At 45.9% G+C, this 72,089-nt stretch overlaps 1 protein-coding gene and 1 pseudogene across 4 annotated transcripts; one reads left to right on the top strand and one right to left on the bottom strand.

Annotated features, from left to right (window-relative positions):
- The first annotated feature begins 26,199 nt into the window (after positions 1–26,199).
- DNAJB5 (DnaJ heat shock protein family (Hsp40) member B5) lies at positions 26,200–68,186 on the top strand. 4 transcript variants are annotated; one of them, XM_073618185.1, is made up of 5 exons: positions 26,200–26,359; positions 48,404–48,629; positions 52,992–53,240; positions 55,293–55,894; positions 67,146–68,186. In XM_073618185.1, exons 2-5 carry the CDS (start codon positions 48,491–48,493, stop codon positions 67,377–67,379), a joined length of 1,224 nt encoding a protein of 407 aa, XP_073474286.1. In that variant the 5' UTR covers positions 26,200–26,359; positions 48,404–48,490; the 3' UTR covers positions 67,380–68,186. The 4 variants fall into 4 exon arrangements, with proteins under 4 accessions (XP_073474286.1, XP_073474289.1, XP_073474288.1 ...); XM_073618186.1 differs by lacking the exon at positions 26,200–26,359 and adding an exon at positions 50,305–50,416 and having other exon boundaries at positions 48,493–48,629; XM_073618188.1 differs by lacking the exon at positions 48,404–48,629.
- A 1,868-nt stretch (positions 68,187–70,054) lies between these two features.
- LOC141124472 (U2 spliceosomal RNA) lies at positions 70,055–70,139 on the bottom strand (annotated as a pseudogene).
- Positions 70,140–72,089: the final 1,950 nt, after the last annotated feature.

The raw sequence follows: 72,089 nt of genomic DNA, 5'->3' as shown, positions 1-72,089 counted from the left end.
CTTGCTGATGATGACACTGCTGGTGAGGATTACCCTGCTGATGATGAGTATGATGACCTTACTGCTGCTAATAGCCCTGCTGCTGAGCATGACCCTGCTGGTGATGAAGACTGATGATGTTTACCCAGCTGATGATAACCTTGCTGCTGGTGATGGCCCTGCTGGTGATGATGATGATCCTGCTGCTGATCATGACCTTTCTGGTGATGATAGCTCTGATGATGATTACCCTGCAGGTGGTGATGACCCTGCTGCTGCTGATGATGATGATCCTGCTGCTGATCATGACCTTTCTGGTGATGATGGCCCTGGTGATAATAATGACCCTTCTAGCAATGGTGACCCTGCTGATGATGATTGCCCTGCTGTGGTGATGATGATTCTGCTGGTGATGATAACCTGCTGATGATGGTGACCCTGCCTTTCCCATAGTCTTGCACACCTTGCTTTAACCAGTTCTGTGATACATCTGTATTACCTAACAGTGGCTAAGGATAATATTCAACTCAGAGAGTAAAGCGGCATGAGTGGGCTGGTACACACTGCGTGGAATTGTTGCTACTGCAAGGTACAATTGTGTGCTCTGATTGAAGAACGTTCTAAATTTCCAAATACCGCAGGGAACACTGAGGGATGAGATGCTCTGCACAGCTATTAAAGGAATCTCCATAGGGCTAGCCCTGCAGTTAGCAGTGAACTATACATTTCAGCATGCCCTGCCAGCCACAGACAGGTGGTGGACAATGTTTTATGGAATGTGGAGTGTTTACTGTAGTATACAATGACCGAGATAGCTAAAATAACTCAAATGAGAAGTATCCTTTGTTCAGAATACATGTAGATCTCCCATTTTTAATCAAATTACAAGCTTGCAATGTCTACCTTCAATGCCGGACTATTAAAAGTATCAGCATAATCCCAGCCAGGTATAAAAAAATTAATAGCCCATTAAAATATTTTCCCCCACAGTACCCTTTTCTGCCACTAAATGTCCTCAGTCTGATGGTCAGCCTACGAATGGACAGTGAAAGGAGAAGTAGCACAGTTTGGAGTTCATCACTCTGCTCTCTCTTCCTGTCAGCATGCTTCTTGTCTGCACATGAACTGATTGACTCCTTGTGCTGCTTTTCCTTCTCACACTTTAATCGTGCTGTACAAAGACTGCAAGCCGTGAAATTCAGGTAATTGCACAGCTTGCATTCAAACAGAATCATTTTAATGATGTATTTTTGATTACAGAGCTGCTTTAAATTGTATCTTTTAAATCTTTAACGTGAGCATGTAATGACCCTAAACTTATTAAACCAATTTGAAGCTGGGTGCCATAAGGGCGCAGGTGTCAGCAGCCAATCAAAATACAGCTCTGACTCCCACATCCCATATGGCAGTGTTTGGACTTCTCAATAAGTCTAACAGGAATCAGGCATTGCATTATGGGAAGCAGAGTCATATTCACTCCCATGTTTCATCAAGTCAGTGGGTGGACTTCCATCATCCACTGGTTGGCTTATAAAGCTCAGGGCCATTACAGCTTTGACTTCAAGGGTCAGTCCACTGAAGAGGGAAACTTTGCATATACTGTAGGTGTGGTGATGTCATGGAGACTCCAACAATGAGATCTCTCTTCCATAATTCCCAAATCTGTTTCCCTCCATCTGGTACATTGGGGTGTCCCCAACTCCTACTACATTTTGTAGAATAAAAAAAAAAAAAAACAAGCAGGATGGTGGGAACCCCTCAAAATGGACACAGCAGGTGTACAGACCTGGGAACTCAGTACAGGGAAGGTGGGAACCCCTCATAATGGGCACAAAAGGTGCACAGACCCAGGAACACAGCACAGGGATGGTGGGAACCCCTCGTAATAGGCACAGCAGGAGTACAGACCTGGGAACTCAGTTCAGGAATGGTGGGAACCCCTCATAATGGGCATCGCAGAGGTACAGACCTGGCAAATCAGCACATGGATGGTGGGAACCCCTCATAATGGGCACAGCAGGAGTACAGACCCAGGAACACAGCACAGGGATGGTGGGAACCCCTCATAATGGGCACAGCAGGAGAACAGACCTGGAAACTCAGTTCAGGAATGGTAGGAACACCTCATAATGGGCACAGCAGAGGTACAGACCTGGGAAATCAGCACATTGATGGTGGGAACCCCTCATAATGGGCACAGCAGGTGTACAGACCCAGAAACTCCGCACAGGGATGGTGAGAACCCTTCATAATGGGCACAGATGGTGTAAAGACCTGAGAACTCAGTACAGGGATGATGGGAACCCCTCATAATGGGCACAACAGGTGTACAGACCTGGGAACTCATAGGAATGTGGGAACCCCTCATAATGGGCACAGCAGAGGTACAGACCTGGGAAATCAGCACATTGATGGTGGGAACCCCTCATAATGGGCATAGCAGGTGTACAGACCTGGGAACTCATAGGAATGTGGGAACCCCTCATAATGGGCACAGCAGAGGTACAGACCTGGGAAATCAGCACATTGATGGTGGGAACCCCTCATAATGGGCATAGCAGGTGTACAGACCCAGAAACTCCGCAAAGGGATGGTGGGAACCCCTCATAATGGGCACATCAGGTGTACAGACGTGGAGATTTAGCGCAAGGATCTCACAAACAGAGTCCCTGAGAGACAGAAGAGACTGTCAGGAGGTTTAACATGTTTAATGTACAAATAGAAACATACATACTGACACCATGTACGAAGTCCCTGTAGAAGTGGGTTCTTTGTAGGCCTGCTTTGTTTATGTATATTCTATATCTTGATCTATAAGATGAAAACATGTGATTCACAAGACGCTCCTTCTAGAACAGATCATATCAGTCTGACACCCACCAGCTGAAACACGCAGGATAATCACTTGGCTCCTCTTCCAGCTACTCGCACTCCTTATATGGGCACGGGGCTCTGCACCTGCTGATGTCACCGGCTCGCCGGCACAAGTGGGTGGCTGCAGGTATGACACAGAAATGTCACCGGTGGGGGGGGGGGGGGAGAGAAGAGTTGGCTGTTCTGTTTCCATTCTCAGATCTTTCTCTAAAGACTTTTTGCAGCACATTAATTTGTATGATCTGCAGAGTGCGTGGGCTCGGGGCAAAAGGAGACATTGAAGCTGTCAGAGCGTAACTAAAACCATTGCAGGGAGGGATTAAAAGGGCAGTCCACCCAAGACCAATAGGTAGTATAACTTGTGTATGTAAACTTAATATATATTTTTCAGTATGTTTGCCCCACTGTATACAGTTTTATTAAGAAGGCTTTTTTGTGAATTTGCTATAAAGTTTCTCACCTGGAAATCCTGTCAGGACTCTGTGCAGGCCAGTCAAGTTCCTCCACCCCCAAACTCGCTCATCCATGTCTTTGTGGACTTTGCTTTGTGCACTGGTGCGCATTCATGTTGGAACAGGAAGGGGCCGTCCCCAAACTGTTCCCACAAAGTTGGGAGCGTGAAATTGTCCAAGATGTCTTGGTATGCTGACACCTTAAGAGTTCCCTTCACTGGAACTAAGAGGCCAAGCCCAACCCCTGAAAAACAACCCCACACCATAATCCCCCTCTCCACCAAAGATTCCTGACCCAATAAGAACACCTTTGGGATGAATTGAGAGCGGAGACTGCAAGCCAGGCGCCAGACCTCACAAATGTGCTTCTGGAAGAATGGTCAAACATTCCCATAGACACACTCCTAAACCTCCTAAAATAAGGATGTAACGTAATACAACAAAAGGTTCTATTTAACTTCTTCAGATCCACGCTATAGCTGAATGACGGCTACAGCGCGGACCTACTTTGCCGGGAGTACGTCAATAGACATCTTCCCGTGCCCCAGCGGCCTGTGCGCCCCCTGCAGGGATCGGAGTTAGGGGTCGATCCCGACCCCTGATGGACTGATGGAATCGATGAAGCCGGTGTATCCCATGGCAGACAGCAACTATTTGAAGGCCAACATTGGTAGCCTGAGGAGCACATATAATAGGGATCGCAAGAAGGTCCAGGATTCCATGCCAGCCACAGCAGATGACATATATGTACCCAGGCTGGTACTACGACAGACTGCGTTTCTTGTCAGACCAGAGTGAACCCAGGCCAGCACTATCCACACTTCCTTCCACATCAGATAAGGCTTCTGAAGTCCAACCTGGGCCTTCCACCCAGGAAGAAGATGTGGAGGAGCCCAGCTTGAGCCAGGTATAGCATTGTTCAACATATTTCTTGACAAAAATTGAATGATGTTAACAAGATGTTATTGATCACTAATTTCTGATTTAACAAAGTGGTTTACATATCAATAGACAGTAGTGGCCAAAAATGATTGGGACAAGAATGAAAAATGCTGGGGTCAGAATGAAAGTCTTTTCTATTTGTTAACATTCAATTTGCAACAGTCATGAGCTCAAAATTGTGTGTGATTGATGACCAAAAAACTAAAAATATGTACCATTTTCATACACGGGAAAGTCTCAGCCAAGAGGAGGCCATGGCAAGCAGCCTGACTGAATCCCAGGTTCCTCCCCTCCGCCTTCCAATCAAAAGGACCAGGAAGGCGAGGAACCTGGAGGAGTCAGCGACTGCTTTCATTTGCCAGGCTACTGCGGTACTTACAACGACCCCCGGTGGCCCCGAGTCGTTTGGCTGTGTGACAGCGAGTAAACTGGAATGCATGGAGGAGGGCCAACGCCTCATCTGTGAGGAGATCATTCTTCAGGCCCTAAACAAGGGGGTGGGGGGCCAACTCACAAATAAAATCCACCTGTGTGAGTTAGACCATACTCCTTCACCACCTCCAGCAACACCACCAACACCACAGCAGCATGGAAGGAAGCATGGAAGGAAGTGTTGAGAGTGATGGCCTGGGTTTGGTGTGGTTTGGCAAAAAACGCATACACACGGTCGGACTTTCCGACAACAGGCTCACATCCAACATTTGTTTCGGAAAATCCTATCGTGTGTACGGCCCAAAAGGGTTACCAGGAGGGTCAGTGTTGAGATTATGGGGAGGGTTAGTGTAAGGGTTAGAGGGAGGGTTGGTGTAAAGCAGGGGTCTCAAACTGGCGGACTTCCAGCTGTTGCGGAACTACAAGTCCCGCCATGCCTCTGCCCATGGGGGTCATGATTGTAACTGTCAGGCTTGCAATGCCTCATTGGAATTGTAGTTCTACACCCCTGGTGTAAAGGTTACAGGGAGGGTTAGTGTTGGGATTATGGGGAGGGTTAGTGTAAGGGTTAGAGGGAGGGTTAGTATTGAGATCACGGGGAAGATTAGTGTATGGGTTACAAGGAAGATTAGTGTATGGGTTACAAGGAAGATTAGTGTATGGGTTACAAGGAAGATTAGTGTATGGGTTACAAGGAAGATTAGTGTTGGGATTATGGGGCACGTCAGTGTAAGGGTTAGAGGGAGGGTTAGTATTGAGATCACGGGGAAGATTAGTGTATGGGTTACAAGGAAGATTAGTGTTGGGATTATGGGGAGGGTTAGTGTAAGGGTTAGAGGGAGGGTTAGTATTGAGATCACGGGGAAGATTAGTGTATGGGTTACAAGGAAGGTTAGTGTTGGGATTATGGGGAGGGTTAGTGTAAGGGTTAGAGGGAGGGTTAGTATTGAGATCACGGGGAAGATTAGTGTATGGGTTACAAGGAAGATTAGTGAATGGGTAACAAGGAGGGTCAGTGTTGGGATTACAAAGAAGGTTAGTGTAAAGGTTACAGGGAGGGTTAGTGTTGGGATTATGAAGAGGGTTAGTGTAAGGGTTAGTATTGAGATCACGGGGAAGATTAGTGTATGGGTTACAAGGAAGATTAGTGTTGGGATTATGGGGAGGGTTAGTGTAAGGATTAGAGGGAGGTTTAGTATTGAGATCACGGAGAAGATTACTGTATGGGTTACAAGGAGGGTCAGTGTTGGGATTACAGAGAAGGTTAGTGTAAAGGTTACAGGGAGGGTTAGTGTTGGGATTATGGGGAGGGTTAGTGTAAGGGTTAGAGGGAGGGTTAGTATTGAGATCACGGGGAAGATTAGTGTATGGGTTACAAGGAAGATTAGTGTTGGGATTATGGGGAGGGTTAGTGGGAGGGTTAGTATTGAGATCACGGGGAAGATTAGTGTATGGGTTACAAGGAGGGTCAGTGTAAAGGTTACAGGGAGGGTTAGTGTTGGGATTAAGGGGAAAGTCAGTGTAAATCTTGGTTCAGACTGGAGCATGGGGCGGCTCACAGCAGGGATCCGGTGCCTCTCCATTCACCAGTTCAGGTCCGATTTCAGCCCGAATTCTTGGGTGAATTCAGACCTGAAACGGACCAAAAGACGCACAAGACTCCATAGAGAGCCGGTCACAATCTACTGCTATGTGAAATGGATGCAGGGAAACCCACATCCAATTCACATAGGTGTGAACCCAGCCTTAGGGTTACAGGGAGGGTTAGTGTTGGGATTATGGGGAAGATTAGTGTGAGGGTTACAGGGAATCTTAGGATCCCAGGATGGGTTAGTGTTAAGGTTATGGAGAAGGTTAGTGTAGGGAAGGTTATTTCCTTCTGGGATCTGTGCCTAAAACTCCCAACACCCAGGTTCAGGGTGGAGAACCGATAAATTGCACTGCAGGGAGGTGCTCCACATTGCACCATAGAGGCGTTGCTCCCCATGAACTTAGTAGGTCCATGGCTGAGTAGGTTGAAGCTTGTATAGGACTCTTGTGGGTCCCATTGGTGGGGGAAGAGACAGAAGTAGGAGCCGGGGCCCTCACATTTACAGTCAGGCATTGCTGCATTGATTGACGTGCTCAGAACCTCCAGTAGTGAGGGGGCTAACAGTAAAAATGTAGATGGTTCTGAAATAATAAAATTCAGTCGTGCTTGGCCAGACGGGGGATTGTGATGTATGGGGGTTGGCGTGTGCCCGCAGATAGTGGTTATCTATACACGTGGGTCTCGCTGCGCCCCTGAGCTGGCACTCATTACCTGGCAGATTGTCTCCCCCTTTCTCGTCTTTGATGAGATATTCTGGTCGGCTCTGGCACACACGGTCGGAAGTTCCGGTAGCTCAGACTGGGGACAGACTGTACCCAACCATTCTCCCAGAGCCTGCCACCCGTCACCATGGCAACCATTGCATCAGCGGCGTGTTAGAAGATGACATGGGAGAGGAGGAAGGAAATGAATGAATGTATGGGGGGAGAGGGGGGGAGTACAAGGTGGGAGGAAAATAAAAGTGTGTAGGAAGATCCTCTTAGAACGACGTGGGCCATGTCTGCTAAATGAGGATGCAGCCTTATATAATACAGGAAATGCGGAGAGTCTGAAAGGGACACTTAAAGCTGAACTCCGGGGACAAAAATTCTCATTTAAATATATTCCCCGAAGTGAAATTTACTGACAGAACAATCAAAATTTACGAACGACACAAATTTTTTTTTTTTTTTTTTTACTGACAATTGAAATACTGAAATTTACTGGCGGAGCCATATTTTTTTTCTGGCACTACAATAAAGTACATAAAATGTAATGTAATGTCTGTTTTAAGTGGAAAACAGTGCAAATATTTATATTTAACCTATAAACATATACCTAGTGCTATAAGCAATGTGTTTCACTACCTCTCGCGTGCCGTATTGAAAAACGACGGGTGGGCGGTGGTTCTCTAGTTCTGGGACAACGTCATATGTTGTCGTCCCACTCTCACCGTGCTTGCATGCCCACAGGGGGGCGCACAGCGCGGTGACCGGTGGTGCGCTCTGTCCCTGGGACACGACGCATCACCGATCTCGGTAAAGAGCTGATGATGAGGTTCTTTACCCATGTGATCAGCTGTGTCCAATCACAGCTGATCACAGGTAAACAAGGAAATGCCGGTTATTGGTATTCCTTTCCTCATACTGACAGCATGTGAGGAGAGGAGAGCCGATCAGCGGCATTTCCTTACAGGGGAGAACTGCACAGATAATCAGTGCCTTGATTATCAGTGCAGCCCCAACAGTGTCCAGCAGTGATGCCAATCAGTGCCCAGCAATGATTTCTATGAGTGCTGCCTTTCAGTGCCATCAGTGCACCCAATCAGTGCCCATCAGTGCACCCAATCAGTGACGCCAATCAGTGCCCATCAGTGCCACCTATCAGTGCCCATAAGTTCTGCCTATCAGTGCCCATCAGTGCCACCTATCAGTGCCCATAAGTACCACCTATCAGTGCCCATAAGTGCCGCTTATCAGTTCCACCCATCAGTGCTGCATATTAGTGCCACCTCATCAGTGCTCTTCAGTGCCATCTCATCAGTGCCCATCAGTGAAGTCTATCAGTGCCCTTCAGTGCCGCCTTATCAGCGCACATCAGTGAAGGAGAAAAATTACTTATTTACAAAATTTTATAACAGAAACTAAGAAAAACTTAATTTTTTCAAAATTTTCTGTCTTTTTTCTTTTTTTTTGCAAAAAATTAAAAACTCAGCAGTGATTAAACACCACCAAGAGGAAGTTCTATATGTCTCAAAACAATTATAAAAATGTAATTTGGGTACAGTGTTGTATGACCGCGCAATTGAAATTGCGACAGCGCTGAAAGCTGAAAGTTGGCCCAGGCAGGAAGGGGTATAGGTGCCCAGTAGGGAAGTAGTTAAAGTTATAAGAAAAGTAACAAACGATATTTCTCCATTTCCTTGAAGGTCAGGTTAATATAACCCAGCACAGAGTTCCCCCTTACATCAGAGTCTGCAGGATTTCTCCTTACAGTGCAAGAAGAACTCTGATGTAAAGGGGAACGCTGTGGATCATGATGTAAGGGGGAATGCTGCAGACTTGCTTGGTGTAAAGGGGAACTCTAGTATAGTCCACAGCATTCCCATTTACATCAGAGTTCCCACTTACATCAGAGTCTGCAGCATTGCCCTTTATATCAGGATCCACAGAGTTCCCCCCTTGCTCTGTAAAGGGGGAATCCTGCAGACTCTGATGTAAAGGGAAACTCTGAGGACACTGATTTAAAGGGAAACGCCGGAAGCTTTGCTGTGGGGGGACTCTGGTGACCACAGACCACCTTCCGCAGAGTGAATACACTAAGGCAGGGGTGTCCAACTGGCGGCCCTCCAGCTGTTGCAGAACTACAAGCCGCATCATGTCTCTACCTGTGGGAGTCATGCTTGTAACTGTCAGCCTTGCAATGCCTCATGGGACTTGTAGTTCTGCAACAGCTGGAGGGCCGCCCGTTTGACACCTGTGCACTAAGGTAAAGGGAGTGGGGTTAGTGATATAAGGGGGAAAATGTATATCAGTGCCCCCCCTTATCTAACTGTATTTTCTCCCCCCTCACATCAGTGACCCCCCCCCCCCCCCCCCCCACTGTCACTGAGTTCCTCTCAGGTGCACAGTGCAGGGCTCAGTCAGATAGTCCTCTCTGAGCTCCAGCTTAGTGGCTCTGGTTTCATCCCATATTCTCCCCTTCACAGTCCACACATGTCTGACTCCTCCCATGACCCCGTCCCAGCAGTGCTCCTGCTCTTGACTCCTCTCCAGGCTCCCCCTTAGAGGCTGCAGACTCGATACAGGACAAGGGATGGTTAGAGATTGTGAACAGGATATAAGAGATAGTTAGAGATTGTGGACATGATACAAGAGATAGTCAGAGATTGTGAGCATGATACAAGAGATAGTCAGAGATTGTGAGCATGATACAAGAGATAGTCAGAGATTGTGAACATGATACAAGAGATAGTTAGAGATTGTGAACATGATACAAGAGATAGTCAGAGATTGTGAGCATGATACAAGAGATAGTCAGAGATTGTGAACATGATACAAGAGATAGTTAGAGATTGTGAACATGAACATGATACAAGAGATAGTCAGAGATTGTGAACATGATACAAGAGATAGTTAGAGATTGTGAACATGAACATGATACAAGAGATAGTTAGAGATTGTGAACATGATACAAGAGATAGTCAGAGATTGTGAACATGATACAAGAGATAGTTAGAGATTGTGAACATGAACATGATACAAGAGATAGTTAGAGATTGTGAACATGATACAAGAGATAGTCAGGGATTGTGAGCATGATAGAAGAGATAGTCAGAGATTGTGAGCATGATACAAGAGATAGTCAGAGATTGTGAACATGATACAAGAGATAGTTAGAGATTGTGAACATGATACAAGAGATAGTCAGAGATTGTGAGCATGATACAAGAGATAGTCAGAGATTGTGAACATGATACAAGAGATAGTTAGAGATTGTGAACATGAACATGATACAAGAGATAGTTAGAGATTGTGAACATGATACAAGAGATAGTCAGAGATTGTGAACATGATACAAGAGATAGTTAGAGATTGTGAACATGATACAAGAGATAGTTAGAGATTGTGAACATGATACAAGAGATAGTCAGAGATTGTGAACATGATATAAGAGATAGTTAGAGATTGTGGACATAATACAAGAGATAGTTAGAGATTGTGGGCATAATACAAGAGATAGTCAGAGATTGTGAGCATGATACAAGAGATAGTCAGAGATTGTGAGCATGATACAAGAGATAGTCAGAGATTGTGAGCATGATACAAGAGATAGTCAGAGATTGTGAACATGATACAAGAGATAGTTAGAGATTGTGAACATGAACATGATACAAGAGATAGTTAGAGATTGTGAACATGATACAAGAGATAGTCAGAGATTGTGAACATGATACAAGAGATAGTTAGAGATTGTGAACATGAACATGATACAAGAGATAGTTAGAGATTGTGAACATGATACAAGAGATAGTCAGGGATTGTGAGCATGATAGAAGAGATAGTTAAGAGATTGTGGACATGATACAAGAGATAGTCACAGGTTGTGGGCATGATACAAGAGATAGTCACAGGTTGTGGGCATGATACAAGAGATAGTCAGAGATTGTGGGCATGATACAAGAGATAGTCAGAGATTGTGGGCATGATACAAGAGATAGTCAGAGATTGTGGGCATGATACAAGAGATAGTCAGAGATTGTGGACATGATACAAGAGATAGTTAGAGATTGTGGGCATGATACAAGAGATAGAGATTGTGAGCATAATACAAGAGATAGTCACAGATTGTGAGCATGATACAAGAGATAGTTAAGAGATTGTGGACATAATACAATAGATAGTTATGAGATTGTGGACATGATACAAGAGATAGTTAGAGATCGTGGGCATGATACAAGAGATAGTTAGAGATTGTGAGCATGATACAAGAGATAGTCACAGATTGTGGGCACGATACAAGAGATGGTTAGAGATTGTGGATATGACACTGAAGATAGTTAGAGGCTGCAGACATGATACAAGAGATGGTTATAGGTTGTGGGCAGGATACAGGAGATGGTTAGAGATTGTGGAAATGGTGAGAACTGCATTAGGAAGTACAGTGTTACTTGAATTGTATTCCAGGATTTTCTTGTCTTCAGCTGAGAGAACCTGAAATAATTTAAGACTTTCCATAAAGTCTCAGAAATCATTTATTAAGGTCTTCATGTTACAAACTTTGAATACCATGTCATAGATATATTATTTTTCATTGTATAAGAACATATTCACAATTCTTATTTTTTATTTTCCAGGAAAAGCAAAAAAGGCTTTGGAAAAAAAAGAAATTTTCCCAATTTTTTCAATTTTTTACCAGGCTTCTCCATCTCTCTTAAGGCTGCCTTTCTCCTACAGTGCCCCTTAGTGACAGAAATGCATATTTCTCTTGTTTGGGAACTGCATTGAGAATGAGAAGTACAGTGTGTTACTTGAATTGTATTCCAGGATTTGCTTTGTCTTCAGCTGAGAGAACCTGAAATAATTTAAGACTTTACATAAAGTTTTAGAAATCTGTCATTAAGGTCATCATGTTATATACTTTAAGTACCATGTCATTATATTTTGTATTAGAACATATTCACACTTCTTTTTTTTGTTAGTTTTTCCAGAAAAAACAAAAAATGGCTTTGGGGGAAAAAAAAAATCTCACAATTTTTCCATTTTTTACCAGGCTTCTCCATCTCTAATTAAGACTGCCCTCCCCCTGCAGTGCTCCTTAGTTGGAGAAATTGATTTTTCTCTTGTTTGAGAACTGCATTGAGAAGTACAGTGTTACTTGAATTGTATTCCAGGATTTGCTTGCCTTCGGCTGAGAGAACCTGCAATAATTTTTTGAAGATTTTACATAAAATCTCAGAAATATTTCATTAAGGTCTTCATGTTATATACATTGAATACAGTGTCATATATATATATATATATATATATATATATATATATATATATATATATATATATATATATATATATATATATATATAATTTTTTTATTGTAAAAGAACATTTTCCACATTTCCTTTTTTTATTTATTTTTTATTTTTTTCCAAAAAAACCCCAATAATTGGCTTTGGAAAAAAAAACTTTTACCCAAACTTTTCAGTTTTTTGCCAGGCCTTTCCATCTCCAATTAAGGCTGAGGGCTCTGGAGAGGAGCACTGAGGCAGGGTGCTGTAATGTTTTCAGGAAGCTATGTACAGCCCACTGCCAGCCTCTCCACTCAGCCATGATCTATCTGCATTGCATAGAGAAGCACAGAAACCCAGTGATGACATTACTGGGTTGAATATAGGGAATGTAATGCAAGTTTTTTTTTAATTTTTTTTTTTTATGGATTAGTATGTTGATGAGGTTGAAAAGGAAGAACTAGGGTAGACAAATATAAGCTACAGCTACAGTTTTATCGCCATTGTTGCCTATAGACCCTTGCATGGAATTGGTACAGTGCCACATCCTCTCATCTTCTCCTCTGACAATCCGAAGACGTTGAGTCAGTAATGAAAAGAAGACACTGGAAATAGCACCAGCCAGGGGCTCAGATTAGCTGAGGACACAGACAGAAATTAGGCAAGTTGAAATAAGGACATTGGGGCTCATTAATTCCACCTACACTGGGTCATAAAACACAGCTTCCCTGATCAATAACTCCACAATTACTAATGCTGAGCATCAAAGGAGACCCGTCTGTAAAAAGTACAGGCCGGCAACTCGACAGCTACTCCAAAGAAATTATTTATTTGAGCATTACAGCAAAAACATCATCCAAAAATACTGACGCGTTTCGGCCTTAGGCCTTCATCAAAAGCACCCATCTGTAACCTTACCAGTCTGCATGAATCATTTCCCGACCTCACAATATACAACAACCGGATCATACTTTCAGACAAGCTCCACCTTTTATTAAAGCGCCTGCCTGGAGCTCCAATAAGGGACTTTGCCTAGGTTGAGATGATGTCATCAGTCTGCTGCAGGCAGGAGGAAAGCATTTCCTCAGTCTCCTCTCCCCCCCAAGCGATCAGACTGCAATGTTGTAACCTTGTAGCAAGTCACAAGGTGAGAGGCTACAGCAGGGGCTGATCTGTGTTAGACATTTGTGAACACAGGCAAGAACTGCATGGGCATTGGGATTTATATGACTGTGTCACCTCTGAGCCAGCATTTCAGTTCAGGATGTAGATGGTGACCCTGGATGGGGCCTGAACAAAGATGGAGAGAAAAGAAAAGGAAGGTATTGTCAGGGGGAGTACTGTGATCTCTGTTAGAGGTAATAAATACCTGGAAGTGTTACACTGATATATACTGCTTAACCACTTAAGGGCCTATTTTTCAGACTCTGTGTTTACAAGTTAAAATACATTTTTTTTTGCTCGCAAATTACTTAGAACCCCCAAACAGATATAGATATAGATATATATATCTATATCTATATATAGATATATATATCTATATCTATCTATCTATCTATCTATCTATCTATCTATCTATCTATCTATCTATCTATCTATCTATCTATCGATATATCGATATCTATATAGATAGATAGATAGATAGATAGATAGATAGATAGATAGATAGATAGATAGATAGATAGATAGATAGATAGATAGATATAGATATATATATCTATATATTATATAGATAGATATCTATCTATATATATATATCTATATATATAGATATATATATATAGATAGATATCTATATATATATATATATATATTTTTTTTTTCTAACACCCTAGAGAATAAAATGGCGGTCATTGCAATACTTTCTGTCACACCGTATTTGTGCAGCGGTCTTACAAGCGCACTTTTTTTTTTGGTAAAAATACATTTTTTGAGTTAAAAAATAAGACAGCAGTAAAGTTAGCCCAATTTTCTTTCTATATTGTGAAAGATGATGTTACGCCGAGTAAATTGATACCCAACATGCCACGCTTCAAAATTGCGCCCGCTCTTGAAATGGCGACAAAGTATTACCCTTAAAAATCTCCATAGGCTACAGGTTACATGTTTAGAGTTAAAGAGGAGGTCTAGGGCTAGAATTATTGCTCTCGCTCTAACGATTGCGGCGATACCTTACATGTGGGGTTTGAACACCGTTTTCATATGCAGGCGCGACTTACGTATGCGTTCGCTCCTGCGCGGGACGGGGCGCTTTAATTTTTAATTTTTATTTTCTTATTTATTTTACTTCTTCTTCTTTTCTTTTTTTTTGACACTGTCCTTTTAAAAAAAATATTTTTGGGTCACTTTTATCCCTATTACAAGGAATGTAAACATCCCTTGTAATAGAAAAAAAAGCATGACAGGTCCTCTTATATATGAGATTTTGGGTCAAAAAGACCTCAGATTTCATATTTACACTAAAATGCAAAAAAAACAAAATGTAATTTAAAAAAAAACAAAAAAATTCCCCTTTAAGAGCTATGGGCGGACGTGACGTTTGACATCGCTTCCGCCCTCCAATGCTGTGGAGCCGAGTGGGGGCCATCTTCCCCCTCACTCCAGGCTCAAAGGAGAGCGGATGCGATCATGTCCGCCGCTACCGACTGCCCCTCTCCCGCCCCCCCCCCCCCGATAAAAGTGATCTTGCGGCGAATCCGCCGCAGAGACCACTTTTATCTGAAAGCAGACCTCCCTCTGAAGAAGAGAATACCGGAGGGGGGACGATGACGACATATCTGCTGCCATTACAACGATATTCCACTTCAAACTGCTGACATATAACGGCGGTTGCGGCGGGCGGTCCGTAAGTGGTTAATGTAAACAATAGGCCTGATGATGGGTCCAGAACTCCAGGATGGAAAAGATGGGACACTAAAAGTCAGGATAGTTTCTGCTTGGAGGCAGGTGCAGCTAGCTAGTCTGCCACTAGGTGGCTCTGTGCCAGAATAGTGTCTGGTTACAGCAGACAGTGTCATCAGGTGCTAGCCCCCCCCCCTGCAGTGATGTCATGGGTGAGTCAGGGCAGAGGTATAAGCCAGGACCCCTGGGGGGGCTTTGAAGCCAAGCACCCCATACCAACCAGCATGTGGAGGCCCTGTACAGGGAAGGAGGCCGGGAAGGAGTAGACCTGCACCCAGGAGAGGGGGCTGTAGACTTTCTGAAACTTATGGAGGGGGGGGGGGAGGGGGCGCTAGAGAGGATTGCAAAAGGCCTTTTAGGGCAGGGCAAGAGTTCCCTGAGTGAGGCTATTACCCTGGAGGGTCCTGGGAGAAGTATACCTATGCAGGAGGTGTCTACAGAGAGCCCTGTCCTGTGAGTACTAATGACCCCGGGGGGGGGGGGGGGGAGACTATTAGAGGGAGATGGCTGCTGAAAAGTGCTGCATATGCTTTCACATGTGACTGCTGCGGAGCATCCACTAAATGTAATTGTGCCTTGTTAAGTGAATGTCCATGTGATGTGACTGTTATGAATTCCATCAGTAAATTCTTCTCATATGTGTGGACATTCCTTCCTTGGGATATGCAGGTCAACGCCCGGGAATGCCGTGTTGGAGGCCTCTGGTGTGGAGTGGGGCACAATATGGCGGAGGGTTCGGCCTCAGCAGGAGGGGGAGTGTTCTAGGAGGACAGGAGCGGGGGGCACCTCAATTCTAGCCAATCACAAAGGCCCACTTACATGCTTCCCTTCATATTCTTTTCATCAGTAGCCACTTTTTCTTGTGACATCTTCAGCCGGACTTAGAGGATCACACCATGAGATGTAGTCATTAGGGATGAACTGATATATCAGCCAGCGAAAATTATCGTCCAAAAATAGCGTTATTATGCTGATAGAAAAAAAAAAAAGGTGCATCCCACTTCAATGCAAAATCGCATCCCATTGACTTCAATGCAAAAACACCACCTATTCACTTCAATGCAAAATTGCATTCCATTTACTTCAATACTAAAATCGCATCCCATTGACTTCAATGCAAAATTGCCCCCTATTAACTTCAATGCAAAATCCCGTCCCTTTGACTTCAATGCAAAATTGCATGCCATTGACTTCAGGGTAAAATTGTGTCCCATTGACTTCAATGCAAAATACACCCGCTATTGACTTCAATGCAAAATTGCGTCCCATTGACCTCAATGCAAACCCCGCCCCCCACTGACTTCAATGCAAAAACGCCCCCTATTGACTTCAATGCAAAATCGCATTCCATTGACTTCAATGCAAAATTGCCTCCCATTGACTTCAATGCTAAATTGCGTCCCATTGCGCAATTTAGCATTGAAGTCAATGGGAGGCGATTTTGCATTGAAGTCAATGGATTGCGATTTTGCAACCCCCCCCCCCATTGACTTCAATCCAAAAAATGCATCCTAATGATTTCAATGCTAAATCGCGTCCCATTGACTTCAATGCAAAACGCCCCCTACTGACTTCAATGCAAAATCGCATTCCGATGACATCAATGCTAAATTGAGTCCCATTGACTTCAATGCAAAAACGCATCCTATTGACTTCAATGCTAAATCGCGTCCCATTGACTTCAATGCAAAAACACCCCCTATTGACTTCAATGCAAAATCGCATTCCATTGACTTCAATGCAAAATCGTGTCCCATTGACTTCAATGCAAAATATGCCTCCTATTGATTTCAATGCAAAAAAAAAACATTGACTTCAATGCAAAAACGCATTCCATTGACTTCAATGCTAAATTGCATCCCATTGACTTCAATGCAACACCCCCACCCCCATTGACTTCAATGCAAAAATGCATCCTATTGACTTCAATGCTAAATCGCGTCCCATTGACTTCAATGCAAAAACGCCCCCTATTGACTTCAATGCAAAATCACATTCCATTGGCTTCAATGCAAAATACACCCCCTATTGACTTCAATGCAAAAATCCCCCCATTGACTTCAATGCAAAATTGCCTCCCATTTTCGGCATTCTGATATTTTGGCTTCAGTTTCGGACCGAAATTCTCATTTTGGTGCCCCACTACTAGTCATATATTACTTGCCTGTGACCTGTACACACAAAGCATTCACTCCTCCCAGCCGGCGTTTTCGAAAATGGATCCGAACTGGTAATTTTGTACAGTTGGGGATTAAAGGGATCTGCTTATAAAACGCTCGTTGGGTGAATGTCACACATTTGGGCTGTCATTTCTGTTATACATTCTTATGATTTTCAGCTCCATCTAGTGGCCAAAATGCAGCATATTCTCTCTTTGAAAGTTTTTTCGGGGAAAGCTATACTGCACTTTGGCCACTAGAAGGAGCTGATAATCATTGGAATTCATCTATTAGAGAAATTACAGCCATAGGTCTTCCGACTAATGTTTTTATAGGTAGGCAACAAAGTGTATGTATAGACGAAAAACAAAGTTTTGGATGGAGTAGGAATAGATTAAAAAAAAAACACTGCCAAGTTGAATTTTTGCTCTCTGTGTCCCATTGGGTTTGCTGGGACAGCCCCCCCCCCCATCTTGAATCTCAGTCCTGATGATGCTATGCTACGGCGGTTATGACTAAGGCAGTGATGGGCAACCATTTTGGAACTGCATTTCCCATGATGCTCCTGCATTTTGCAGTGCAGTGGAGCATCATGGGAAATGTAGTTCCAAAACATCTGGGGTGCCAAGGTTCACCATCACTGCACTAAGTTGGCCTTATAGGCTGAAACGCGTCAACTCACTTAATCTGCCTTTGTTCACTGTGGCTATTCAATAAAATGAAGAAATTTTAAGAGCAACAACCGGAGTGCCGATCGTTTTTTCCTACATTATTGATGATGCTTTGTTCTGGGCTGTGTCCCAGGATCACAATGTTGCCGATATATGCGCTGTACCACAATAAGGCATTCATTACCATGATTGGAGCCACCAGTAACTGAGGGGCTCTTGGTACTGAGGCAGAGCGCTGTGATGCTTTCCGGGAAGCTACCTGGCCTCCCCCTCCCACCAGCCATGATCTGCCTGCATTGCATTGAGAAACACAGAGACCCAGTGATGACATCACTAGCTCTAAAATACAGTATATCATGAAAAAAAAAAAAAAAATAAAGGTTTTATTTAATTATTCCATTAGCATGTTGACGTGGAACGAGGAAGGGCAAAATATGAGTCAGCTTTTGGATCGATCACCCGTTGAATGACTGTTAGCGATTAGTTAAATGACGTGCCGGAGTTGCTCGGGAGATGGTTGGCATTTGCCCACTCAGATGACACACACCTGTTCACCCTCCGATGGATCCTCCTTGTGCACACACACATTGATGGTGATCCACACACACACACATTGATGGTGATCCACACACACACACATTGATGGTGATCCACACACACACACATTGATGGTGATCCACACACACACACATTGATGGTGATCCACACACACACACATTGATGGTGATCCACACACACATATTGATGGCAATGCGTCCTCCTGATGAGATGATGCTCAGCAGGTGACGGGCTCAGCGGGTGACGGGTGCGGCGGGTGACAGCTCAGAGGGTGATGGGCTCAGAGGGTGATGGGCTCAGCGGGTGACAGTTCAGAGGGTGATGGGCTCAGAGGGTGATGGGCTCAGAGGGTGATGGGCTCAGCGGGTGACAGTTCAGAGGGTGATGGGCTCTGAGGGTGATGGGCTCAGCGGGTGACAATTCAGAGGGTGATGGGCTCAGCGGGTGACAGTTCAGAGGGTGATGGGCTCAGAGGGTGATGGGCTCAGCGGGTGACAGTTCAGAGGGTGATGGGCTCAGCGGGTGACAGTTCAGAGGGTGATGGGCTCAGAGGGTGATGGGCTCAGCGGGTGACAGTTCAGAGGGTGATGGGCTCAGAGGGTGATGGGCTCAGCGGGTGACAGTTCAGAGGGTGATGGGCTCAGAGGGTGATGGGCTCAGCGGGTGACGGGCTCAGCGGGGGTGACGGGCTCAGCGGGTGACGGGCTCAGCGGGTGACGGGCTCAGCGGGGGTGACGGGCGCGGCGCAGCCCACGTCTGACATCCCACAGCTGTGGGGGACACTTGATGAAATCCTGCGTCAGCCCGCCACATAATCTCCGCTTTGTTCCTGAATATGTTAACACTCTGAGAAAAGTGACATGCACTCTTATTATCCTGCCAGTGACGAGGATTACGCTCGGCACACACACACACACTCTCTCTGGTGATGATGATGGGGTGCTGGGCATATTTAAAGCGATCCTTACTCAGCATGTCTCCATCTTCCTATAAGATGATATGTGCATTTAATGCATTTTATCTGCTATATCTGTAAAAGCTTCTCTTTGTGTGGACATCCTAAAAGCACTGAGACGCTGCTGGGTGCCGCCATCTTGGATGGGATATCACCAGCCCCAGCTGTCACTCAGGTTAAACTCTATAGCAGGGGGTCTCCAGACCTTCTAAACAAAGGGCCAGTTTACTGTCCTTCAGACTTTAAAGGGGCAGGACTCTGGTCATCGGGAGTAGAAAATGCCCCATCATTGGTGTCATTGGGAGGAACTGTGCCCCATCATTGGTGTCATTGGGAGGAACTGTGCCCCATCATTGGTGTCATTGGGAGGAACTGTGCCCCATCATTGGTGTCATTGGGAGGAACTGTGCCCCATCATTGGTGTCATTGGGAGGAACTGTGCCCCATCATTGGTGTCATTGGGAGGAACTGTGCCCCATCATTGGTGTCATTGTGCCCCATCATTGGAGTCATTGGGAGGAACGGTGCCCCATCATTGGTAGTAATTGTGCCCCATTGTTTGTGTCCATGGGAGAAATTGTGCCCCATTGTTGGTGTCATTGGGCTCCATTGTTGGTGCCATTGGGAGGAATTGTGCCCCATCATTGATGTCATTGGGAGGAACTGTGCCCCATTATTGGTAGGAATTGTGCCCCATTGTTTGTGTCCATGGGAGAAATTGTGCCGCATTGTTGGTGTCATTGGGCCCCATTGTTGGTGTCATTGGGAGGAATTGTGCCCCATCATTGATGTCATTGGGAGGAACTGTGCCCCATCATTGATGTCATTGGAAGGAAATGTGCCCCATCATTGGTAGGAATTGTGCCCCATTGTTTGTGTCAATGGGAGGAATTGTGCCCCATCATTTGGGTTATTGGCATAGGTGTGCGCAGCCTATTGCATTAGGGTGTGCACCCTTAAGCACAAACACACATGCGTGTACGAGTGTCTACATATATATGACTCCGGCACATTGATCTCCCTGCCGGCACAGTGAAAGAGAAGAGCATAAACACTTCTCTTATGGCAGAGCCGGTAAGAGGGAGATCTTTCCCCTATTTCTGCTGCTACACAGAGCGATAACACTAATGTGCACGGGGTGATTAGGGTGTGCCTGGGCACACCCGGCACACCCTGTGCGCACACCTATGGTCATTGGGGGAACTGTGCCCCATCATTGGTATCATTGGGAGGAACTGTGCCCCATCATTGGTGTCATTGTCCTCCATTGTTGGTGTCATTGGGAGGAACTGTGCCCCCTTGTTGATGTCAATAAATGAAATTGGGCCCCAAGGGCTGGATAAAAGTGAGGAAAGGGCCATATCCAGCCCAAGGGTCACAGTTTGGAGACCAATACTCCCCTGACAGTGACATAAAAAGTTATGTAGGGGAGTGAGGGGAGGGGCGGAGGAGCTGGGCCAGCACAGACAGTATTTAGACACTCCCAAGGAGGATGGGGGCTATGATGTGCAAGGAGGGGGCTGTGCTAGAGAACTGAATCTTCCTGGAGTTGTCACGTTTTTTTTTAAAAGTTCAAAGGAACCCTGCAAGTGAATTAAAAAAAAAACTTTTACAAGCAAAAGTCCTTTTACTTAATGCTTCCTAAATTATCACTTGGGGTACCTCATGGCCCAGTACATATTATGCTCCCCTGACTCTTATCATCCGGTATAGACTATGTGCAGCATATAAAACAACTTACTATTTCTCCGATATCAAGCGAGTTGAGCAGTTGAAGGTCAAGGTTAGCACTTGTTGTCCTTGGTGATTAACCTGTTTGGGTTTTGTCTTCTGGTTTTTGTGATTTTATGTATTGTTTATCTGAGCCGGGGTATGCCCAGAGGCTCTATTTTGTATTTTGTATTTGGCTTTTGCCTTAAAAAAACTGAATTTACAAAACAAAAAACAAAAGTCCTGCCCAAGAGAAGACAGCACAAGGTGCCTTATTTTGTCAGATATGACTTTATGATATGAGTAACCAGAGATGCTGGTTCTGTGCCCCTCTCTGATTTAGTTTCATTTTGTTACTGGAGCCTGACTTCCCCGGACTTCATGGCTAAGACCAGCTAGCTGTCCAATGAGATGGTCTCAGTAGCAGTGGCAGTGGCGGCTCCATAAGGGGCGCAAGAGTGCCGCCCCCCCCCCCTAATCTTCATTCCATGCGCCAGGCCCCTAATCTCCATGCAGGGCACCAGACACATGGATTTCAATTGTTTTTTTTTTTTCTTTGTTTTTTTTGACACACGTGATTAGAGCCCCCCAAACTCGCTCATCCATGTCTTTATGGACCTTGCTTTGTGCATTGGTCCAAATCATTTGGTGGAGGGGGGATTGTGGTGTGGGGTTGATTTTCAGGGGTTGGGCTTGGCCCCTTAGTTCCAGTGAAGGGAACTCTTAAGGCGTCAGAATACCAAGACATTTCGGGCAATTTCATGCTCCCAACTTTGTGGGAACAGTTTTGGGGATGGCCCCTTCCTGTTCCAACATGACTGAGCACCAGTGCACAAAGCAAGGTCCATAAAGATGAATGAGTTCGGGGTGGAGGAACTTCCCAGAAGAGTTGAAGCTATTATAGCTGCAAAGGGTGGGCCAACTCAATATTGAACCCTACGAATGGGCCAACTCAATATTGAACCCTACGAATGGGCCAACTCAATATTGAACCCTACGAATGGGCCAACTCAATATTGAACCCTACGAATGGGCCAACTCAGTATTGAACCCTACGGATTGGCCAACTCAATATTGAGCCCTACGGACTAAGACTGGGATGCCATCAAAGTTCGTGTGCGTGTAAAGGCAGGCGTCCCAATGCTTTTGACAATATAGTGTATGTGCATCATGGTGTGATCTACAACAAAAGGAAACATTGCAAACACATGCAAGTCTGGATAGGCCTTGGTCCAAAATACGCAAATAGGTATAGATATGTTTCACTGGAATGATAATTGTGGGCTACTGGCCAAGCTCCTGGGAAGATAACTATATACAAGACGGACAGTCAAAAACAGCCATCAAAAAAGCTCAAAGCCAAATTTGGAAGGTATGACATCCCTGATATAATATTCTCCTATATGGCAGCAGCTCAGTTTACTTTGAAAGAATTTAAGCAGTCGAATAAGATGTGGCGTTTTCAACACCAGATCTCATCACCGTGATATCCTCAAAGCAATCTTAAAGCAGAGTCAGCAGTAAAAACGGTCAAGGGACTGACGGAGACAACAAAACAGGCTGGCACAGATATATATCTGGGTTTTCTGGATCAAAGATGATCCAGCCAAGGCCTGGACAGCAGTCCAACACAAAAATGAATAAGCAAGCGCACTAGAACTACCAGCTAGAAGACATCTGTTAAAAACAAAGCTTGTGAATAATGGTATAGCCAAGCTGCAGAACAATCAAAATCTGCAATGTTTTACTATACTAGGTCTACCAGGGATCTACCTGAGCTCCAGGAAAATGATACTGTATCTCTTCACAGCACACTTTGAGGCAAGGAACAGTCCAGTGCTTTGTTTTTGGAGAACGGTAATATGGGATGCCCACTTGACTTCAGTAGAACGTTTCAGGGACAAACTTCTTTTGTACAGCTATTTACACTCCTCGGCTTCCTCCAGCACAACACTTGCTTGAAGCACTACAACTCCCAGGACCAGCTGGCACTGTTAGATTGGTAGCAAATGCCCTTTACAGGCAGGGACCACGGGGCCCCTTGGTTGTGCAGCAAAGTCCTAGTGCCCAGCTGTCCTCCTGTGGCTCCTGATCCCAGCACCACCTCTTTGGGCACTGCCAGCCCACTTGGCTGCAGCTGCCCCTTTCTCCAGTTCTCTTGGCTAATCTTCCACAGTCCTCCCAGATTGAGTCTGCATCCAACTCAGACTGCTCTCACCCAGTCCTCTCAGTCTTCTGACTGTAACACTCATCAGCCCACCTGGCTGACTTCTTCCCTGGAGCTTTGCCTGGCAGTGTTCTCCTGCCTCTGTGTGTCATGAAGGGGGTCCCCTTCCGCACCTGAGGTCCCCCATCCCAGACTAGTGGGATACCCTCAAGGGTCTCTGACAGCCTTCTAACACTCTATCTCCGGTTTCCACCCCAACTCCACCTGAGTATTTGAGGGGGCCTGCCCCCTGCCAACCCATCTGTTAGGGATTGGTCATGTCCCTCAGAACACTCCAGGCAGCTCCTCGTGACCTCAACTCCCATAATTCTGGAAGTTTTCAGCAAGTTCTAGAAGTAGGGGAAGGTCTCAGAGATGCTGCCTGTGAGTCATCCAGCCCTCCCTGAGTCACTCACCCTGACCCAGAAAAAAAAAACACAAGCTTGGCTGCAAGCCAAGCCTAAACAATTTTCCTACACTAACAAAAACCTATTCTAGCAATAGAGGGTGCTACACCTGTTACACAAGCCAAGGACTGGAAGGGACTACAAGTCCCAGGAGGACAGAAATATGCAGCAGAAGGAAAAGAAAGGGAAGCCTGTGTTGGGGCAGTCTCATGTGGGATGTGAGAGGAGACCACAGAGTGGACAGCTGAGTTGGAAAGCTGCCTTTTGTGGTCTCGGAGAGAGAGCGTGGGCCGCCATATCGGCTATGCAGACATGAAGTGATCCAGGAAAACGGAAAATTGTTACGTGATACTTAAGGCTCATACACACTATAAGAAAATCGGGCAAACATTTTCATCCAAAGAATTTTCGTACGATGTTCGTATAGTGTGTACACAACTTTCGACAGCCATTTCCGAATTTTCGCCTGAAAATTTCCGAAGGGACAAACTCCAAAATTTTTCTCGGAACAAGATGAACGGTTTTCATTTAATGTGTACCGTTTTCATACGATTTCCGTACAAGAAAAATCAAAAAAGCAAGATGGCTCGTGATCAGAAACAATAAACAAAAAAGCCTTCGTATTGGTAGTTGTTTTTGTACAAATTTTCTTTCATCGATTCCGATTTGCTGTGAAACATCGAGAAAAATCGGACGAACGTTCGCCCAATTTTCTTATAGTGTGTACCCTACTTGACATACTTGCCAACTGTCCCGGACATTCCCGGGATTTAGACCTTTGTCCCGCTTTTAGCGTTTCAGGGGAAATGTCCCGGGAAATCCGTATTTTCCCGTTTTTTCGCTGCCGCCGCTGATGTCGCGGGGGGGGGGGGCGCCACTGGGTGACACCTGATGCAAAGGGGTAACCTGATGTAAGGACGGACTCCGCTGGGGACACCTGATGTAAGGAGTGACTCCGCTGGGGGCACCTGATGTAAGAGAGACTCCACTGGGGACACCTGATGTAAGAGAGACTCCGCTGGGGACACCTGATGTAAGGAGTGACTCCGCTGGGGGCACCTGATATAAGGAGGGACTCCGCTGGGGGCACCTGATGTAAGGAGGGACCCCCTGCAGTGCGTGCGGCGCGCTCTGTGATCAGCGAGTCTAAGAGACTCGGCTGATCACAGATTGGAGTAAGGGGTCGATCCCGACCCCTTACCACATGATCAGCTGTCAGCCAATGACAGCTGATCATTTGATGTAAACAGAGCCGGTAATTGGCTATTTTTTCTCCTCGGGCTGATAGCGTGAGGAAAAAAAAAAAAAAAAAGCCGATCACTGGCGGCTGTCAGAGGGACATCGGTCCCGATCAAGGAGAACTGCCTCTGTCTCATCTGTGCCCACCTGTGCCACCTGCCAGTGCACAACAGTGCTGCCTACCAGTGCCCAGCAGCACCACCTACCAGTGCCCACAGTGCCACCCATCAGTGCCGCCTACCAGTGCCCACCAGCGCCACCTATCAGTGCCCACGGTGCCACCTATCAGTGCCCACAATGCCACCTATCAATGTCACCAATCAGTGCCTCATCAACAGTGCTGCCCATCAGTGTCACCTACCAGTGCCCATCAGTGCCACCTATCAGTGCCCTCTATCAGTGGTACCTATCAGGACCCATCAGTGCCACCTCATCAGTGCCACCTATCAGTGCCGCCTTATATGTGCCTATCAATGCCCACCATTGCCCATCAGCAATGAAGGAGAAAAATTACCTGTTTGCAAAATTTTATAACAAACTATGAAACATGTTTTGTTTAAATAAAAACCCCAGCAGTGATTAAATACCACCAAAAGAAAGCTCTATTTGTGTGAGAAAAAAATGATAATATTCCATTTGGGTACAGGGTAGCATGATGGCGCAATTGTCATTTAAAGCAATTGGCCTGGGCAGGAAGGGGGTTTAAGTGCCCAGTAAGCAAGTGGTTATAAAAATGATCAGTGATATGGATATTGGCTTGTTGGATGTTTATCTAGACCTGTAATTCACAATAAAGCTTTTTGAACGTAAAAAAAAAAAAAAAAAAAAAAAGATCAATGAAAGGTTCTCTTTAGTTGGCATGGCACCAATACCGCCATCACCAGGGCAACAGGCTCTGGTCACATGACATCGCATCGACCAACCAGCCGGAGCGCTAACGGTAATGATTCGGCCAATCAGCACTCAGCCTGCTTCCGGCCAATCGGCGGAGGCGCGTGAAACTGTTTCAAGAATTAAAAAACTAGACTAAGCCCGCCCTCTGGGGGTGGGGGGGATGACTGACAGATCTGGGACTGCTGGGTGGCCGCCGCCAGCTGATTGGTGGAGGTTGGGCCAGTGAGTGCCCAATGGTAATGGCACTGAGGGGGCCGAGGCGTGTATGTGTGTGTGAGAAGAGAGCGGTGCGGGGGCGGGTTCCCCGTGACGTCACGGCGGCTGCTAGATGCCGGTTACAGCGGCTCCCGCTCTGAGTGTGGATTCAGTTGGGCGCTGAGTGAGGAGGCAGCCGCGCGGCGGACAGGTAGGAGAGCTGCTGTAGCTCTGCGCATGCGTGACATGTCCCTAATGTATTGTACGCCGGCTCATCTGCATATCATTACCCGTCATCCCCCCCTACTGTGCTCGTGTGAGTGTGTGTCACCCTGTGTGAGGGGACCGGGGCCCCCAGAGGGACCTGGACTGCCTGGGGTCAGTGTGGTGTCTCAGTGCTGCTCTCTTATACTCCTTATATAGGGCAGTGATAGTCTTGGTGGGATAGCCATGAGTTACAACCAACTTGGAAAGTATCTGGATTTTTTTTTTAAAAGTTTTTTTTTTTTAAATATATATAAATAAATATAATTATAATGTTATATTGGATGTGAATTTGTGTCCTTCATGGTGAGGTCCCTCGTTACTCTTCTGGTGGGGTGGGGTGTGTTCTGCCAATAGTCCTTGTACTGGGACCATAGATGGTTCTTCATGACCCCCTATGTCCCTGTCCAACCCCCTTTTTTAAACTTTCTCTGCTGCCCCCCTCCATGTTCTTTGTCCCATCACCTTCAACGTTCCTCCTTTATTGGGTGCTGATATTCTTCGAGACCCCCTTTGATGACCTCCTTACTTGTACAGAGGTCCTCATAGTCTCACCACTCCCCCTATAATACCCTTCCCTTGTCATGGATGAGGCTGGTGACAACCCCCGGATACCCTCTACCCCTCGGCTACCCTCCACCATTGTAACCAAAACCCTTTCCGGAAAAGTGGATGTGCTTTGGGATGAGTTCTAGGTGGACACTCCTCACCTATGATGTCAGAACCCTTGTGTGCTATTGGTGACCCCCCCAAATGTGTTTACCTCTGGACCCCCTATATCTGCATCATGGGTTGTTATACTCAAGGGACCCTCAATGTCTGCCTCATCCGTTGTGATTTGGGCTGCCTTCCCAGTTTTTTCATGGGTTCTCCTGCCCCTGGCATGATGTGCCCCTCCATGACTGGTTATGCTGAACATTCTATTGTGTCTTATGGCGGAGCCCCCCTTATCATCTGTCCTTCCCTTCATATGTCTTCCCAGATATAACCCTTCTATAAAAGCTGCCCTCCCAGATTTTTTTCTAGGGTGCTTCTGCCTTCCTACTGCTGATCACCTCCATGGGATGATCTGCCCCTCTATGGCTGGCTAGGCTGGACATTCCATGGTGTCTTATGGAGGAGCCCCCTTATCATCTGTCCTTCCCTTCATACTTCTGCCTGGATATAACCCTTTCTTAGCTGCCCTCCTAGCTTTTTTTCTAGGGTGCTTCTGCCTTCCTACTGCTGATCACCTCCATGGGATGATCTGCCCCTCTATGGCTGGCTAGGCTGGACATTCCACAGTGTCTTATGGAGGAGCCCTCTTATCATCTGTCCTGCCCCTGGCATGATGTGCCCCTCCATGACTGGTTATGCTGGACATTCTATGGTGTTTTATGGAGGAGCCCCCTTATCATTTGTCATTCCCTTCATACTTCTGCCTGGATACATATAGCCCGTCTATAATAGCTGCCCTCCCAGATTTTTTCTAGGGTGCTTCTGCCTTCCTACTGCTGATCACCTCCATGGCATGATCTGCTCCTCTATGCCTGGCTAGGCTGGACATTCCATGGTGTCTTATGGAGGAGCCCCCTTATCATCTGTCCTTCCCTTCATACTTCTGCCTGGATATAACCCTTCTATAATAGCTGCCCTCCCAGATTTTTTCTAGGGTGCTTCTGCCTTCCTACTGCTGATAACCTCCATGGCATGATCTGCCCCTCTATGGCTGGCTAGGCTGGACATTCCATGGTGTCTTATGGAGGAGCCCTCTTATCATCTGTCCTTCCCTTCATACTTCTGCCTGGATATAACCCTTCTATAATAGCTGCCCTCCCAGATTTTTTTCTAAGGTGCTTCTGCCTTCCTACTGCTGATCACCTCTATGGCATGATCTGCCCCTCTATGGCTGGACATTCCATGGTGTCTTATGGAGGAGCCCCCTTATCTGTTCATACGTCTTCCCGGATATACCCCATTCTATAATAGCTGCCCTCCCAGATTTTCCTAGGGTGCTTCTGCCTTCCTACTGCTGATCACCTCCATGGGATGATCTGCCCCCCTATGGCTGGCTATGCTGGACATTCTATTGTATCTTATGGCTGAGCCCCCTTGTTACCCTCTTACCTTGCCCTTCATACTTCTGTACTGACCTGACCCCTATACAGTATAATAGCTACCCTCCCAGCTGCCATGGGTCCTCCTGCCCTCTTAGTTTTGCTACCCACCCTGCCCCTCCACGGCTGGCTATGCTGTACATTCCATAATGTCTTATGGCAGATTATGTCAGTCCCCAGATGCCTCTTATCACCCTCTGACTTTGCCCTTTTTACTTCTGCCCTGACCTGACCCCTATATAGTAGCTACCCTCCCACATTTTCCAAGGGTTCTTTTGCCCCCCTCAACCGCTGGACCACCCCCATGGCTTAATCTACCCCTATATGGCTGACTATAATGGGCATTCTATTGTGTCTTCTGGCAGAACCTCCTCGTATATCTTTTAGTCTTTCAATCTCCCTTATCACCCTCTGTCCCTGCCCTTTTATTCTTCTGCCCTGACTTAACCCTTCTATAATAGCTTCCCTCCCAGCTTTTCCTAGGGTGCTCTTTTCCTCCCTCCACTGGGCAGTCTTAAGCCCTCTTATCTTACATATGGGCCCAGAACCCCTTATTACCCCTTATCTAGGGTCTTCATTCTTCTGCCTAGCCTAAACCCTTTATAATACCTTCACAAACTTACTGAAGGTGCTCCTGCCCCAGCACTGCTTGGGCAACTCCATGGCATGATCTGCCCATCCACACTTAGCTATGTTGGACATTGTATGGTGTGTTATGGCAGAGCCCCCTTATGTTACCCATGGACCTCAAATGGCAGAACCCCTGTATTACCCATTTACCCATGGACCCCCCAATGGCAAAGCCCTTATGTTACCCATGGACTCCCAGTGGCAGAATTCCTATATTACCCACAGACCCCAATGGCAGAGCCCCTGTATTACCCATGGACGCCCAATGGCATAGCTCCTCTATTACCAATGGACCACCAATTGCAATGCTCCTATATTACCCATGGACTCCCAGTGGCAGAGCCCCTATATTACCTATGGACCCCCAATCCTCCTTTATCACCTTCTGTCTGAATCCCTTTATTCTTCTGCCCTGGCCTGACCCCTCCATAATTGCTGCCCAGTGACAGAAGCCTCCAGTACCCTCTGGGTCTCCCGCCCCAGCCCTCCCCCCATAGAGTCTGCCAACGGACAACTTAACTGCCCTATGTGACTGGCAGATCATGTATGATGAAATATTCTCAATGTTTCTTCACCTCTTGCTGATCTGGCATCTTCACTTTGCACTTTGTGTTCTTATCAGGTGTCAATAGATATTACCCTGATGGAACCCTACAGCTTTGGTTGCTCTTTGGGCTTTGATTATGCCAGAGGATCTAATTGGAGAAAGCCCAGAAACCCTTCCAAACTGTAGATTGGCATTAATAATGGAAATCGGGGTGACTATAGGGCATTGCTGTGTCTGAGACCATCGGTGTGAACTGTGAGTTCCAGCGTGGTGGGGGGTTTGCAGGCACCTAGATGGTTGCCTGTATCTGTTCCTTGAAGACAGCTAAATCCTCCACTCTTACAGATTTAACCCTCACAATAAAACATTTGACTTAACTCAGCATGTTGAAGCCTCTGCTGCTGGCTTACATGATATATGGGTCTGCCTAAAGGGAATTGTGCCTTGCCCATTCTAGGTCAGTGCCCCCCTGTCTTGTCTCGGTGCCCAGAAACAATGGCACCCTGGTTGAGCTGCGCCTTGGGGCAACAAATGGTGTGATTTTACCGCTTTCTCCTGCTTTTCTGCCTCCCCTCCACCATGTCCTCAGCTTGGAGTTCATGCTTAGTAACGTGACAGGCTCGTACCAGGCTTCATTGATAGGAAAAGCCGGCATCGCTGTCATGGCACCAAATTGCCCTTTGAGCAATCAGGAGTAGGAAATGTTTGCAGCCATCAAGCCCTGGTATCCCCTCTAGTAAAACATAACGGAAATTGGGACAAAGGCATTCATAGGGGGGGGCTCTGGGCCATGATGTAATGCTTCTGGATCTGGGTGGATGTCGGTTAACTCTTTGGGCGCAAGGTTCCTCTTGTTTCAATTAGGGTCTCAAATTGGGGAGGAACAGGCCAGCGTGGGCTTTACAGCCTGGCGGAACAATCTGTCTGGATGGTGTGGCATTAATGGCAAGGATTCGGACAGGACCGGCTGCCGGTTCCAAGCAGCCTGTTCTCCAGCTGGGTGAGCATAATGCTGGCTTTCCTTATTGGGTCTCTAGCAGCCTGTGCTATCCAGATTGTTGGTGGCATGGGGAGGGTGTAAGGGGCCAATTTTGTCTGGCACTAATTAATGCTTTTCGTGATTGGCACTAGAAGGGGCGCTCTGTTCTTGACACGCACAGTAATACAAGCCCTAGAAGAATGCACAATGACATGGAGAAGCTTCCTGCAATCCCCCCCCCCCCCCCCCTTTAGCTGAGATCCTGCGGCTTGTGTGTCCTATATCCATCCCCGGAATGTACTTCCTCCTCCTCCTCCTGCAATTCCCAGAATCCCAGCTCAGGAAAAGAAATCCATGTGTTTTCCCTGCTGCTTAGTTGTGTTGATGAGTCCAAACATGCACCAAAATAAGTCCTCACTGGTCAGTCCATGACCTATGTCATTATGGAACGTCAAGCCTGGATCAGTCTAGCTGGGATGATTTCTGGCCACCATCCCCTGACCACCACCAACAACTTAAAGGACCAGTCCATCCCAACAGGAGGTTATGAGATGGAGTCTAATCGATTTGATTTCCCTTCTGGATCCTAATATTGGTTGGGAATGCTACTGCTGAGACCCAGCTGCCATAATTCCCACCCCATGAGCAAAAAAGAATTCTGGTTGGCCTCACGTCCAGTAAAATCACCTTTTATTTCAGCAAGTCCATAAAAACATGAAACTTGTTAGCTGGTGATGCTGTTCCCCTCTGTTTGTGTGGTTTTGGATGCACCCCAGCTGGATTTTTGGCCACCCCCTCCAATTGCATTCTTGAATTGCTATGTAATAGGAAATGCAGCAGGGATGGTGGGAACCCCCTCATAATGAGCACAGCAAGTGTACAGACCCAGGAACTCAAAACAGAGATGGTGGGAGCCCCTCATAATAGGCACAACAGGTGTTCAGACTTGAGAACTTAGTACAGGAATGGTGGCAGCCCCTCATAATGGGCACAACAGGTGTTCAGAACTGGAAACTCAGCACAGGGATGGTGGGAACCACCTCATAATGGGCACAACAGGTGTACAGACCCGGGAACTTAAAATAGAGATGGTAGGAGCTCCTCATATTGGGCACAACAGGTGTACAGACCTGAGAACTTAGTACAGGAATGGTGGCAGCCCCTCATAATGGGCACAGCAGGTGTTCAGAACTGCAAACCCAACACAGGGATGGTGGGAACCCCTCATAATGGGCACAGCAGGTGTACTGTACAGACCTGGAAACTTAATACAGGGATGGTGGGAGCCCCTCATAATGGGCACAGCAGGTGTTCAGAACTGGAAACTCAGCACAGGGATGGTGGGAGCCCCTCATAATGGGCACAGCAGGTGTTCAGAACTGGAAACCCAGCACAGGGATGGAGAGAACCCCTCATAATGGGCACAACAGGTGTTCAGAACTGGAAACTCAGCACAGGGATGGTGGGAACCACCTCATAATGGGCACAACAGGTGTACAGACCCGGGAACTCAAAATAGAGATGGTAGGAGCTCCTCATATTGGGCACAACAGGTGTACAGACCTGAGAACTTAGTACAGGAATGGTGGCAGCCCCTCATATTGGGCACAGCAGGTGTTCAGAACTGCAAACCCAACACAGGGATGGTGGGGACCCCTCATAATGGGCACAGCAGGTGTACAGACCTGGAAACCTAATACAGGGATGGTGGGAGCCCCTCATAATGGGCACAGCAGGTGTTCAGAACTGGAAACCCAGCACAGGGATGGAGGGAACCCCTCATAATGGGCACAGCAGGTGTACAGACCCAGCCACTCAGTACAGGAAAGGTGGGAACCCCTCATAGTGGGCACAGTAGGTGTACAGACCTGGGAACACAGCACAGGGATGGTGGGAACCCCTCATAATGGGCACAGCAGGCGTACAGACCTGGGAAGTCAACACTGACTTCCCACAGCCACTTCTTCTTATTGTACTGGGTCTCTGGTGCGCCACCTTGTATATGGGAGCCTACCGTGACTTCCGGAAGAATCACAACCGGCTCCCCATTGCACATGCGTGAGATCGAGCGGCGAGGTGGGACATGTCCCAGGAGGCTGCAGGCAGGGGGGAGTTTGCAGGGGGTGTGCATAAACTATAATTAACCACTCAAGGACCAGCCCATCTGCAATGTACTGCAGACAGGCGGCCCATGCAGGCAAAGCGACGTACTGCTATGTCGCTGCCTGCTTCCACGTTTAGGGCACAGCGGGAGTCTGTCAGCAGGTCCCAGCCAATGATTCATGGCTGGGACCTGCTGATCAGCTGTGTCCAATCACAGCCCAGAGCTCTCTGTGTTGACAATCAACACATAGCTCTGCACAGAGGGAACAAACTCTGTGTTCCTTATCCCTGCAAAGCAGGGATAAGAAACACAGAGATCATTAGTAAAAAGCAGCACATAATACACACATTACACATTGTTAGGCACACATTTAACCCTCTGATCGCCCCTAGATGTTAACCCTTTCCCAGCCAGTGACAGTGTATAGTATTAGCACTGATCACTGTATTGTTGCCACTGGTGATGTTGGTGTCAGATTGCCCGCTACACTATTACAGCCCTATTATAAGTCGCTGATCACCGCCATTAGCAGTATTTAAAAATAAATAAATAAAAAAATTCCAGTACAGGGAGATGCCAGCGGGAGTTTTCAGGCTTGCAGCACATTTCATGGTTTGCATACCGAATGCACCGGGGTTCAGGGCTCAGAATAAACGCTGTGGTGCCTGCTGCCAGCTATTTTTTATATATCTTTTGCATATATTATTTTCACTTTTTTTTATCTTTTAAAGACTGTTTTCCTTTTAAATGCATCTTTTAACCAAGATGTGTTTAATCTACAAATCCTCATTGGCGGTAAACTTCCAGGGCCACCGGTGGGGGGGGATGAATCAGCCTCCCAAGCAGATTGCAGCATTTTGCATTCACGTCGGTTGTATTCAGGCAGCTTGTAGTAGGCAGCAGACTCGCACTTCTCATGGGTGACTCACTCAGCCCATCATTTGCTGCAAATAGCAAAAAAATCCCCGGCCTTCCGCTTTTTCCTTATCGGGATGTATTCCCAGCTGATGATGGTCTCGTGTTTGTCACATGGAGGGGAGGAGAGACCGCTGCACACAGTGACGGATGGAGCTTAAAGCACAACTGGCATCATACTCCGTACATGTGTGTGTGCGCACCCAGAAATGTGTCCGTCTTCTGTCCCCCCGCTACCACGCTTCCTTCTCTCTACACAACAGGCAGCTAAACCCGCCTATTCTGCAATAAACCAGACTTAGCGTCATTTTGAAGCTTTATTAACAAAACAGGGAGGGGGGAACTATTAGGGAAAAAAAAAATGATAAAAAGTGCATATAATCCATATATGAGATATATTGAATAAGCTAGGCTGTAGAGAACGATAAGTAATTCTCACCAGCGATGCTGCATTTAGGGGACGCAAGTTTTATTCCAACATGGCTGGTTCCTTCCTAAGAATGGAGTCTGAGCTCCCAGCGTGCCCCTGTTGACTTTTCTTAGACTGAAGGCTAATGGGAACTTTTATTAAGGCTGAACAGTTTTCTAGTTTCTGCAAAACCAGTAAATGTTACCGCTTCCATCTAGTGGTCAAATTTGATATTGCAGGCCGAATATTATATTGATATTGTAACCCTTCCCCGGCACGCATCGCCTCTCGCAGAGATCTCCCTCTGGCTATGTCTTCATTTACTTTTCTCTCCAGAAGAACAATGCCATCTCTGTTTAGGCATCATCCAGGGTCACTATCTACTTGCTGTACAGAGATCATGTAAATCCTGGTGCCTATGCAGTGCTTGGCTGTATTCACAAATGTCTGATACAGACCTGCAACCTCCTCACCTTGTGACTTGCTACAGGATTACAATGTACAGTCTGATCACTGGGGGGAGACTGAGGAAGAGTTATCCTCCTCACTGCAGCACAGTGATGACATTAAGGCAGGGGTCTCAAACTGGCGGCCCTCCAGCTGTTGCGAAACTACAAGTCCCATCATGCCTGTGCTTGTGGGAGTCATGCTTGTAACTGTCAGCCTTGCAATGCCTGATGGGACTTGTAGTTTTGCAACAGCTGGAGATCCACCAGTTTGAGGCCTCTGGCTTAATGGGTAGGCAACCTCGGCCCTCCAGCTGTGGTGAAACTACAAGTCCCAGGAGACATTGCAAGACCCCGACAATCACAGGCATGACTCCTAGAGGCAGAGGCATGATGGGATTTGTAGTTTCACCACAGCTGGAGTGCCAAGCTTGCCTATGCTTGGCTTAAAGTATAACTAAAAGGAAAACATATATATACAGTAGAACCTTGGATTACGAGCATAATCCGTTCCAGGAGAATGCTTGTAATCCAAAGCACTCAAAGCGAGTTCCCCCATAGAAGTCAATGGAAACAAAGATAATTTGTTCCGCATTGACTTCTATTGTATGCAGTACCGCATGTGGCCAGAGGTGTAGGAGGTGCCGGAGAGACTCGGAAACACTCTGGAATTGAGTATTTCCGAGTGTCACCGGCGCCCCCCGCACCTCTGGCCAAATGCGGTACTGCACACCCCAGAGGCTTGAATTTTGCTCGTTTTGCGAGACAACACTCGCAAACCGAGTCAGAATTAAAAAAAAATAATGGCTCGTATTGCGAAACTCCTTTTTTTTTTTTTTTTTTTTTTTTTTTTTAGTTTTGGATAGAGTGGAGATCAATTAGAACCCCTGTCAAGTGTTTGTTAATGTCTGTGCCCCCTTTAGGGAGATTTTTCCTCTCCGTTAGTCCAGTTTGCTGCCCTGGCAGAAGCCACAGGTAGCTTAACTCTTCAATAAGATACACAAGGTAAAAGTATAACTAAAGGCTTGTTGCAATTACACGGTCAGTCCCAGGACTGGGCAAAGCAGCGAGCCAATCGCATGAGCCCGGAGATTAGATTGCTGCTGCCATGGTAACAGAGATAGAGCATTGGAAATTTTACAGCAGCATCGTTAGCGAGGGAGCGGTTTCCTTTTTAAACGCGGCGGTGTGAGATGAAGGGGGAGCGCTCTGCGTTGGCCGGAGTCACGTTCCCAGCTGCGGTCCGCTGATTCATGGCATTAATAAATGCGGGGTTCTTGGAGAGAAGCGTTCCGGCACGCTGAGATGCAAGTACAGTACATCACGCCGCAAAAGCCTCGGGGGGAGGGGCTCGCCGATTTTGTTCTCCGCAGACGTTTCCCCCCCCGGAATGGTATTAATAGACGCCTAACGAGTGCGATACGTACTGTACGCCGATCACCGCCTGACACATGGGAGAGAAATTCCAGGAATTACCTCCATGGCAGGCTGGATGTGTCAGCTGCTGCTGCTGATGGGGAGGGGAGGCTCTCCGATTTCCAGGCTTTTCTGGCCAAAGAGGGAAAAATCGTCACTTCGCTCCTCGGATTCGGGGGTCACCGCGCCCCCCCCCCCAATAAAAGCGTGACTCTAGGATTCCGGATTTAGTGCTGAAGTTTAATCTGCTTATATTTTTCCTTCCTCCCCCACCCCTCCCTCATCAGCATGCTAATGATATTTTTATATAAAACCTTTCCGACTTGCAGTGACATCATCACTGGGACGCTGTGCTTCTCTAGCCACTTCGCGCCCGCGCTATAGCCGAAAGATGGCTGCAGCGCGGACCTACTTTGCCGGGAGGGCGTCCATAGACGTCCTCGAGCGGGTACGCTCGGCACACTCTGGTCAGCGAGCCTAATGCCCTGTACACACGGTCGGACATTCCGACAACAAAATCCATCGGATTTTTTTTCCCGACGGATGTTGGCTCAAACTTGTCTTGCATACACACGGTCGCACAAAGTTGTCGGAAAATACGATCGTTCTGAACGCGGTGACGTAAAAACACGTACGTCGTGACTATAAACGGGGCAGTAGCCAATAGCTTTCGTCTCTTCATTTATTCTGAGCATGCGTGGCACTTTGTGCGTCGGATTTGTGTACACACGATCGGAATTTCCGACAAAGGATTTTGTTGTCGGAAAATTTTATAGCCTGCTCTCAAACTTTGGGTGTCGGAAATCCCGACGGAAAAAGTCCGATGGAGCCCACACCCGGTCGGAATTCCCGACAACACAATCCGATCGCACTTTTTCCATTGGAAAATCTGACTCGGCTGATCACAGAGCGGAGTAAGGGGTCGATCCAGACCCCTTACCACGTGATCAGCTGTCAGCCAATGACAGCTGATCATGTGATGTAAACAGAGCCGGTAATCTGCTATTTTTTTCTCCTTACGCTAAGGGCCCTTGCACACTGGGGCGGGGGCGTCGTCGTCGGTAAAGGTATTGTAAGCAGCGCTTTACCGTCGGTATTCGACCGTTAGCGGGGCGGTTTTACCCCCCGCTAGCGGCCGAGAAAGGGTTAAAAACCACCGTTAAGCGCCTCTGCAGAGGCACTTTGCCAGCGGTATAGCCGCGCCGTCCCATTGATTTCAATGGGCAGGAGCGGTATACACTCCGCTCCTTCACCGCTCCGAAGATGCTGCTAGCAGGACTTTCTTTCCCGTCCTGCCAGCGCACCGCTCCCTCTGGGCTTTCACACTGGAATCAAAGCAGCGGCACTTTCGGGTCGGTTTGCAGGCGCTATTTTTAGCGCAATAGCGCCTGCAAACCGCCCCAGTGTGAAAGGGGCCTAAGGAAAAGCCGATCACCGGTGGCTGTTAGAGGGACATCAGTCCCGATCGTGGAGAGCCTCTGCAGAAGGCTTCTGTGCTACCAATCAGTGCACAACAGTGCCCACCAGCACCACCCATCAGTGCCCACAGTACCACCTATAAATGTCACCAATCAGTGCCTCATCACCAGTGCCCATCAGTGCTGTCTTATTAGTGCCCATCAGTGCAACCTCATCAGCGAATATCAATGAAGGAGAAAAATTACCCGTTTTACCCGTTACCCCAAAATTTTATAACAAACTATGAAACTTTTTTTTTTTTCAAAAATGTCTGTCTTTTTTTTTGTTAAGCAAACAATAAAAAACAAAGTGGTGATTAAATACCACCAAAAGAAAGCTCCATTTGTGTGAAAGAAATGATAAAAGTTTCATTTGGGTACAGTGTTACATGACCGCGCAATTGTCATTCAAGTGCAACAGCGCTGAAAATTGGTCTGGGCAGGAAGCGGGGGTTTAAGTGCCCAGTAAGCGTCTAGGCCAGTGATGGCGAACCTTGGTACCCCAGATGTTTTGGAACTACATTTCCCATGATGCTCAACTACACTGCAGAGTGCAATGAGCATCATGGGAAATGTAGTTCAAGGTTCACCATAACTGGTCTAGGCAATACAGACATATCATGGCTGGTGGGAGGGGCCGTCAGGATGCTGTACATGGCTTCCTGAAATCACAGTCCCTGAGGCAAGCAGTGGGCTGTCACTTGGGAGGAGTTATGCAAATACCAAAAAATGCCTTGATGGGCCGGTGTCAGTCTGGAGGAGGGGGGCGTTTCCTAGGCAGGCTGTATTTGCATGGGTAATGCCCACAGTTGACGCTGAGCCTCCATGATTGAAGGAACTGAAATCCAATGAATGGGGGCGGGGCCAGGGACAGTTAGGCTCAGGAGGAAAGCACTAGATCAGGGGTAGGCCTCCAGCTGTTGCAGAACTACAAGTCCCATCATGCCTCTGGGAGTAATTGTAACTGCCAGCCTTGCAATGCCTCATGGGAAATGTAGTTCCACAACAGCTGGAGGGGCCCCAGGTTGCCTCCCCCTGCAGAAAATGAGGCGGGCTCTGTCTGACTTGTTGTAGTGGGGCCCCCACCTGCCTGCATTGCATAGAGATGGGGGGGGGACCAGGAAAGGCAAATTATAAGCAGATTAAATTGCCTGCATTGCATAGAGAAGCACAGGGACCCGGCGATGAGGTCTAAAAAGAGGAATGTTTAGAAATCTGAAAGGTTTTATATATAAATGTCATTATCCTGTTAATGGGGGGAGGGAGGGGTAAATCATAAACAGATTAAATGTCATGTACAGAAGAGTTAATCAGTAAACACTGCGAGCAAAAAGAGCGTTCCGCTTTACACAAAGCACTCGGCGTGACAGCGGGCCACGTACCGCGGAGAACATTGGCAGCCTTCAAACCATGCCGTACTGCCACCCACACAGCTCACCTCCGGCACATACTGTACCCGGCACAGAGACACCGAGTGCACTGGGACATTAACACTTTCCCTGCCATTCCCCCAGTGAGGGGGGGGGCTTAATCCTCAGACAAAGCCACCTTCCGCCATTACTAAGGACCAGGACTAAAACTCAGACTAAATGAGAAGCTCTGCAGATGGATGGCAGTGAGATCCTGCCAGAGTACCGGTCATGATTGGTCCTAGGTGGGCATAATTGGAACTGTCAACAAAAGCCTAATTGAATCGATTCTTAAACGATCTTCCACTCAGGTGGTTGTTCCTCACCAAGAAAAGAATCGATTCAATTGAAGGTGGTTAGATCCAATCTATACTTTTCTCATCAATATGACTCTTTATTGAGCAATCCGTCCGACAAAAGATACAATACAATTTTCTCTCTTTCGAACAATTATTTATGCATTGATCGTATGGCACCATGTGGGGGAGCAATTTAGATCCGTGTTACTTACCAGATGTTCAGTAAAGTCAGTGTTTTGAATTGTAGGAGCCCTACTCAGAAGTCTTGGGGGGGGGGAGATGTGTGGTCCTTGGGTTCCTTCCTCCCCTGCCTTAGGGGGCTCTCTCATCATAAGAGCCCCTAACCTAATACTCATTAGTCTGTTTCAGCTAACCATGAGGAGCAGGGTCTGCCAGGCCTCTTGACTAGGTGCACCTGAGTGTGCCATGGGCACCCATCCAGGGCGGTCAGGGAAAGGTCTTTCCTCTTCGGGAAAGCCCCTAACCTAGTACTCATTGGTTGGCTTCGGCTGACCCATGAGCAGCGGTATCCACCAGGCCTCTTGACTAGGTGCACCTGAATGTGCCATGCCCCCTCTCCCCTATCCAGGGCGGTCAAGGAAAGGTCCTTCCTTTTCGGGAGGGGACCATATGATGCACTTTTTTGGTGTTTTTGTTTTTTGCACTGCAAAAGAGAAAAAAAAGTGATTTGCATTGGGTTGTAGACCACAAAGAGGGTGACAACACTTCCCAGAGCCTGCCGTTCTGTAGAGCATGTGTCACAGACCCACCTCCTCTTATGGAGAACATCACAACATTATTGATGCCCTTCTTTTTGCTCCCCCTCATGGTAGGCCAACTAGATCACCCTCTCTACTGCTGCACCCAGTGCAAACCTTTGCTTTGACCCATTGCTTTGTTGTGCCCATTTCAATGTGGGGTAGGGAGGATCTCGCCATACTGTGCCAGGATGCACAACCGCTTACTGTATTTTTTTTGTGTTTCTAACCATTTTTTGTCAATTCTGTAGACTGTAAGACAGTGGTGTTCAACTTTTTTGACATGGTGGCCTTAAGTGCAGCCCCTGACATCACCAGAGGGCCACACTTAATATTTAGTGGCCGAAATGCTACAGAAAGCTGTCAGGGACCCCAGGCATACAACAGGAGATGGTCAGAGACTGGAGACATGATACAGGAGAAGGTCAGAGACTGGAGACGTGTTACAGGAGATGGTCAGAGACTGGAGACATGCGACAGGAGATGGTCAGAGACTGCAGACATGTGAGAGGAGATGGTCAGAGACTGGAGACATGTTACAGGAGATGATCAGAGACTGGAGACATGTGACAGGAGGTGGTCAGAGACTGCAGACATGTGAGAGGAGATGGTCAGAGACTGGAGACATGTTACAGGAGATGATCAGAGACTGGAGACATGCGACAGGAGATGGTCAGAGACTGCAGACATGTGAGAGGAGATGGTCAGAGACTGGAGACATGTTACAGGAGATGGTCAGAGACTGCAGACATGTGAGAGGAGATGGTCAGAGACTGGAGACATGTTACAGGAGATGATCAGAGACTGGAGACATGTGACAAGAGGTGGTCAGAGACTGCAGACATGTGAGAGGAGATGGTCAGAGACTGGAGACATGTTACAGGAGATGATCAGAGACTGGAGACATGCGACAGGAGATGGTCAGAGACTGCAGACATGTGAGAGGAGATGGTCAGAGACTGGAGACATGTTACAGGAGATGGTCAGAGACTGCAGACATGTGAGAGGAGATGGTCAGAGACTGGAGACATGTTACAGGAGATGATCAGAGACTGGAGACATGCGACAGGAGATGGTCAGAGACTGCAGACATGTGAGAGGAGATGGTCAGAGACTGGAGACATGTTACAGGAGATGGTCAGAGACTGGAGACATGTGACAGGAGATGGTCAGAGACTGGAGACCTGCTGTGGGAGATGCTCAGAAATTGCAAATCCTTGGGTCCATACAATAAGTGCCAAAGGGCCACTAGAGCAGTAAAGTTTAAAAATCCCTGAAGGGTAGCAGTTTCTCATATTCCACACCCTACACATATGCCACTATCGGCCATTCCACCGTCAACATTGCATAGATCACTAATTTTCCCAATTCTAATATTAAATTGGACATTTGAGCTACAACCACAGGATTCAGTTTTTGCCTTAACAAGCACCTAAAGTAGCAGTAAATGTTGATGGTCTGAGTTATGATGTCACTGATGACATCAGTTTCCTGTAGCAGTGTCATGAATGTTCCCCCTGAAAAGAAGTTGAGTTCCCTTCTCTTCCCCCGGCTGATGTACGTGGGAAGAAACTCTCTTCTTAACTTTACGCTACAGAAGAACTAATTAACACAAGTTTAAAAGCAAATTAAATCCCCATAGCAGATGTAGCCATTCGAAAACTCAACGTTATTAGTGGATAATTAGAGCTAACCGAGCATGGACAGCCATTAAGTGATGCAGCTTCCGCTAATAATTGAATGCAGTGTGGGGAAATTTGTGCTAAGTGCCTGACAGATAGACAGCCAAAGCCAAGGGAAAGCAGTTTATTCTCATCAAGCTCAGATTTTTCACAAACTCCATTTTATATACATAAAAAAAAAAAAAAAAAAAAGACAAGCCAGGCAACATTTTAGTGCTGTATGAAACCAACGTAAGCATCATCAATCGCATAACGAGGAGTGATCATTCTCAATAACAATTATTGGTATACATCACAGAGATTTCCAACATGGTGGAAGAAATTCTGCAAGATTCATTCATGAAAAACCTGATCACAGACGAAAGCACTGGATGTTCATTTAAGTATTTTATTTATTTTTAACAAGCAATAAATTAGGTTTACAGCACGCCCTCACTAACCTTTGTAGCTTCAGGCACTGTAGAGAAATCCATATTAAGGCCGGGTTTACACCATTGTTAATTGGATGCGGGTTCTACGCATCCCATTCGCAATAGCAGGAGATTTTGACCGGCTCTCTATGGAGCCGGTTCGCATATCTCCGCTGCGGCTCCGGTCTAAATTTGCACAGGAGCCCTGTGCGTCTTTTGGTCGGTTTTTAGGTCCAAATTCAGCCAAAAATTTGGTCTGAAATCGGACCTGAAGCAGTGAACGAGGACACACACGACCCCTGCTGGGAGCATTGGTTGTAGGTGTGAACCCAGCCTCAAATTCCACAACAGAAGCAGTCAAGTCCAGTCATTGTCTTAGCTCACCCAGCGCTGGCTCAGCAGCTTATATTCCCCTGCCTCCCCTTCCCAGAAGAGACTCAGCAGTTCATCTTCCCCTGCTCCCCTTCCCAGCAGTGACTTACCTGCTTATCTCTCCCTGCTTCCCTTCTGAACTGTGACTCAGCTGCTCATCTCTCTCGGTTCCCCTTCCCAGCAGTGACTGAGCTGCTCCTCTCTCTCTGCCCCACATTCCCACCAATGACTCAGCTGCTTATCTCTCTGCTCCCCTTCCCAGCAGTGACTGAGTGTCAAAAACCATGAAATCAGACCGAGACAGAAGTACAGTTAAATCACATGGATTTAATAATAAAAGTAAATAGAACAGTCAGTCAGTGAATGCAGTCAGTTTTGACGGTGGACCTGAAGGGGCGCTCCATGCTAGTCTATGGAGCGACGGATGTCAGCGGTGACATGTCCGCTGACATCCGACCCCGTCCGATCCGCTAAAAGCAGACGGATGCCTCTACGTTCAGATCCGTCGCTGGCGGATCGGGTGAGATCTGATGAAAACGGACATGCTGCCCGTTTCGTCCGATCTCTCCATAGAAACCAGAGGCGCTCAACAAGCCCCTCCCCGCTCAGTGAGCAGAGAGGGACCTGTCATCCGCCGGCTCAGCGGAGATCAACGGAGAGATCTCCCGCTGAGCCGGCGGACCGAGGCGGAATCCGTGGAAGCGGATCCGCCTCGTGAGAATGAGGCCTTACACCCTTATTCCAAAATGGATTACGTTTTTATTATTTTTCTCAAAATTCTACAAACAATACCTCATTATGAAAACGTGAAAGAAGTTTGTTTGAAATCTTTGCGAATTTATTAATGAAAAAGGAGCGAAAAAATCCCACGTAGATAAGTATTCACAGCCTTTGCCATGGCACTCAAAATTGAGCTCAGGTGCATTCTGCTTCCACTGATTATCCTTGAGATGTTTCTAGAATTTGATTGTCCACCTGTGCTAAATTCAGTTGATTGGACATGATTTGGAAAGGCATACACCTGTCTATATAAGGTCCCACAGTTAACAGTGAATGTCAGAGCACAAACCAAGCCATGAAGTCTAAGGAATTGTCTGTAGACCTCCGAGACAGGATTGTTTTATGGCACAGATCTGGGGAAGATTCCAGAAAAAGTTCTGAAGCATTGAAGGTCCCAATGAGCACAGTGGCCTCCATCATTCCTAAATGGAAGAAGTTTGGAACCACCAGGACTCTACCTAGAGTGGGCCCCCTGGCCAAACTGAGCAATCGGGGGGAGAAAGTTCTGAGTCAGGAAGGTGACCAAGAACCTGATGGTCACTCTGACAGAGTTTCAGCGTTTCTTTGTGCAGAGAGGAGAACCTTCCAGAGGGACAACCATCTATGCAGCACTCCACCAATCAGGCCTGTTTTGTAGAGTGGCCAGACGGAAGCCACTCCTCAGTAAAAGACACATGACATCCCACCTGGAGCTTGCCAGAAGGCACCTGAAGGACTCTCAGACCATGAGAAACAAAATTCTCTGGTCTGATGAAGCAAAGATTGAACTTTATGGCCTGAATAGCGAGTGTCATGTCTGGAGGAAACCAGGCACCGCTCATCATCTGGCCAATACCATCCCTACAGTGAAGCATGGTGTTGGCAGCATCATGCTGTGGGGATGTTTTTCAGCGGCAGGAACTTGGAGACTAGTCAGGATTGAAACATGAATGCAGCAATGTACAGAGACATCCTTGTTGAAAACCTAGTCCAGAGCGCTCTGGACCTCAGACTAGGGCAAAGGGTTATCTTCTAAAAGCACAACGACCCCAAGCACACAGCCAAGATAACAAAGGAGTGGCTATGGGGCAGCTCTGTGCATGTCCTTGAGTCATCCAGCCAGAGGCCAGACTTGAACCCGATTTAGAACATCTCTGGAGAGATCTGAAAATGGCTGTGCACTGACGCTCCCCATCCAACCTGATGGAGCTTGAGAGGTCCTGCAAAGAAGAATGGGAGAAACTGCCCAAAAATAGGTTTGCCAAGTTTGTAGCATCATACTCAAAAAGACTTGAGGCCGTAATTGGTGCCAAAGGTGCTTCAACAAAGTATTGAGCAAAGGCTGTGAATACTTCTGTACATGGGATTTTTCGACCGGACTCGAGTCCGTCGGAAAGATTTGAAACATGTTCCAAATCTAAAGTCCGTCTGATTTTCGACAGAAAAGGTCCACTGCAGGTCCGATGAAGCCCACACACGGTCGGATTCGTTCCGTCGGACAAGCTCAGTCGAAAAGTCTGGCCGTGTGTACACGGCATATAAGTTCCTGAGGAGAAAAGCGCTATAGAAATATAATTTTTTAAAAATATTAAAAATGAAATATTAAAAATTAAATATTTTTTTTGTCGCAAATGTAACACTAATTTGAATTATGATGGTGCTGTGTGCGCCCATTGCCACTAATACGGGGCAGATTGTCACCCGTCTGCTCTGGAGAGGAGTACAGTGCTGAAATTTTTGCCTTTTTCCCCAGTTCACGGTGATCAGCCTCTGCTGAGTTAGTCATTTCCATTCATTCAGCCCACAGGAGTGAGGTCCCCGTTCTTCCCCATCTCCGTCTAGAACATTCCTGCATACTCTGTCCAACGACCAGCTCAGTGTGTACAACATGCTATTATCCCTCAACCACTCCACTGACAGCTGCAAAACTGCCTTAAAGGGAAGCTATTCTATATATTTTCTGTAAGTATTCATTGGGTCCTGTTAGTGAACCATCTACCTGAAAAAATATTTTTCAATTTCATGGATTGTCAATTTTTTTTTTCCTGATTTATTTCCTGCTTTCTTTGTGATAAATTGCATTAACTGGCATTTGCTTTGCTTACTATGATGCGTCTATTATTATTTGTATTGTAAAAAAAAAAAAAAAAAGAAAAAAGAAAGACGTCTTGAATGCACTTTATAAATTATTTTAATGTGGAGCACTTAGATATCAATAAATAATGCATCTGAAGGTGTACTCTAGGGCCCATCTGTATTTTACACCACGCAGTCAGCATGCCACTTTCCAATGTTAATGCAGAACCGGAAGTACAGCATTCATACATAACGAGCAGGTATGGCTGCCTTCGTAGACCTGTGTAATTAAAGGCTTATAAATAGAGCTTTAATTCATGCCTATATGTCTGTATAACTCAGGGGTAGACAAATAATATGGAATTCACGAGCTTGTCTGTTTAATACATGACCCAGTAGGATTTTTTTTTTTTTTTAAGAGTCAGCTCCATTGATGACAACTAGAGACAACCTCAAAGGTTAGGTGAAGCTGTTATTTTTTTAAGGAGCATTGGTTACCTGGCTCCAGTTCTGATATAACTAAACTTCTACTACATCTAAACAAAGATTTAAAGCCCAAAATCAGGATATTGGCAACCCCCTCGACATAGTAGCTGGCAAAAAAGAAAAACATTATCCAGATGCTTATTCTCCTTCACCTCTGCCCACAGACCCCCACAACCACCAGGCCAGGGTTGTGGGAAAGAGGCCCCTTGCCTTCATCAACATAGAGATGGTGTGCTGTGTCAAGGTGTCCCCCCCATGTTTAGAGCATGTGACCTGGTATGGTTCAGGGAGAGGGCGGGGGGATCCCCCTTGGCTAGCCACCCAGGCTGCATTCTCGGATAAGTGGTATAGATTTTGTGGGACCTCACACTTTTTCACTTGATTTTATGCATGAGGTTCTCTCTTAAACCCCATGCCCGACTCAAAGGGTCTGGTATGGAATTTGGGAAAGGACCCCCATGCCTTTTTGTTTTCATGGTGTCACCTGTAAAGTGAGTACCAGACCTAAAGGGCTTAGTATGAATTTTTTTTGGGGGGGGCATCACGCTGTTATTTATTTTTTTGGTTGATAGTGCTGTGCGAGGATGAAAAGCTCCACTCTGTGATCAATGTCATTTAAAGATTGTCATCCTAGGTTAGAGGGGGGTGAGAGAGAGGGGTGGTAGAAAGTTAGTTTTATCCGAGAGTGGGCCTTTAAGTGAAGCCATAGTTGCATAACGATCCTTCTCTCTTCTTCTGTTTACCTTCTGGGATCCTTCTTCGGGTGTCCACAAGTGAAGCCATAGTGACATGATAATCCTTTCTTCTGTTTACTTCCTGGGATCCTTCTTTGGGTGTCCACATCACTACCTGCATGATGTGCACACCTCTTCTTGATGGAGGGAACACTTTCAGTGGATGGGTCCTCTCTCTCATAGGCTCTAGAGGCAGGAGAACTCAAGGGGGGCAGATGAGGGGTCCAGTACCCAAGAAAGCAAGCAGGGAAAAATATCTGGTCCCCCGGACAGGATATTAGCTTTACTCATACAGTTAACTGAATTTGATGCATTACGCTGTAGGGATGCTTTGGAAGAAGTGTTTGAAATCAAGACTGAGGAGTAGGGTAAATGATGCGCAATGCATTCAAAATAAATTTTTTACTGGATTGGGCTGTAAAGCGGAGTTCCATTTGTTTTTAAGTTTAGTAAAAGTCAGCAGCTACAAAAAGTGTAGGTGCTGACTTTTAATAAACAGACACTCATCTGTCCCACGGTCCAGTGATGCGGCCGCCCAAAGCCTCGCTCCTCCCCCTCTCCTCAGCGCTAGCATTGCAAGTGTGGGCACCCGGCTGTGACAGCTTGCGGCTTCACAGCCAGGTGCGCATGCGCGAGTCGTGCTGCGCCTTCTCAGTGGCCGGGCAATCTTCTGCGACCTGTGACATGTCCCAGAAGATTGCAGGGAGGGAGGAGGAGAGGAGGAGTCGTCTAAGCGGCGAGAGCAGAAGTGGGAGCTGGGTACCTGTCGAAACTAGGTACCCACTCCCCCCCCAACAAAAAATGCAATGCCAAATGTGGCATGTAAGGGGGCGAGGAGTGCTTAAAGTGGAAGTCCAACTTTTGGGTGGAACTCCCCCTTTAAGTATAATTCAGTTGTACTGGGTGTAGGTATAGAAGCTCCAACAATGTAAAGTTACTTTATATAATTTACTAGTAACTACCACAGATATGTAGTCTGAAAAGCCTAGAGAGAAACTTTTTCTTTGTATTTTCGTGTACTTTGCCCATAATGGGTAAAGTAACAGGATAACTGTACTGTAGGAACCCTAAAGAGGCATTAACTCATATCCCCGTACCCCTTCTCCCCATTCTGGATCCCAAAAAAACACCCTGTAGTTCTGTGGGGGGAACATGTGACACAACCCAAGCTTTCCCAAAGTACTCGGCAAGTCAAAACTTAAACAAAACGAATCCTTTTGGGGCCCCTCTCTTGTACCTTCTTGAATGTTGCATGTTGAGGATAAATGTTGTGTAGTGTTTCATTCTGAAGTCAATATATTTCTCATGTGTAAATGGTTAACTTACACCTGTCCTATATTCGGTTCTTTTCATCTCTCGGTTCATGTTCATCCCATACCTGGAATGTCCCAAAGCCATTGTCAAATTCATTTTTTGGTCAATATGTTTAGCTATAGGCATCTCACAGACTTCTTATAAGTATCACAGAATAAAAGTTTTTTTTTTTTTTTTGTCTTATCTCTAATGAAATATTTCCAAAAAGTTGGAAGATCAATTTGCTAGATTTCTACCTATTTCCTTGGTTGTTGAGATCTAGTTTTATAGATTAGAGGAGAGGGAGGTTCAGAGTTAGAATACATGAAAACAATAAAAAGTACTGGCAGATGGCCCAGAGGTACGGTTTCTCAGCAGAAACCAGTCATATGAGGATGGATGAGCTCCAGGAATCCCTATAACCTGCTATAGGGATTTGGAGGCCTCCACAAGTTGTTCCTGGGTGAAATTAAAGTTTGGTGCCATCCTGCTTTGAGTGGTGGTTACCAGCCTCTCAACACATATATTCCCGAAATCTACTTCCAAGATTAAACCTAAGCCTACAGAGTTTATCTTTTGACCTAGAAACAACTCCATTGTGAAATGCCATCTGGTAGCCACCTCATCATATGTTTCCTCCACTCATGTCAAGACTCATCTTTCCATCACCTGGGTCCAACTTGCTTCCAAACAAACTGTGTTTCCTTCTACTAGATGTCTGTGTAAAAGCCTAGAAAGAAGCTTGCAATACTACCGCCGCAGTGGGAAGCCCACTCCAACAAGCTCTTAGGCCCACAAATCATGTTTAAGTGTGAACCCAGGCAAAAAGCCAGCAGCGATTGTTTTATCAAGTCTATTGGGGACGGAGCTCAGGAGAAGCGAAAGACCACATTTTTCAGAGTGGGCATTACCTTAGGAATTTTATCCGCCCACTTCGGGGGTAGGTATATTTCCTCCATCTGTCAGTTATGCATGCAAAACTTGTATCTGTCGATCTGTGTCTAGGAAACGGAAGAATTATATTAATGGAAGCATTTACATTGTCGGGGTTAACTTATTTGCCATAGATAGGCAGAAGTCTTAATGAGAATGATGGCAATGAGAAGTTTTTCCACAAGCTGATTAAAGTGCCCCTGTCATGCCTTATGCCTTTATGACAGTTACAGGCATCTAGAAGCCTTCATTAGGGCCTTATAAACGTTGAAAACTCTGGAGTAATGTATTATGAAAAGTTTTGAAAACTGTTGGCGAGTAAAGCTGACCATCATACTTAAGGGCCAATGCCAGGCCAAAAGCCCGAGTAGGGCTTTAGAAACTGAAGGCTGTATTTGCATAATTGGATTCTTAGGTTTAAGGGCTCCCTAGGCGCTCTTACAACTATCTAAAGATACAGTCAGGTACAGTTGTGCTCATAAGTTTACATACCCTGGCAGAATTTATGATTTCTTGGCCATTTTTCAGAGAATATGAATAACACAAAAACTTTTCTTTCAATCGTGGTTAGTGTTTGGCTGAAGCCATTTAAATCAACTGCGTTTACTCTTTTTAAATCATAATCACAACAGAAACTACCCAAATGACCCTGATCAAAAGTTTACATACCCCAGTTCTTAATACCATGTATTGCCCCCTTTAACATCAGTGACAGCTTGAAGTCTTTTGTGGTATTTGTGGATGAGGCTCTTTATCTTTTCAGAAGGTAAAGCTGCCCATCCCTCTTGGCAAAAAGCCTCCAGTTCCTGTAAATTCTTGGGCTGTCTTGCATGAACTGCAAGTTTGAGATCTCCCCAGAGTGGCTTAATGATATTGAGGTCAGGAGACTGAGGTGGCCACTCCAGAACCTTCACTTTATTCTGCTGTAGCCAATGACAGGTCGACTTGGCCTTGTGTTTTGCATTATTGTCATGTTAGAATGTCCAAGTTCGTCCCATGTGCAGCTTCCTGGCTGATGAATGCAAATGTTCCTCTTGCCATCAATTTTGACCAAGTTTCCTGTGCCTTTGTAGCTCACACATCCCCAAAACATCAGCAATCCACCTCCATGTTTCACAGTAAAAATGGTGTACCTTTCATCATAGACCATCATAGACCTTGTTGACACCTCTTCAAATTAAGCGTTTATGGTTGTGGCCAAAAAGCTCAATTTTGGTCTCATCACTCCAAATGACTTTGTGCCAGAAGGTTTGAGGCTTGTCTCTGTGCTGTTTGGTGTATTGTAAGCGGGATACTATGTGGCATTTGCGTAGTAATGGCTTTTTTCTGACGACTCGACCATGCAGCCCATCTTTCTTCAAGTGCCTCCTTATTGTGCATCTTGAAACAGCCACACCACATGTTTTCAGAGAGTCCTGTATTTCACCTGAAGTTATTTGTGGGTTTTTCTTTCCCAAACAATTGTCCTGGCAGTTGTGGCTGAAATTTTAGTTGGTCTACCTGACTGTGGTTTGGTTTCAACAGAACCCCTCATTTTCCACTTCTTGATTAGAGCTTGAACTCTGCTGATTGGCATTCTCAATTCCTTGAATATCTTTTTATATCCCTTTCCTGTTTTATACAGTTCAACTACCTTTTCCCGCAGATCCTTTGACAATTCTTTTGCTTTCCCTATGACTCAGAATCCAGAAACGTCAGTGCAGCACTGGATGAAAGATGCAGAGGTCTGTCAGGAGTCCAGAAACTCATTGACCTTTTATACACATACACTAATTACAAGCAAACGGATGACAGGTGAGGATGGTTACCTTTTAATAGCCATTCAAACCCCTTTGTGTCAACTTGTGTGCATGTTATTAGGCCAAAATCACCAGGGTATGTAAACTTTTGTTTAGGGTCATTTGGGTAGTTTCTGTTGTGATTATGTTTTAAAAAAGAGTAAACACAGTTGAGTGATAATGGCTTCAGCCAAACACTAACCATGAGTGAAAGAAAAGTTTTTGTGTTATCATTCATATTCTCTGAAAAATGGCCAAGAAATCATAAATTCTGCCAGGGTATGTAAACTTATGAGCACAACTGTACATCTTTACACTCATCTTTACAGTTTTCAAATCTTAATTTAAGAAAAAGAGTGCTTTAATTACGGTCACCTATAAATAATCAGCATCATAATCTAAATAATTTTTAATGGCAACCTTGCAAGGAGCCTTAAGAATTTTCTGTGCCTCTTGGTTGACATTCATTTGGGGGAGATTGGTTAGTGCTTCCTTGTCTCCTCTCTATGAAAAAGGGTTGAAGCTCACTTGCAGGGTTGAAAAATACCTAAAAAATGTAAACCGTGAATCATTGCCCTCCCCCCACCCCAAGAGGTCCTATGCAATCTATTCTCCCAACTGTTCCATTGCTTCAATTGAATCGGGGCATAGTTCTAGGACCTAGTGGGTTGTTTGACTCCCGAACAATGACAATGTTTTCAGTTTATAGAAGCTCTGATATATGCTCCAAAAATGACCTAAACATTTTTGATGACCAATAAATGGGCAGTAAGGGGAAATGAGAAATGTGCTAGTCCCCAGCCAAAAGTGCTACACCATCACAATCTTCATCAGGCTTGTTTCCAACATGACCTGCAGTACATAATTCTCCAAAGAAAAGGGAACAGCTGGCACTTGCACTCAAAAGTTCTCATATCTCATATTGGTATGCTCAGTTGTTCCAAAGGACAGGAACAGAGTGGGAAATTATAAAAGAGCGATCTAATTGTTATTATATCCAAGACCGAGCCGGGGGAACTGACTCGGCCCTGTCCAAGACCGAGCCGGGGGAACTGACTCGGCCCTGTCCAAGACCGAGCCGGGGGAACTGACTCGGCCCTGTCCAAGACCGAGCCGGGGGAACTGACTCGACCCTGTCCAAGATCGAGCCGGGGGAACTGACTCGACCCTGTCCAAGATCGAGCCGGGGGAACTGACTCGGCCCTGTCCAAGACCGAGCCGGGGGAACTGACTCGACCCTGTCCAAGATCGAGCCGGGGGAACTGACTCGGCCCTGTCCAAGACCGAGCCGGGGGAACTGACTCGGCCCTGTCCAAGACCGAGCCGGGGGAACTGACTTGGCCCGTCCAAGACCGAGCCGGGGAGCTGACTTGGCCCGTCCAAGTCCTTGTTCACTTGAGGTGCCCCAATAGAAGGCAAGGATGGAATTTAAATTACAGCATCCAAAAGGAGGTCTCCTAAATGGTAATCCTATATCAATGGCTTACACCCAGAACTAAAACATTTTTAGATTTGTATTCTCTTATTAACGTAATAAGTAAATTTTCGCAGAAACATATTCCCTTTTAATTTCTGGAGTGTCGCATTGCACTACCAGTAGTATCATGATTATATAAAGCTGTGAGCTCTGTCAGCATAAGTCATTAAACGATCATCACTAACTTAATACTTTCCAGAAATAGTCTGTGCAAGTGTCGCATCAACAACCCGATATTAATACGAGCCTTAGACGTACAAAGGTGAAATGACTTCTTGGACTCATCTCCCAACCTTGCATGTCCATAGATTGTTTTTCTGATGAGTAGTCGTGCCAGCCAGAGCTCACTGGTGACATCACTTAGTTCTAATGTGAATAAACCTCATACCTTTCCAAAACAACTTTAAATTGCTGTAAATTACAGTCATTAAAATTAATGTTGGATAGTGTGATAGTACTGTGGGTTCCTTCCTCCTTTTTTTTTTTTTAAATATGTGTAGTTATTATTTTGTGTAATAATAATGGTCCAGGCAACCTGGAAGAGCTTATTTATACTTGCAGCTCTTGGCTCTACCAAGGTATCTTTACTTACCGTGAAGGCTGAGACAACACTTTGACTACCTTCTAATTACTTCCCAGATTGTCCCTGGTCTGAAATTGATGGCTTGCATGCAGGGAACAATGGCTATTTAATTTAAGGAAGGGTTCAGTAATTACACATCACAGCAATTTAGAAATAAACACTTAAGTAAGTTGAGCTATTGTTTCTCTTTCATTTTCCTTCTTATCCTTTTCTCCCCAACTCCTCTCTCTTACCTCTCTCTTCCTCCTCTCGATCCCGTTCTTATTTCCTAGGAAGGTCATAGTTTCTGTAGTCGCAAAGAGGTGAATTTTGAAACGCATTAGACAGGTTCTCTTTGCTGAGTGCTGGGACATTTTTGTGTTGTGTGAGTGTGTATTCAGACCTATAGGATTTGCCTTTAGTTTTTGCATTACACTTAAGTAGGCGCCGGAGCTGAGATTCTTCTTGGGTGACGGAATTAATGAGCTTTGCTGTGCTCGGCCCCAGTGTTGAAAACATCTGATCCACCTAACATCTTGGTTATCTTTCCAGGGGCGAGGATTCTCGATCAGAAGCCTCAGACAGTGGACATGGGAAAAGATTATTACAAGATTCTGGGCATCCCTAATGGGGCCAACGAGGATGAGATCAAGAAGGCCTATCGCAAGATGGCCCTGAAATATCACCCTGACAAGAACAAGGACTCCAACGCCGAGGACAAGTTCAAGGAGATCGCAGAGGCCTACGACGTCCTCAGCGACCCCAAGAAGAGAGTGGTGTACGATCAGTATGGGGAGGAAGGTGAGGAACGCTGGATATACTGGAGTACTTTGCATGTTGACCACAGTGTTGGAGAGCAGATTAACAATGTATCGCGTTTCCTTTCTAAGTGCATGTCAGTTATCAGCAGTGGAAGGGCTGTGGATTTACGATGGAACTGCAGCCAAGACTTTTCAGCTTTGGATAGAGTGGGCAAAATTTAGAGCCTGTATCGTGTTTTTATGGTTGTATCCCTGTTAGGGAAATTTCCTCTTACTTGGGCAAAGCATAGGTCTGGTGCAGGAAAAACGAAACTGCCTCCCCAACTTCTTAGCAATGTCCCTTGCTCGTTTTTTAGAATCAAGTTTATAACATCCATTAGAAAAGAAGAAGAAAAAGTGTATATCGGACTTTACTGGCATAACAGAGTACGCATTTTAAGTAAAAATCTAATTTTATTACAAAATGTTAAAACAGGAAAACAAAAAAAATCCTTAGACATATACAACAATAAGAACAATGTTATATTTTGTATTAACTATCTGCAGGGCCATATTACATGTATAATAATAATAATAATACAGGCAAGTTTGCCTAATATAAGTTTGCAATCACCATTCCTCATGGGTCAACGCGTTTCTCATTTAGGCTTCATCAGGACCCGTGAAGATGACTGTAGTTGTGATAACTATACAAAAGAAAACAAATTTTATAATCATGCATTGCGTGCATGATTATAAAATTTGCATGCATTCGTTACCAGTATCATTTGCAAATTATATTAATAATGATTAATTATGTATGATTATGAAAGATGTGGCTTCTTTTGTATAGTTGTCACAACTGCAGTCCTGATAAAGCTATCACTGACGCAAATATGCGCTAACTGTAATCAGTGCAGGACCAGCATCATCAGGGTGGGACACGGCTGCTGGTAGGATTGCCTGCCCATATTGTATTGCTGAAAAGCGGAGGACTGGGTTGCCGGTTGTTGCTGGGTCATGGATTACAGTATTGGTGGATGGGGGCACAGGAATGACCTGTAATACTTGCCTCATTCCTCACTCTGGCAGGTTTTCCCAAGGTTGTGAGACCAGTCACTCAAAGCCTCTTCACTAAGGCTCTCTGGTTGGCAGTCGCATGCTGACATCAAGTACAATGCAAGACCAATAATCCTGCATTATACATGAGGACAGCAAGGGCCCGGGCCATAACTCGGAGCATTGAGGAGAGTGCTTAAAATTCTGCTGGAGTGGAGAAAAAGGTAAGTATTACAACGTATTCCTTTACCCCGAGACTTAAATGAGCATTTAACCTTTGCAGTGGAGATGGGGACCCCTACAAGGGTAGATTTTTCTACAATCAGGTTTAAAGTGTATCTAGAGTCAAATCTTTTTTCCACTTAGCATGGGGGATAGAGTAGTGCAAAGTTTTTTCGACTAGGGTTCCTCCAGAGGTTGCTAGGAGTTAATTGAGCAGTTTCTGCCTCTCTAAGTTCCCACTAACACCTTTGATCATTTTAGCTATCTATAAGGGGGTAATTCTTCCAGATAACCACAATTGTAAGGAGCATTCTTCCCATTGACCATCAAACTTTATGTAGTAATGAGTTGCAGCTTTAGTAATTTTTTAGCAGGGGCTCCCTAAGACCAGAAAGTTATCTTTAAGAGTTCCTCTGTGCTGAAAGGCTTATGAAAGGCTGGAGTAGGAAATAGTTAAAACCCCCATCTGGTGTTTCACTTGGGGAGTTTTTCCATCACTCCATTTCCAAAAAGTGAAAGTAAATCTCTGTACAGCGAGGGGACATCCTGCTCTGACACCGAACATGTGTCTCCATTGGAATATTTCCCTGTACCTCCTATTCTGGTGACAACTGTCTGGCTAAGGTTAATGTTAAGTTAGCTAGTAGTGGGACTGTGATAGATGTGCACCAACATATTACATGGTTAAAGTGCGAAAAACATATGGGAAATGAGAATCTACTTGTACTGTTTTTAGTATGGACCGACCCTTAAAGACTATGAAGTGCCATTCTGTTCTTCCACAAATCCCTGGCTCCATTTTTAAACACAATTTCCTCTTTCATTCTTCTAGGTCTAAAAACTGGAGGTGGCTCATCCGGTAACACAGGCAGCTCCTTCCATTACACGTTCCATGGTGACCCTCATGCAACCTTCGCTTCTTTCTTTGGAGGCTCGAATCCCTTTGATATCTTCTTTGGCTCAAATCGCACACGCATGGCCAACGGCTTTGACCACGAAGACATGGACATCGACGATGACAACGATGACCCCTTCAGCAGCTTCAGCCACTTCGGCTTTAACGGTGTGAATGGTTTCCACCGGCGGCACCAGGACCAAATACCCAACCGCCGGAAGGTGCAGGACCCTCCAGTGATTCACGAGCTGAAAGTGTCCTTGGAGGAGATTTATCATGGCTGTACGAAACGCATGAAGATCACGCGGCGGAGGCTGAACCCAGATGGCCGCACTGTAAGAACGGAGGACAAGATTCTCAACGTGGTCATCAAGAAAGGGTGGAAAGAGGGCACCAAGATCACTTTCCCGAAAGAGGGTGACGCCACATCGGAAAACATCCCCGCAGACATTGTGTTCCTACTGAAGGACAAACCTCACGCACATTTCAAAAGAGACGGGTCAAACATTGTGTACACTGCCAAGATCACACTAAAAGAGGTACGGAATCCCAGGAATAAGGAGATGCATGTGCCAATAATAACAACCACACCGTTTCTTTCTTTTAGACCGCACCGGGAGAACTAAATGAGAGAAATTGTTGGCTGTTATTTTTGTTAAATGTGGTGTACTTTATATTCATGTCTCCTCCCAGGACGTTTATATGGCTAACTGAGAGACGGTGTGTAAGGTCAGGGCAGCAATTGTCAGACCTCAGGTGACCTGTGAACCTTGACTTTCAAGCCAAAGTGTCAGGCTCTGACCAAGTAAAATAAGTAGGCCTAAATCTTTTAAATGTAATGCCCCGTACACACGATCGGACTTTCCGACAACAAAACCGTGGAATCTTGTTCGAAGGTTGTTGGCTCAAACTTGTCTTGCATACACACGGTAACACAAATGTTGGCCAACAATTACGAATGTAGTGGCGTACCACGTGGTTTTTCAGCTCTTTATCGCCACCCTTTGGGTTCCTTCTGCTAATTTCGTGTTAGTAGAAGTTTGAGTGTTGATTTGCGCTTTTCTTTTTGCGTTTTTTATTTTGCGCTATTATTATTCTTGATATCACTAGAAAAAAAAGCCTTAGAAAATTTGTTTGCAATAACTCCATCAGTATCACCAGCAAAGCGGCTTCATTATTATCCCATTAAAGAAGAAGAGAATTGTGTGCTGCATTTGGAGATTTCATAATTTGCCGCGTCACGAATGTTAATTCTCCATTACGAACGCTAGTTTACAAGACCGACCGCTTCTGCTTCTGAGCATGCGTGGACTTTTGTGCGCGGACTTGTGTACGCACGATCGGACTTTCCGACAACAAAGTTTTGTTGGCGGAAAATTTGAGACCCAGCTCTCAAACATTTGTTGGCGGAAAGTCCGACAGCAAATGTTCGATGGAGCATACACACGGTCGGACTTTCCGACAACAAGCTCACATCCAACATTTCCCGTCGGAAAATCCGATCGTGTGTACGCGGCATTAGACTGCACATTTAAAGCTGAACTCCTGACACATATGAAAGACACAAATGTATGCCTTTCTGCATTAATTAATACATTATTAAATGTCTTTGTTTTTTTTTAATGCAAGCAATGTAAGTACCTGAATTTGACCTGGTATCAGCTTTTTGCAGACTCTGTAACAGCAGAGCTCAGACTGAGGAAGTTAGAAGCAGCACAGTGAGCCATTTGGTTTTACTGCAGCACTCATGTACTAACAAGAGACATGATGATAAAAGGAGAGGTCAGTCCGCTGCTTCTCCTTTCACTGTCCAGTCACTGTCTGGGGGCAGGACAAGACTTGTAAGTGTTACAGTACTTAAAGTGATTGTAAAGCTACTTTTTCTTTTTTTTTTTTTTAAATAACAAACATGTCATACTTACCTCCACTGTGCAGTTCGTTTTTCACAGTGGGGCCCTGATCCTCAAATTCTGAGGTCCCCCAGTGGCTCTCTCGGCTCCTACCCGCATCGTATAACCCCCTAGGAGAAGCGCTCTTCTGGAGGGTTATCTTGCGGGCGCACTCCCGAGTCCAGCAATCGGCGTCCATAGACACGAATGTAGGACTCGGCCCTCGGCGCCCGCTTCATTGGATTTGATTGACAGCAGCGGGAGCCAATGGCTGCGCTGCTATCAATCTATCCAATCAAGAGCCGGGAACCCCGGGCAGAGGAAGAGCGCATCTCCGCCGTGGGAAATTACAGGGCTCAGGTGAGTAAAACTGGGGGGCCAGTCACTAGAAGAAGTTTTTTTCACCTTAATGCATAGGATGCATTAGGGTGAAAAAACACGAGGGTTTACAACCCCTTTAACTGCAGCAGAGAGAAATCAAGTCTCCTGTCCTGCCAGACAGACCTGTGTTGTGTGGCAGAGCTGGATAAATCGCAGGACTGGCTGGACAGAAATACAAATCATTTGGCAGGTAAAACAACTCTCATATACTGTATGTATATATTAGAGCTGCAGGATTCTGGCTAAAATGAGAATCACTATTTTTTGCTTAGAATAAAGATCACGATTCTTGCGGCGTAATATCAACTTTTACATTATACAAAAAAATTGGGCTAACTTTACTGTTTGTTTTTATTTTTTTATTAATTGAAGTGTATTTTTTCCCAACTAATTGCATTTGAAATACCGCTGGACAAAATACAGTGCGACATAAAATATTTTAACGACCGCCATTTTATTCTCTAGGGTCTCTGTTAAAAAAAATATATATGTTTGGGGGTTCGAAGTGGTTAAACTGACCACATTTACAGACCAATGTTCATCCCTTTGATCTAAAAAGAACTAGAAGCTTTTTTTTTTTATACAGCTTGGCTCTGCGCTGTTTACATAGAATTGCATAAATGGCTGATTAGCATCGTGAGGGGGGTTGAATCGAGATCACGATTTTTTTTTTTTTTAAACGATTATCGTGCCGCTCTAATAAATATCATCTGTGTGTTTAGAAGATCGCCTGGAGTTCAGCTTTAACACTGAATGTTCAGATTCTTGCATAAGCACAGTTGGGACTGACTTTTGTTAAAGTGGACTTCCACCCATAAATGGAACGTCCCCCGATTGGATTCCCCCCCCCCCCCTTCGGTGCCACATTTGGCACCTTTCAAGGGGGGAGGGGGGAGCGGATACCTGTCAAATCCAGGTATCTGCTCCCACTTCCGAGGCAAGAACGACGACGTAATGTCCGGCCCCGTAAGGCTTCACTTCCCGTTCCCCTTAGTAATGATGCCAGCGCCTGCACTGAGGCCGAGAGACGGGTCGGCTTCGGGTGCCAACAACCTGAACAGGTAAGTGTCCATATATTAAAAGTCAGCAGCTCCAGTATTTGTAGCTGCTGATTTTTAATTTTTTTTTTTTTACCCAAGCGGAACTCCGCTTTAAGCAACGCTGATCTGGATGAAGCAATCACGCTGCATTAGAATGCTGATGAGGAACACACGTGGGCTCAGCATGTCTTGGTATGCTTTAGAGTCTGAACATCCCTGTGGCAGGCGGGCGCACGTGACAGCTGTCATACATGGCAGCTGTGGCAGCATTGAGATCCGCTGTAATCACCGATGCTTTCCTTGGGTGGAAACGGGCTAATGATTCACAGTGCAAGGATCTGTCATCACTGAATACATTCCAAGATTGATGTCATGGTTTAACTGTGTAACAACAGGGCCACAGTTGGGTTTTTGGGGTTAAGAATGGCATTTAAGCCTGTTTTTGATGTCCCCATTGAATAGATCCAGGTGGGAAGATACAGATTTAGTGAGCAGAAATTGAGAAGACACATTGGGGCTGATTTACTAAAACTGGAGCGTACAAAATCTGGTGCAACTGTGCAAAGAAACCAATCAGCTTCCAGGTTGTTTTGTCAAAGCTTGAAGTTATTTATTATTATTATTATACAAGATTTATATAGCGCCAACAATTTGTGCAGCGCTTTACAATGTTAGGGTAGACAGGACAGTTACAATAGAAGTTAGAAGCTGATTGGCTACCATACACAGCTGCACCAGATTTTGCACTCTCCAATTTTTTGTAAATCAACCCCTTAACCACTTCACCCCCGGAAGGTTTTACACCCCCCCCCCCCACTGCACTACTTTAATTGAAAGGGGTTAAGATCAGGGGCGATCAAAGGGTTAACTGTGCTCCTAGCTGGTGCTTGCTAACTGTGTGGGGGATGGTCTGACTGGATGAAGACAGAGATCGGTGTTCCTGCTTAGGAACACAAGATCTCCATCTTCTTCCCTGTCAGAACGGCGATCTGCCTTGTTTACATAGGCAGATCGCCGTTCTGCTTTTCTGGGAAACCATTGTGGGTGGCCGGCAGACATCGGGTCCCCGGTGTGCAATTGGGGAGTGCTCGCCACCCAGTGGCTATTGCACTAAATGACGTACGGGTACGTGATTCCGCGCAATAGAGCCGACCTGCCGCAGTAAATATGCGGTCGGCAAATGGTTAAAAGTCGCCATTCCCCATTTCGTACACGAATACCCTCTGTGGTACCTAGGAAAAGCATTCTGAATTACGTCGCCGCTCGCTGTAGTGGGCAGACAAGAGCATTTCCAAACTCCTGGTCTGACCTGCCCACTTGGCATGCATTGATTGACGGAAGACGATGACAATATGGCCATATACAGAAGGCATTAATTGGCAGTTTACATGAATACATTAACTGATCCCAATCCATCCCACATTAAAGGTGAAGTACAGCCAAAGCTCGTTTGGCTGTACTTCCCCTGTGGATCACAGGATGCAGATCGTTCTGCATTCCTGTGACCCGTTTTCAGCAGACAATGGGCTGAATCCCCACTGTTGGTTGATGTCACAGAGCCGGTCCAGGCTCTGGAAGGATCGCGACCATATGGTCAGGATCCACCCACATGCCTGGACCGGCTCCCGGCTCAGCCTCTCAGCGAGCCGCTGAGCCGGCCGCTCCCACCCCCTCCACAGCCCAGCACTCTAGTGGGCGAGGGTGGGAGAGCAGAGAGCCGGTGACTGACAGTCACCGGCTCTCTGTTCAGGGAGCTTTGAGAACCGAGTGATCGGTAGTGTTTGATTGCTCGGTTCTCAGTGTTAGAGCCAGTGGGGGAAGCTGCATCCACCTAGGTAAGTATGATCCAACAAAAAAGAAATTCCCATACATCTTTTTTTTTTTACCAATGCCATGATAAGTGGCTTCTCCAAGCAGGGTCATCCAGTGAGCAGATGTGATGTATCTGCTCTATTGATACGTCTTCCGGGTGCCATGTATACGTTTGCTCCATGCGAGGTATGACATGATGCTGTTTCCAAAAGTTATTTTTTTTTCTCCTAATTGGTGAAGTTTCAATAAAAAAAGTATCAGCTTTTTTTATGTAGAGAAGTCCCAGAACCTATCCGTCAACTCATCTTGTGTCCTAGAGTTCAGCTATATGTAGCTGTGGGATATTTCTCTGCCTCTTAGGTTCATGTCGTTGAAAATTTGCACGTCCAGTTCAGCCCTTGTAGAAATCAGATATACTATCAGACTATAAACAGTAAATTCAGAACTTTAACTAACTCCCCCCCTCTTTCCCGGTGACCTTTTATCCTCTCCCACCTGGTGAATGCAGAACCTCCATGGCTGCTATTTTTAAAGCCGTGTGTGTATTTATACCCCGAGCTGCTGGGAAGGCAGGCGGAGGGATGCGCGGTCTGTGCTGCTCCAGATTTCTCTCCGAGGTTTCACTCCTGGGATCTGGGAAAAGCCGGCTCGTTGTATAGAGGATGAAGGTCACACGGTCCGAGAGCCTAGTCCCAAGTCCCTGGACACATCTGCATGTTAGAAAAAAGCCATGATTGCTGCGTGTGGTTTGTTCTGGTTTCCAGCAAGGACATGCATCAGCTTAGGGTTCATTGGCAGCACCCAAAAAAAAAAAAAAAAAAAAAAAAAAAAAAAAAGCACCTTCCATAGAAGGAACTGCACCAAAAAAAAAAAAAAAAAAAGGGGCTTTTGGGTACAAAGTAAGGAAACCTTAGTATAGTTTTCAATTAGCACCAATAATTTCTGTCCCTATGTACACTGTAAAAAAAAAAAGAAAGAAACGACCTAGTTTTTTAAATTAACATACCTTAGAAAAGTCGATGATGTCATAGTTTGCACACAGCTTTGCCCAGGCCCCTTGTGGGAGGTATTAGGGAGGTACTGATGTCGCATGAAACATTGTTGGAACAAACAGTTCCCATCATGCAATGAGAATGGTTGCCGTCTATGGGCATCATTGTGGGAGGGATTCTAGTGGTTGTGATAGACCAGGAGTCTTTTGACCTGTCAGTCCAGGTATAATGTCATAGTGGGTGGAACAGATCAGGAGTTTCCTGGCCTGTAAGTCAAGGTATGATGTCTTTGTGGATTGGACATACCAGAAGTCTCCTGGTCAGCCAAGGTTTGATGTCATGGTAGGTGGGTCAAACTAAAGCCCTGTACACACGATCGGATTTTTCCCCCCCGGAATTGTGTGATGACACACTGTTTGCCTAAAATCCAACCGTTAGTACGCTCCATCAGACAATTGTTGGCCAACTTTCCACCAACAAATGTTGGGTGGCAGGCTAGTAAATTTTCGACGGACAACTGTCTGTTGTCAGATTTTCGTATCGTGTGTACACAAGTCCGTCACACAAAAGTCCAAAGTACAAACACGCATGCTTGGAATCAATGCTCACCAAAGACATTAGCAGAAGGGGCCCAAAGGGTGGTGCTCAAGAGCTGAAATTCCTCGTAGTATGTCACTAGGTTTTTGTTTGTTGGCCGACAATTGTGTGCCGTTAGTATGCAAGGCAAGTTCACGGGACACGCCCTTTGGACAAAAGTCTGGCGCTTTGTCTGGCAACAATCCGATCGTGTGTACGAGGCTTAAGAGTCTCCTGACCTGTCAGTCAAGTTTTGATGTTATAGTAGGTAGGACAGACTAGGAGTCTCCTGGCCTGGTAATCAAATCTTGATGTTATAGTAGGTGGGACAAACTATTATTATTATACAGGATTTATTTAGCGCCAACAGTTTGCGCAGCTCTTTACAATGTAGGGAGACACTACACCAACAGTACAATCTAATAGGGAGGGGCTGGTGAAACAAAAGGTAGGGACGGTGAGGGATGAACTGATGAGGGGAGTAGAAGATTAAAGCGGGGTTCCACCCAAATTTTGAACAATATCTGTATGTATTCTCTTCCTTGCCTAGATGCTGACATGCCGTTTAAAAAAATTTAAATCGCCGTAATTACCTTTTATTTTTCTATTCTTCTTTGCACTTCCTGGTTCTCCTCCCGTGGGAGTAGGCGTGTTTCTAGCCTCTCCCAGACTCCTGGGAGCTAGTCTCAGGCTTCCCAGGATGCCACTGAGCATGTGCGGGAATGAGCGGTGAACGCTGGGAGCACAGCATTCACCACATCCAGGAAATAAATGCTTGTGGGCTTCAAATGCCCACAATGAAGATGGAAACCGCCTGCAGTGAATAATATAAGTTATTCTTTCTGACGAAATCTGACACAGGCGGACATATTACACACAATATGTGAGTATGTAATGCTGAGAAGAAAAGTTTGTGAATGAACTCAAAAAAAAAAAAAATGATAGATAGGTGGACCCCCGCTTTAAGTCGTTAGCTGGAGACAGGATAGGCCTCCCTGAAGAGATGAGTTTTCAGGGATCATCTAAAAGTGGACAAAGTTGGCGATAACTGGACAGATTGGGGTAGTGAGTTCCAGATGATGGGAGGGGCTCTGGAGAAGTCCTGGAGACAGGCATGGATAGAGGAGACAAGGGAGCTTGAGAGCAGAAGGTCTTGGGAGGAGAGGAGAGTATGATTTGGGTGATATTTGGAGATGGGATTGGTGATGTAGCTCGGGGCAGAATCGTGAATGGCTTTGTATGTTGTTAGTGTTTTTAATTGTATTCGTTGGGCAATGGGAAGCCAGTGAAGGGATTGGCAGAGAGGGGTGGCAGACACTGAACGATTGGTAAGGTGGATGAGTCTGGCAACGGCACTCATGATAGACTGAAGAGGGGATAGCTTGCGGAGATGTAGGCCAATGAGGAGGGAGTTACAATAGTCAAGGCGAGAGATAACAAGGGAATGAATACGTTTCTTAGTGGTGTCAACGGTTAGAAAGGAGCGTATTTTGGAGATGCTTCAGAGGTGAAGTCTGGACGATTTGGAGACTAGGCGTCTCCTGGCCTGGTAATCAAGGCTTGATGTTTTAGTAGGTAGGTCATACTAGGAGTATCCTGGCCTGGTAATCGAGGCTTGATGTCATGGAAGGTGGGACAGACTAGGAGTCTCCTGGTCTGTCAGCCAGAGTATGATGTCATGGTAGGATGCATAGACTAGGAGTCTTCTGGTCTGGTAATCAAGGCTTGATGCTTTATATGAAACATGCAGCCAGGGAGGACAATGATGTCTGGTGGATGGACCATAATTGTGACCATTTTTATATTGCATAGTGACAAAATACATACAATATAATACAGTAAAACAAGGAAACTTTAATTCCATAACATAATACATAGTAGTATAATAGCATATTGACATGGCAACATAGTGGTATCACAGTAGTAACATCATAATAACGCCAGACTCATTAATGCGTGTCTCCACCGTACTAGACATAATGTGTATTCAAGTTGGTAGAATGCAAAAGAGCATGTAATAGGTAGTATATGAAGGTAGCATAGAAGGCATCAGATATCTCGACGCGTTTCATGGCTACATTGGCACTCTTCAGGAGAAGATGCGGTGTAGATGTCTATAGAAACATTAAAAGGTAAGTATTGAGTAGGATAATAATTAAAAGGAATAGTACAAGAGTAAGTCCCCCACTCATACTTGCAGACCAGTCATGAGTCTGGGCACGGGTAGTGGATGGCAAGGGCCGGCCGGGCAGATCATCAGCCCCGGGAGCTGAGGCGGTGATCCCCATGACACAGGTGGAACAACCAACATGAAAGGAACCCCCTTCAAATGTCGGGGATGGAGGTACATTATAATGTCCTCATATAAAGTCCCAAACCCCTTTTCTCTTCTTCTCATGGTAGGTGGGACAGACTAGGAGTCTCCTGGCCTGGTATTTAAGGCTTGATGTCATGGTAGGTGGGACAGATTAGGAGTCTCCTGGCCTGTCAATCAGGTTAGACAGTGAAGGTGGGCAGGAGAACTGAAGTCTAAGATACCCAGGTCTTTCCAGTACAGCCAGCTGACTTGCGTTGCCACTGGTAAAAAATATACTACGATGGGGAAGTTACAAGAATGGTGGCAGGGTAGGAGCAGGCACAGCGGCCACCAGTTATATAAACGGGAACAAAGTGATTCAGAGTTGCAGCATTACACTGCAAAAGATTGTATTTGAGGGAGGTGTGAAATGTCATTTTTAAAGCTGCTAAAAAGTTTCTGCCCGAAGTTCAGTAGATCTGGTCCAGAAGGGGGCAAAACAAAGCAACCAGGAATACAAGACAATTGGTTAGACAGTTTGCTTCCCATAGCTACCTTTTTTAAAGGGTACAGATATGGGAGCTGCAATTGATAACCAGGTTGTCCATCCTCTCCTACTTTCACTACTGGGGTAGTCACCGATCTGGACCAAATACATGCAGGTGTCCCCATACTTTACTAATTCAGAATTAGTTACTCACTGAGTAGTGAAGCCAGGATGGAGATGATGGCTTCAACAGTTAGACCTGCAGAAGCAAAGTGTAGCCTCAAGCAGAACTGGCTGACCCATTGATGACTCCACTGTCACTGCAGGTCCTACTCTCACGGTTTTCAGTATTCATGTTGGCCAATCCCATAACTAGCACCAGGCTGAATCTTTGAAATTATAATTCAACTCAGGTTGGCTTATAGAGAATGGTGGTCAGGCCCACTCCTATATGTCCTTGTAGACACAGCTCACCATTAGCTCTAGGACTGGCTGCACTGAAGGCTGTAAGCACTGCACACATCATGCGTTGTTATTGTTTCCAAGGAGCCCCCCAATCTGTATGGTCTGTATAGGTTTATCTCTTCTTTTTACTTAAAGTGGAAGTTTTACTTCCATCAGAGGCAGGAGTTCTGCTTTAAAGGACTCACTTAAAGGTTAGGGAAACGGGCAAGGAGATTACACACTCAGTTGTAGTTCTGATGTTATTTTATTTAGTCGTTTGGGGAAGGGGGCATGTAGCCCCTAGGGTCTATGGCAGGAAGATCCCACCGCCAGAGTTCTCAGGAGTCCAGTGGTGGATTCGGCCCACCAGACTCCACCTGGTGAAATGTCACTTTTTGGGTGAACCGGCCCATTTTTGCAATCACAAAGTTGCTAAGTATCTTAAAACTAGAGCAGATATGTAGTGTCAAAATAATCAAACATTTACAGAGGAACTACAAATCCCATCACGTCCAGGCTGTGGCTGGCAGAAGGCCCAGCAGTTCCCCTGAACTGGAGAGAAGCAAATTGCCGCAGCTCAGAGACTAGTTCTGCTCCATTAAAGGTGATGGCATTGGAGAGCGATTCTCCCACGGGATACTGAGATGAACATTTTTCTTTCTGTTGCCATATTTAGTTCAGCACTCCTGTGCCAGGAATAGTCTGTCAGGCTCTGCGGGAGGCACATGAATCACAGATGAGGAGAACTTGCCCGCTACAATATACACAGCATTGTCCTAAAGGGCACCTGCCATGGACAAGTCACCTTTTATAATACTGTGTATTCCTAGTGGCACCCGGTGTCCTCTGCCAGGACGTATTGCTTGCCAAGGACAGGCCACCTGTATAGCCCTGTGTATCCTTAGGGGCACCCTGTGTCCTCTTTTGGGACTTATTCCTATGTGCCAAGGACAGGTCACCTGCTGGTGATCCCTCTAGTGATATAAAGATCTATATAGAGGAATCAGAACCCCCTTCCTCCTGCTGGTGACCCCATTAGTGATATAAAGATCTATATAGAGGAATCAGGACCTCCTTCCTCCTGCTGGTGATCCCTCTAGTGATATAAAGATCTATATAGAGGAATCAGAACCCCCTTCCTCCTGCTGGTGACCCCATTAGTGATATAAAGATCTATATAGAGGAATCAGAACCCCCTTCCTCCTGCTGGTGACCCCATTAGTGATATAAAGATCTATATAGAGGAATCAGGACCTCCTTCTTCCAGCTGGTGACCCCTCTAGTGATATAAAGATCTATATAGAGGACTCAGGACCTCCTTCCTCCAGCTGGAGATCCCTCTAGTGATATAAAGATCTATATAGAGGATACAGTACCTCCTTCCTCCAGCTGGAGATCCCTCTAGTGATATAAAGATCTATATAGAGGAATCAGGACCTCTTTCCTTCTGCTGGTCACCCCTCTAAGGATATAAAGACCTATATAGAGGAATCAGGACCTCCTTCCTTCTGGTGATCCCTCTAGTGATATAAAGACCTATATAGAGGAATCAGGACCTCCTTCCTTCTGGTGATCCCTCTAGTGATATAAAGATCTATATAGAAGAATCAGGACCACCTGATAATAAAAACCTGGCAGAGGGTCTAGTGCTTCTCCAGAGTGCAATAACTCATAGCAGTCAATTAGAATACATTTATTGCTATGCCCCTAGCAGCTGATTATCCGCCATTATGTACCGGCCTGTCCTAAGATTGGCTGCTGTGGCATTGCCTCCATGTTTGTGAAGCTCTGTTTTTATATAAAAGGACATTGACAACCATGTATTACGTTTTCTTCCCATGTGACGCTGTTGTCTTTTCTCTTCTATCCTCAGGCTCTTTGTGGCTGCACCGTCAACATTCCCACCATCGATGGACGGGTCATCCCGCTGCCTTGCAGCGACGTCATCAAGCCCGCAACGGTGAAGCGCCTGCGAGGCGAAGGACTACCGTTTCCGAAAGTCCCCACCCAACGGGGCGATTTAATAGTTGAGTTTCAGGTTCGCTTCCCAGACAGAATACCCCAACCCACCCGTGAACTGCTCAAACAACACCTGCCCTGCTCCTAGTACTGTGAGTGGAGACGGGGAGGGGAGAGACAAGAGACCCCCATGCAATACTCCAGACATAATGCCGATAAACCCTGCAGGATCCCAGCCGTCGTCACAACACATCCTATGCACAAGAAGAAGACGAGAGACGTTTTGTTAAAGTTTGTTTTTGTAAAAGAATCTTCAGAACTTGCGCCACAGACAGCGTGCGCAGATCCAGATCACTCCGACGCAATGGTGCCACTACGGGAACGCGCTACCTCTATTCCGCCATTGTGCTATAATGCCCTGCTGGCAGTGTAAAGGGTTAAAAAGGACTTCTTAGATAACCTAGTATTAATAAAGAGCCAGTCCATTCAGAATTTACGTTCCATACGTTGGCATTTTTTGTATCACTCTGGGTCTCCAGGGTCAATATCTTCTCTTAATTCCCTGCTCTGCCTCCCTCTGCATGGCACTCACTCCTGGTCAATGACAAAGAAAATCAGCTCAGTAAGACCTTATGTGACAGGTGGGCGGAGCTAGGAACTCAAGAGCAACAAATATCGCCCATGGAGTCCCCAGGAAGCCAAGGACAACGGAAATATCGAATTTTGGGTGGACTGACCCTTAAAAGTGTAGACTTTTATCAGCTGGTATGTGTGTGTATATATTTCCGCTTTAGAAAGTGATTTTATCAGTATTTTTAAATATTAGAAGACCGAGGAATGACTTTTCGAAAAAACTTTTTTTAAGCGAATTGAAGGTTTGTAAATATAATTTAAACTGACCTGTGAATTTTGACATTTCTACACACTGAGCTGAAATGAAATAAAATGATTTGTGGATTTTCTATGGCTGTTCATGTTTATTATATGTCTAGGTGGAGTGATTTGAACGACCTTTATCCACATAAGGACCGAGCCTCTTGTTGAGATTTGTTGTTTACAAGTTAAAAACAGTTTTTCTTTTTGCTAGAAAATTACTTAGAACCCCCAAACATTGTAATTTTTTTTTCTAACACCCTAGAGAATAAAATGGCACTCATTGCAATACTTTCTGTCACACCGTATTTGCGCAGCGGTCTTACAAGCGCACTTTTTTTGGATTAAAAAAGACAACAGTAAAGTTAGCCCAATTTTTTTTTTAATTGTGAAAGCTAATGTTATGCCGAGTAAATTGATACCCAACATGTCACGCTTCAAAATTACGCCCGCTCGTGGAATGGCGACAAACTTTTACCCTTAAAAATCTCCATAGGCGACATTTAAAAAATTCTACAGGTTGCATGTTTTGAGTTACAGAGGAGGTCTAGGTCTAGAATTATTGTTCTCGCTCTACTGATCGTGGCGATACCTCACATGTGTGGTTTGAACATCGTTTTTCTATGCGGGCGCTACTCAAGTATGCGTTCGCTTCTGCACGCGAGCTCGGCGGGACAGGGCGCGTTTAAAAAAAAAATTTTTCTTATTTTATCTTTTATTTTTACACTGTTCTTTTAAAAAAAAAACTTGACACTTTTATTCCTATTGCAAGGAATGTAAACATCCCTTGTAATAGAAGGACCTCTTAAATATGAGATGTGGGGTCAAAAAGACCTCAGATCTAATTTTTTTATTTTTTTTATTTTTATTGAAAGCCTATGGCGTGCAAAACACACCCCAAAAACTTCACCCGGTGCATAAAAAATGTGCACACACATAAAGAGTGCTCACAAAAAAGTGCCACGGGTACACAAGACGTGCCAATTCCCTGATCCCCCGGGGCGTTAGGCTCCTGCGGGGACAAAGGTACTTACAATGGTCTATCTGGCCGAAACCAGACAGACCCCGTTCTCTGGAGGGCCTGCCGAGACAGGACCCACCCAAGTACTAGGTGGGGCTCCCCCGAAGGGAGACCCCATGAGAGAGGGAGAACTAAGCCAAAAGGCCATGTCCACCCCTTCCCAAGGCGTTCAGCGCTGGCCCGAGGACCCGCATCCTTACTAATCATAAGTGCAAAACGTGTAAAAACAAGACGTGACAAACAAACATAGGTTTCAAAATAAATAAAAAGTGGGGTAAGGGATAGTGAAGAGGAGAGTGAAAGAAGTGGCCATTGTGTAACACAATGACCAGGCCCTCCGGCCAGGAATAAAAAATTCCTCTGGTCCTAGCCAAAAGGCCCGGCCCAAGAGGCAGGTGCTAAAAAAGCGTGTTATGGTGCAGTGACCATGGTGCCTCAAATCAAAGTGACTGCCACTCACAGTGATTTTATGGCACCCCTGGACTGCCACTCCAGGGGCACTACTCCATAGGCTTTCAAGTTCAACCCTGACCCACAGCCCAGACCACAGCAGCCCCCACCACAGGCAGAAAGGCATGGAGATCCGGCAGCTTGGTGAGAGCCCTTTACCATCAGGCTCCACCGTCCCTCCCATCACTCCTACCTAATTACATTCAGGAAGTACTAGCCACTCCCCCCCCCTGCATAAGGGGAAGTAAGCGTTCTCTCCCGAATAACTGTCCGTAGCTAGAGCTACCACAATCCAGGCCAGAAGGCCAGGGACCCGACCCTCCGGCCAGACCCATGTGCAGCACCCATCCTCACCAGGAGGTCCTTTCTAGACTGGTTGGGTAGGCCCACTGAAGCCCCCATGGGCAACAGGTGATGACTGTCCCTCAACCGTCTGTCCAGGTCCAATTACACCATCGGATTTGCATGTGCCCTTCCCTCTATGGTCGGTACAACATCGCCTCCTCTGGCAACTGATAAAAACAGATACTACACTTGATCTTAGCCAAAAGGCTGAGATGTAAACATCCCTTGTAATAGAAGGACCTCTTAAATATGAGATGTGGGGTCAAAAAGACCTCAGATCTCATATTACACTAAAATGCAATAAAAAAAAAAAAGATGGTCCTTTAAGAGCTATGGGCGGAATGAACGTTTTGACGTCGCTTCCACCCTGCAATGTTATGGAGACGGGTGGGGACCATCTTCCCCTCACTCGTCTCCATGTCAAGCAAGGGGAAACATCCGATCGCCTCCGCCGCTGCCAACGGCTCCTGTAAGCGGCAGAGGGCACCGGAGCGTTATCCCGCAGCCGATAAAAGTGATCTTGCGGCGAATCTGCTGCAGAGACCACTCTTATCATAAAGCGGACCGCCGGCCGAAGAAGAGGATACCGGGGTTATGGCAGCTAGCTGCTGCCCTAACAACGATATTCCTCTTCAAACTTAGGACGTATATTGGCGTGCAGCGGTCCGTAAGTGGTTAACGCACCAATGGAGCTCTTGGTCTATTGAGCTGCCATCCCAGAGATCCAGGTCAGCACAAAAGACAGGAGGGGCAGGTGCTCGTGTGTGTGTGTGTGTGTCCATACTTTTATTCACACGTTTGGCACCTTGCAGAGTGGTAATTTGGGGGGTGAAATTCAACATCTTTGCTCTGGGCACCGGACGACCTTGTCCCAATATTGCCAGAGATGAAATATTATGAAGCACTGACTTTGGACTTGATAAAACACAGTGGACCAACACCAGCAGATGACATGGCTCCCCAAATCATCACTGTCTGTGGAAAATGGTGCATTTCATTTGGAAATCAAGGTCCCAGAGTCTGGAGGAAGAGTGGAGAGGCACAGAATCCAAGTTGCATGAGGTCCAGTGTGAAGTTTCCACAGACAGTGATGATTTATGGAGTCATGTCATCTGCTGATGTTGGTCCACTGTGTTTTATCAAGTCCAAAGTCAGCGCAGCCCCCAGGAAATTCTAGAGCACTTCATGCTTCCCTCTGCTGACCAGCTGAGAGATACTGATTTCATTTTCCAGCAGGACTTGGCACCGGCCCACATTGCCAAAAGTACCAATACCTGGTTTAATGATCATGATATCACTGTCATATGGTATCCACCTCCAGAGGATGGTGTGTCCATAACGGAGAAGCCTGCGGGAGAGGTCTTTCTACTTTTGCAAAACATTATGGACATTTTATTTAAACTTTTTTTTAACAGTCTATCCTACCCAGTACTGCCCCTTTTATTTGCTGTAAACTACTTTTGGCAGCATAGATGGCAGGTCCCGCCCTTTTTGTGCCCAAGGTGGGTTCCTCCTCTGCCTACCCCTTGGCCCAGCCCCGATACCTTACTCGGTAATATGCCAGAAATTCCTTAAAGTCCAACTCTGGACAACTAAAAAATGATCCCTTGCAGTGGGGCTGTGCCCGCACTCTATGGGTAAATAGCTTGTTTTGTCTAGGGGAGAGGAGAAATGTTTTTAATTACCTGATCCCCCAGCAGATGGAGCTCCCCCCAAGCTCCATCGGTGGTCTGTCCCTTAGGCTCCATAGTTGCGCCGACTTTGGAGTGAAGCTTTGGATGGGTGTGACTTGGATAGGACTTTGGCTTTGACCAGTGATAATGGACAACTGTTGCATTGTGTGACATTCGGGTACAACTTTTGAGGGTTAACATTGAAGTCTATGGTCCTCAAAGTAGTGCTAGAAATACTCTGAAGTCGCTGCAACTTTAAGTTGCACATATATGAATGGTTATCATCGGAAAACATGGGGGAACGACTTGTCATGCGACTTTGATGTCCATAGTTGCATGACAAGTGTGAATGAAGCCTCAGCGCCATCACGTCGAATGCATGGTTATGGGCCCTGCTTTTGCTTTTGAGGACGTCAGGACCCTAGATCACTGGAGCGTGAGGGAGAAGAAGCTACGTGGGGTTTAGGAGGATGGGGTAAGTAAAAGAATTTTTAGC

This window comes from Aquarana catesbeiana, linkage group LG01 (assembly GCF_042186555.1).
Source record: "Aquarana catesbeiana isolate 2022-GZ linkage group LG01, ASM4218655v1, whole genome shotgun sequence".
In the NCBI taxonomy this organism is placed as follows: Eukaryota; Metazoa; Chordata; class Amphibia; order Anura; family Ranidae; genus Aquarana; species Aquarana catesbeiana.
The sequence above is the reverse complement of the archived record's forward strand: the minus strand, read 5'-3'. Positions and strand labels throughout refer to the sequence as shown.

What these genes read in the sequence shown, in the direction of transcription:
- DNAJB5 (XM_073618185.1), top strand. Translation starts at nt 48,491, where the DNA reads ATGTTTAAGTGTGAACCCAGGCAAAAAGCCAGCAGCGATTGTTTTATC. An exon ending in TTTATCCGCCCACTTCGGGG is followed by an intron (nt 48,630 to 52,991) that starts GTAGGTATATTT and finishes TTATCTTTCCAG; the next exon opens with GGGCGAGGATTCTCGATCAG. An exon ending in CGATCAGTATGGGGAGGAAG is followed by an intron (nt 53,241 to 55,292) that starts GTGAGGAACGCT and finishes TCATTCTTCTAG; the next exon opens with GTCTAAAAACTGGAGGTGGC.